The 72,089-nt window shown below is 39.5% G+C and overlaps 3 protein-coding genes across 4 annotated transcripts; all 3 read right to left on the bottom strand.

Annotated features, from left to right (window-relative positions):
* Positions 1 to 19,558: 19,558 nt before the first annotated feature.
* On the bottom strand, positions 19,559 to 23,300 carry LOC140244222 (transmembrane protein 254-like). Its single transcript, XM_072323858.1, has 4 exons — positions 23,214 to 23,300; positions 21,644 to 21,747; positions 20,201 to 20,260; positions 19,559 to 19,682 (listed from the first exon to the last, which is right to left on the bottom strand). Exons 1-4 carry the CDS (start codon positions 23,298 to 23,300, stop codon positions 19,559 to 19,561), a joined length of 375 nt encoding a protein of 124 aa, XP_072179959.1.
* A 3,287-nt stretch (positions 23,301 to 26,587) lies between these two features.
* Positions 26,588 to 31,720, bottom strand: LOC140244848 (transmembrane protein 254-like). Its single transcript, XM_072324458.1, has 4 exons — positions 31,613 to 31,720; positions 30,245 to 30,348; positions 29,295 to 29,354; positions 26,588 to 26,846 (listed from the first exon to the last, which is right to left on the bottom strand). The coding sequence occupies exons 1-4, from the start codon at positions 31,718 to 31,720 to the stop codon at positions 26,588 to 26,590; spliced, it is 531 nt and encodes a 176-aa protein (XP_072180559.1).
* An 11,570-nt stretch (positions 31,721 to 43,290) lies between these two features.
* Positions 43,291 to 63,718, bottom strand: LOC140244772 (lysine-specific demethylase 6A-like). 2 transcript variants are annotated; one of them, XM_072324391.1, is made up of 22 exons: positions 63,548 to 63,718; positions 60,781 to 60,815; positions 60,282 to 60,381; positions 58,494 to 58,719; positions 57,669 to 57,800; positions 56,995 to 57,123; positions 56,449 to 56,539; positions 55,771 to 55,974; positions 54,879 to 55,313; positions 54,515 to 54,712; positions 52,738 to 53,772; positions 51,986 to 52,234; positions 51,180 to 51,356; positions 49,961 to 50,095; positions 49,081 to 49,142; positions 48,513 to 48,590; positions 47,869 to 48,017; positions 47,405 to 47,519; positions 46,645 to 46,789; positions 45,771 to 46,082; positions 44,990 to 45,163; positions 43,291 to 44,255 (listed from the first exon to the last, which is right to left on the bottom strand). In XM_072324391.1, the coding sequence occupies exons 1-22, from the start codon at positions 63,639 to 63,641 to the stop codon at positions 44,232 to 44,234; spliced, it is 4,299 nt and encodes a 1,432-aa protein (XP_072180492.1). In that variant the 5' UTR covers positions 63,642 to 63,718; the 3' UTR covers positions 43,291 to 44,231. The 2 variants fall into 2 exon arrangements, with proteins under 2 accessions (XP_072180492.1, XP_072180493.1); XM_072324392.1 differs by having other exon boundaries at positions 60,282 to 60,378.
* Positions 63,719 to 72,089: the final 8,371 nt, after the last annotated feature.

The raw sequence follows: 72,089 nt of genomic DNA, 5'->3' as shown, positions 1-72,089 counted from the left end.
TCAACAGCAATAACAAAAATATTTCATTATATTTAAAACTAATGGTATTGCCTTTCTTTGAAGGAGGGTTTACTTCGTGAAACGAGGAATCTACGTAGCGGACATGGATCTCAAGAACAGACAGATATTGTATGATCTCGGAATCGAGTACACGACACTCGCCGCTGAAGAGAACTTTGAATTAGACATTCCCGGTATGTAATTTTCAAAATTGAGTATTGACGGCTTGTACACACTAATGGATAAACTCGTACCTCTTCTTCATCTTCTTTTTTATTTGATCTTTGTAATTGACTCTGAAAAAAAAAAGTATATGATTCATATTTCTCTGTCGGTCCGTCTGTGCGTCGCACCCACATCACTTTATTGAAGTTGGTGATGTTAAATTCATTTGTTTTGTTTTTATAACTCTTTGCCAAGTACGATGCATGTCGTATAGAATTGCTGAGCAAGTGGGCAAAAAGATAAGTAGGCAGTTGTTTCTAAAATTGCATTGGTAAAAGCTAAAAGATAAAGGTCCAACATCACTGTACACTGTCCAGTTCTCATTCAAGGTGGTGCTTTAAAGGTTTACGAATAAATTAGTAAATGTTTTTAATGAACATTACATTGGTTGTGGTATATAGGTCAAAGAACACCGTCCTATTGTCAAAATACAATGATTTATGCAAATTATGTAGGGATAACTCCTGTGAAATATCCGGTGATAATGAATCATTATGTACTGAATAAGTTGAGTTGCCTGAAATTACACAGGAGATAGATCAAAGCTCAAGGTCAAAGGAATCGAAACGTTTAGGTTATTACAGGATGCCATTTTCCGGCTGTGAACTCCAAGTCTGAATCTTCATAAATTGTAACTGTTGTTGTTCGTCTATCGGTCCCTGTTCTGGTCTTGACACTTCTTTTGAAGCTGTCTTGCTGCAAATGTCATGTTCTTTGTGCCTCTGCCCGCGCAGAATTCGCACTGAATTTCTGGAAGTTGTCTTTGTTCAAGGTGAGATGATAAATGAAGTACCAAGTAACTGTTCGAAAAGTAAATTGACCTCATGAAAAGAGGAAACATACATTAAGCTGATATGTAAACTACACAGCAGTCGAATTGTTCTTGTTTCGTGCAGGTACTTGAGCACACGTGCTGGCCCATAGATCAACTTATCGATCTACTACGATCTGCTCCTCAATCCTGCCTTTGTATTCTATTATAGGTTTTCCCACTCAATTTCATCAGATTGCATTCGTAATAATGAAAAGGCGTTCATATTCAAATGATTTTGGTCACTGCTGTGCTCTCTCACGTTTCATTTTAATTCGTCGAGTAATCAATTTCATTTCGTGTCATTCATATTAGATTATATTTCATGCAATTTAGAAAGAAATTCATTCAATTTAACGACTCAAGGTTGGCATGCAAGCTTGGTAGACGTTCAAATTCGTGCCAAATACCAGTTCGATTTCATTTATAAAAACACAACTTCGCACTTTGAAGGTTCGAATTCCATCAACATAACACAACTTCTACTGGCCTTTTTTTCTCACTGTCATACGATTGGATGATATAATTTCATTTTCATTTCAAAGTCTCATTTAATTATCGTAATTTTAATGGATGCATATGTCTTTCCTGTCGACCTTTCTGTCACTTTCAATTCATCCAAAACAGTATGGATGTAACATTTAGGAAATAGCTATATCCCAGAATTAGGGGTCCTATAAGTCCGGCCAAATCCATATTGATCCATTTTGATTCCATCCCTTAGTTCCCCGCTTCCATATCATAAGTTGCTGCAATCGGATCAGCCGTGTATAGACCTGTTTCACCAAAGGGTGAAATTTTGCTGGTTGTCACCAATTTTGCTGGTTGTCAAGGTCATGCTTCTTCCACTAATTCTGTCTGTATTTGAGATGTTCAGGCATACTCTGTAGTGTAGCAGCGGCTGTAAAATCATGTATGAATAAAATGAAAATGTATGTGTTTGAAAGTGGGGTATTGCGAGTTATTAGCTAGTATGAGTAAAAAAATCACATTTCAAGGTACTAAGTTTGCATATTTAAAAAACTGAATAACTACAAAGAATAAAAGCAAAAACGATTTGAATTTGAATGCGTTGAGATTGCATTTTTAATTTGAATGCCCTTTTACACCCTTATGTGAGAAACTCATGAAATTGCATCCTGATAAGATTAAATTGATTGAACTAGTTACCTTTCTGAATATCGACCTCGGTGATCATTCAAATACACTCGAACTTGAATGACCTCATCGCTAAATCGAATGCAAATCTGATTAAATTTGGCGGGAAAACCTACAGTAACCAATATTGACTCTTGATTGAAACATTTCATCAGAATTAATAGTCGATAAAAAGCGAGTCACCTCGTCCTTTGTGTAACACATAATTTGTTGGTACATGTAATACAACACAGATTCACACAAACATGCAAACACAGATTCACACAAACATGCAAACACAGACACACACACACATCCGCAGATATCTATGTTTACATAATGTACGCAAATGCTTACATTTTAGGGTTTTTGTCTACATAAATTACCGTAATGAAAATGAATGAGTATGCAATTTACGTATAGCATTTTACCTTATTTATCAGATAAAAAGTTTATATACCTTTCCCCTATGACAAAATAAAACTATTCATATTCTTTCTTCCGTATAGGGCGTCAGATGTATTGGTCCTTTCACTCAACAGACGGTGGAACGTTGAAAATCATGCGCGCGCAGATGGACGGAACCACGTCCCCTCGCATTTTCTATACTGTGCGCAACATTTGGCCCTATGGTTTGGTGTTTTACCGCGGTCAAATTCACATGCTTTCCGCCTATTCCGAGCTATGTGGAAATCCAACGCTGATCTCAATCGTGAATGGCACAATCCAATGCATCAGAAGGTCTCACCCGACTGACTTGACTGACGCTTCACAACATATTTCGCTTTATCGTCATCAAAAAAGGGATTTGGTGTTCGGAATGCGTCCCTATAATAATTATCCACAGGAAGAATAGAGAAGACTGGCATTTTTTGTTAATGTGCTGGACAGCTCACAAGTTCATTTGTTCTTCACTTAAAGTACCATAGATAAACATCAAATAAATATTGTAGGGCTCCGGGTTCGCTCTCATATTCTTAGAGGCAGTACAACTTGGTGGTAGTTAGGAGGCAGCTGACACACGGTCTTGCTTGTACGAGATCTGCTGGCGAACTGTCCTTCCCAGCAATTTTAGTGTATATCTTATCCAGGCATTTGCCATTCGATAAATATTCATTGTATACAAATATTCATTGTATACAAATAGGTCACCAAAGGATCATCAAGAGGCTCATCACAGGATCTCAACAGAGGGTGAATTACTATTCATGACTCCTATGTAAATTCGTAACAGGGATGGTTGGACAGATAAATATTCATTACAGAGAAAACCAGTCAGGAGAAAGGGAGGGAAATTCAAACAATAGCTCAGTTACTGGTAGGACATGGAGATGTGCCTTGGTAGGTATAGAAGGAGAGTGGAGTGTACCATATTGTGAAAAAGGTGTGCCATGGTGGATGGCATGGGAAGGGATAAAACTGTATGAGCTCACTTAACAGAGGGAAAATAAATCCAGTTCAAATTAAGTCTCTGCAATATCATGAATAATAACAGAACATAAAGTTTTTAGTCCTCAAAACATAATTATAAGGTTTAATCAATATTTTTCATTCAACATTCTTGGAAACGTCGCGTCGGATCCAATAAGATGTTACAATCTATTCTTTCTTGTAAACATAATATTTAGCCTACAATAAACCGGTACAATCTTTCCTTCTACGAATCTATTTTCTTCCAGTTTTTTTTTTTTTTCACTTACAGACTCTTACTCTTATCTTATGACTTCAAGTCGAGTCACTTAAGCAACTTAATTATTATGGGATTTCCCCATATAAATCAATGAATGCTACAAATCATACAAGAGTATTCAGTCCACTACTATGTTGAGAGGTTTTCTCTCTCTTTTAAAATGCATCCGCCACGAAGCGTCTCCGCAGGCTTTCGGGTTTTTCGGGGTTTTCGGGTTTTTCGCCCTTTGGTATTCCGTCAGTCCGTAATCATAGTGGACTGCGTAACTAAAAAAACCGTTTGAGGTATCCTAAAGAAACTTTGCATGTATATGTATTAGTGGGCGAAGTTGTGCCTATGGGGTGCACATGCTCAAGGTCAAAGTTCAAAGGTCAAGGTCAATTTTAAAATTTTACTATTTCCCCCATATCTAAGCAGTGACTGAAGGTATTTTCTTGAAACTTAGTTTGTACATGTACTATCATACCAAGAGAAGATTCTCTAGACAGAGTTTTGGGTCATGAGGTCAAAGGTCAAATGTTAAGTGAAAATGTTGATTTTTCATATTTTTCTCCATATCTCGGAAATGGTTCAGGGTATTTTTAGGAAACTTAATACGTATGCATGTACTGACTGGCAGTGATTATCTAAGGACTTTATGGGGGCAAAGGTCAGGGATCCAATGGCAAGGTTGATACCTTACTTTTTACCTCATACTTAATGCAATGTCTGCAGGGTTTTTCTTGAAACTTAGTGTGTACATGTATAACGAAACATAAATTCTCGGGGAAGTTATTTTGCCAAAAAGTCAAAAGTCAAAAGGTCAAAGGTCAATTGAAAGTGCTAAATACATGTTCTGTTAGGAAATATAGCCATTCATCCAGGGAATATTCAAAACATATGTGACAAACATGTCATTGTAATATTTTGCCAATTATGTTAAACTGTCATCACACGTTGTTAGGACGTACTATAGACCGATCAGGAGGCATGCCAGACGCCAAAGTGACATTAGTTCATCCTGCTAGTTCATCTTGCTTTCTAAGTGATTCGTAATATATCATAATTCATCATTGTCAGTAACGTGTCAAGTACGTGTCAAACAAGAGTAATATCTATAATGATAGTTATAAACATGACTCTAAAAACTCAATATGCTCCCTATGCGACCCCTTTTTTCTTTTGACGCAGATGTCGTTTCATTGTGTTCCTGTCTCTACTAATCCACTAGTACTCGGCAGTCGTAGATATATCTCTAGCTTATATCACATGTTTCTGTGATGGGAAGGATATAATACAAGTACGATGAAATTTCAAAATTGCCCATTATCACAGAGTAGCGCGGTAACGACACAAATTTCATCACGGCTTATAAAGATTAATGACCAGTCGCTCTTTGGTTGTTGACGGTGGCATTTCTCCTTGTGGGAAAGTATATAGGTGTAATTAAAGATTTCACTTCTCTCTCTCTCTCTTTGATAATTTATAAACGTGTTGGCGAAATAATAAGCGCGCATCCTGACGACAGTGCATTATTACGTCATAATACAATGACAACGAATGTAAAAGCATACATAAATAAAAATTGGCACGATTGATTTACAAGTAATTCCTCTGAAGAGACGCAGCTGCGGTGGTGATGCAAAAGGAGAATTTTATTCCTTTCAAATCAACATACACATAAATTAACTTTAATTCTAGTGTATAGATAATCTTCAGTGTGTCGATGCTGGGTGCTAGAATGCCCAGCTTTGATGCTTTAAAGCGCACATCCTTGGTAACACGGTTTCAATATTGTTATGGCTAAATTTTTGCTATTGTTCTCTCAGTATCAACACTTGAGAAAGAGTGAGTCGCTCGAAAATTTGTGTGCAGAAATAAACCGTTGGTGAATACAGCATGAACTTTGTTCCATTTTATATATGTATATATATATATATATATACAGGGCTCGACCCTAACGGTGGCCCGGTGGCCCGGGGCCACCAAAAATGAAAGTTGGGCTACCAAATTTCAAAAAAAAGGGGCAAATTTGGAGGCCCGCCTCGGGCCACCAAAATTTTTGGAAAAGTGTGTCAATTAATTCGTAACTTTTTTCACCGGAAATTAGCAGTTAAATTTCTTTAAAGGATGGATGAAAAGGACTGAATGAGTGCATGAGAGTGGGAGTTGCGAGTTTGTTGAGGTTTATTCATGAGTAGGTTCTAGATATGTCCAACTTCCAATTCTTACTATGATAAAACTTAGATATTTGCCTTATTAAAAAAACAGGACTTTTAATGTTTTTATTGGGGGTTTTTCGGGGCCACCAGATTTTTCTTTCTCTCCACCAAAAAATTGAAATTGAACAAAAAAAGTTAGTGTGGAGACCTGTTTATATATATATATATATATAATTCATCCCGTCGGTTACGTGTATGGTAGCTATAAACATGACTCTAACCATTTAATATCAGGTCACTGATAGTTTGCGTAGCTTCTCTCTCCCTATGCGACTCCTGGTTTCTTTGCAAGTGTAGTTTCATTGTACAGTATGTCCACCCCCCCCCCCCCAAAAAAAAAAATACAATCAGTTTTTCGCATTGATCACACCAAATGTCACTAAGCTGTCTAAATGCTACTTCACAGTCTTAAAAGATAACATTTTAGCTCTATTTTGCAGAAAATCTCATTCAATTTGGATAAGCGGTCACAGAGAAATGTGGATTGTTGTAAAGCATGTCATGAATCTGATTCTTCCAAGTTTAGCACTTCGATGCTCTTGCGTGTGAATACAATAGACAGAACTTGGATGGAAGAGATTTCTGACATCCTCTACAAAACTCATCATAATCTCTTTGACTACTGAAGCAAATCGAATGGGGTTTTCTTTAAGATGTGGGCAATGAGTTATAGTTTCATACCCGGAATTTGTATTTAGATTGATTCACTAGTTTTAAAGATATCAATGCGAAGGGTCCCGTTGTAATTCTTTTTTTTCTTGGGGGGGGGGACATACGGTATTGCTGTCTCTAATAAGCTACTAGTACTCGGCAGTCGTAGATACATGTATATCTTTAGCTTATATTACATGTTTCTTTGATGGGCGGAATATATATTCTAGTACGATGAAATTTCGAAATTTGGCAATTAGCACAGAGTAGCGCGGTAATGACACAAATTTCATCACGACTTATAAAGATTAATAACCAGTCACTCTTTGTTTGTAGGCGGTGGCATTTCTCGATCCGTTGTCACGATTGGGAGAGGGGAACTTGGAGTTGACATATCTGTGCGAGGGAGCGGAGCGACGGACCGGGGGGGGGGGGAGGGTGTGGGAGGGGGTATCCCTCCACTCTCCCACACGAGGAAGATTTTGCATTTTCAGACCTTCAGACCTGAAATCCTTATTATGTTTAAATTGATCAATGATATCGTGTCAGTGTATTTAAAAGAAGCAGTTGTTTTTCGTAATGTCAATTTGCGAACTCGATATGCACTCTCTTGCCCACTAAAAATCAATACACCCGTACGGAATATTATAAGAGATCGCTGCATTATCAAAGATCAAACCTTTGGAACGACTTACCTCGTTGTATGCAAGTTTTGTCATCTTTTCCTATATTTAAAAAGCAGAGTAGAATTTTCTCTCTCAAGTTTTAACCCGATTGTGATTTTTATTAGGATAAACAGAGTGCAATATATATATATAATATATATATATATATATATATATATATATATATATATATGTTTATTTCTGTGACACCGGGAACTGACATATCATTTGATTTGTTGTTGCTATTGTTGTTGTTATAGTTATTTTTTAACTCGCGTTTTATATTCTCTTGGTTTCTTTCTTTCTTATTCATGCTGTATTTTTATCATAGTATAATTTTGTTACATATCCCTTTTTTTTTTTTTTTGCTATCTGGTTGATATGTTTACGTCTGTTTTGATCGTAACGTTGTGCATTTGAACATATGTTTTTGTATCTTTTTATTGTGCAGGGCCCCTAGGTGGAGCAGCTTTTTAACTGAAAGGGTTACCCTGTTGAAATAAAACGGAAATAAATAAATAAATAAATAAATAAATAAATAAATAAATACATTCAGCGATCTGGTGCAGACTTTTGGTGAAATGTTGGCATTTTTTCTCTAAAAAGTAAGAAAAATGAATATTCACAGATAATAAAAGACTAAATAACTAAATTGTGGTATCTCAGCTCTCGTTCCGAGTGTGCGACATCACTGTGCTGGCCTACTAAAATTAATGATACATGGAAGTTGTCAGGGGAAGGGGAAGGGTGTGAAAAGGGTAGTCCCCTCCCACACAACGGAACTTTTGCATTTTTAGAATTGACATAAAAAGATCAGATGCGCACTTTTGTGGAATCATTCGAAAAAAAATTGTCAATCCCCAAAGTGTGCAGAGTATAAATGAATGGATTGGAACGGAGCGGGGTAAAGGTAAATTAAAAGAGGATTAGGGAACTTTTACATTTATCAGAATTGGAGTCATGGATCTGATGCACACTTAAATTAAACATTCGGAAATCTATAGATCTAAATGTATAGTGGGAAAAGGACCGAACAAGCGAGAGATTTTGCTATCTAAGAATTGAAATTCAACGATTTAATAGTTGCACACTTTGAGTGAAATATTGAAAAATTGTAATCTTTCTTTATAAAAAGTTGAAAGAAAGCGGCTTCATGCACATGCATACAGTAAAAACGCAATTTTTTCATTTTCCCCCGCCTTCCAAATCTCCGGTCCAAGTCTTTTTTTTTTCTTTCTTCTTTTTTTTTTTCTTTTGGGGGGGGGGCGACCGCCCCCATCGCCCCCTCCCCCTTGCCTACGCCAATGTGTGTCGAAGTGTGTCAATAAAATTACAGCTATATTCATTATTTCATTCGTTATACATATCGATTTATCTATCATCATTTTATGTTCATAAAGTCGTAAATTATGTAAATTGTGTGTAAGTAATTTTTGCTAAACTGAATAGATGAGTATAGAGTATGAACTGTTAGATTGGTATGTAAATAGTGTGATTCTGTATGATTGTTCTAATAAAATATGAAAAACTTAGTATATCATACGCGGGCTTCAGTTAGTACATTAGATTTTAGCGTGGTAACTGTTGTTACAGGTATCATCTCTGCATGCCCAAAAATACACAAATGTGTCACCAAATCTTTCATGAAAGTTGTGATTTGCACGGAAAAAATTTACTTGATGTGTTTGCATGCGGTAAGAAATCATTACATATTTGTCATCTGAAGCATATTTACGGAGTTGCTTGTTTTTTTCTGTCTCCATCAGTATTGTATATATGTACACGTATTATATATATATATATATATATATATATACACATAAATAGATTTACCTGGACACACATAAACACAAATATACATAAATAGATAGACAAAGAAATGGATTACTTTATTCATTTATCTCTCTCTCTCTCTCTCTCTCTCTCTCTCTCTCTCTCTATATATATATATATATATATATATATATGTACACACTCAGCAAAAAAAGAAAGTAAGCGCTTTTTCAAATTTACATTTCTCATAACGTATTTGGCTAATAGTTAATGTATCGTATACTATATGAAAGGTAATTTAATTGGCTTTCAACATGGTATGTCAATTAAAAGGGTACACTTTACGTATGAATGAACACCTGTGTTTTTCTCTTCAAAGGCACAAAAGTAAAAATTGCAAAAATGAACAAGTTGTCATTCATGCGTGCTCTCTGCTTTTCCATATAACAATAAGAACAAAAGAAATTTAAAGCAATGAAAATCATGGATTAAGTTGCAAAAATAAAGCTTTGACCTCTGTAATATCATTGAAGCCCAAAAGATCAATAAAGGTTAAAATGATTGAGGAAAATGAAAATTCTTCTTTCAAATCCAAATTCAAATGAAATGAGAGAAGGAGCAATATAAACAAAAATGGTAGGAATTTAAACTGATTTCTCAAATTAGGAAAATTATAGATATTTGATTCTGGAATTTGTCTCATGAACCATTCTTAGATTACTGAATTAAAGGAATGAAATAAAGATATTATGTTTATGCAATCATCTTTGTGCCCTTACTCACTATGTCATTTGAAGTTTGAGTTGACAGAAAATTCATATATTCCCCCTTTAGTGTCCCACATTGATTTATTTGAGGATATAAAGAGATAAAGAGAACGAAACTTATCTTTTCTATTTCATTCATGTCTCTCATTGTGTTACACTGGTCTTTTGTTATCATTATTATCTGGAAGGGCATTTCCAAATGAAGGATAACGTCAAATTTTGCCATTTTTACTTTTGTGCCTTGGAGGACAAAAACGAATGTGTTCACTCATGCGTAAATATTCCATTTATGGTGACCTTCTACTTTGATAGCCAATTGAATAACCTTTAATATGGGATATAACACATTGATTTTCATCAAAATCTCTATGAGAAAAATGAACTCGAAAAAGTGTTTTCTTTTTTTTTCTGCGAGTGTATATACATTTGTGTGTATGTGTGTGTGTCCAGGTAAACGTATTTATACGCACGCTATATATATGTATATACAGGGCTCGACACTAACGGTGGCCCGGTGGCCCGGGCACCAAAATTGAAAGTCGGGCCACCAAATTTTAAAAAGGGCAAATTTGGTGGCCCGCCTCGGGCCACCAATTTTTTTTTTTTTTTTATTAGCAGTTATATTTGTTAAAGGATGGATGAAAAGGACTGATTGAGTGCCTGAGAGTGAGTGTTGCGAGTTTGTTGAGGTTTATTTATGAGTAGATGTATGTCCAACTTCCAATTCTTACTATGACTGGATAAAACTTAGATATTTGACTCATTAAAAAAAAAACAGGACTTTAAATGTTTTTTATTGTTTTTTTTTTCGGGGCCACCAAATTTTTCTCTCGGGCCACCAAAAATTTGAAATTGAGGATTTTGGTGGCCCCATCGGGCCACCAAACAAAAAAGTTAGTGTCGAGCCCTGGTATATATATATATATATATATATATATATATATATATGTGTGTATGTATATGTTGATAAGGTAGTCCACGTGTTGGCAAGATAAAAAGATAAGTAACAAAGCTGCAACAAAGTTCATGCTGTATTCACCAACGGTTTATTTCTTCACATGTGAAGAAATAAACCGTTGGTGAATACAGCATGAACTTTGTTGCAGCTTTGTTACTGATATATATATATATATATATATATATATATATATATATATATATATATATATATATAGATATATATAGATATATATATGTATATTTACCTGGACAGATATATGAGACTGAATACTTTTAAAGACACATACACACATAAGTATGTTTATTATAGAACACGGTACAGGAATTGTGCCAAAAAAGACTTTATTTGTCTATTCATCCTATTTTAAATTGAAACAGCTAGGAATGCGTATTTTATGGATTAATAGAATTCGAGACGACCACAGATGTTTCATCAGGTACAAAATGAATACATAAAAAACAAAAATCGGAGAACCTTTCATTTTGAGAAATATGAATGTCACAACTGTTGAAATGAGTTAAATTATAAGATTATGGAGATATGATACATTGGCTTTAAGGTACTGGCAATGACAGCGTGACGTCCGTGCAGACTTCCAAGTGGTTTTACCACCTTAATTTGACGGAGTAAAATGTAATTATATCACACAACGAAATTTCAGTTTGATACATATAATATCCATTCTTTTTAGATGAATCAGCTGGAAGTTAGAATTTCAGATTGGCAAAAGATCGAGAAGTTTAAGACTGCGATCTTTAAGATCTCGAAGTTTTGTCACAGTGACCGCAAACTTCCCGCTAAACTTCTCGATGTGTTTGCTTGCGGTCTCCGAAACGTCACAATCACTAGCCGTCGGACGGTGCACTCTTTCTTGCGCGCGTTCCAATCTTAAACTTCTCGATCTTTTGCCAGTCTGAAGATGAAGACACTTAGCCATTTTGGACGTCATCTTAGATTACGGTACCTGTTTGTGTCAACATATCTTGATACATAGGCGTACCCAGGATTTTTTAAAGGGGGGTGTTCAGTGGCGTACCGTGGGTCAAGATATGGGGGGGGGGCGCACCTCATGCCGTGGAAGCAACATCAGAATTGCATAACTGTAAATGCGAGCCAGTGGAGCGAGCGAGCTTGAAATTTTGACATTTTACAGTCCCCAAACTGCCGTTTGTAGCTATATATAATAATATATGTATATAATATATATATATATATATATATATATATGTATTTGCTTTGGAAATTATGGGGGTTGCACCGGGTGCAACTGCTGGCAGTTGCTGGCAGTAACATCAGGAGAATGGCATAACGATTAAATGCGAGCGAGCGAAGCGAGCGAGCTTGAAAATTTTGACATTTTAAGTCCCCAAACTGCCGTTGGCAGCTATAATTTTTCGCTTTAGAAATTAAGGGGAGGGGGTGCAACGGGCGCAACTGCTGGCAATTACTGACAACAACATCAGGAGAATTGCATAACGATAAAATGCGAGCGAGCGAAGCGAGCGAGCTTGAAAATTTTGACATTTTACAGTCCCAACACTGCCGTTTGTAGCTATATTTTTTCGCCTTAAAAATTAAGGGGAAGGGGCGCACCGGGCGCAACTGCTGGCAATTACTAACAGCAACATCAGAAGAATTGCATAACGATAAAATGCGAGCGAGCGAAGCGAGCGAGCTTGAAAATTTTGACATTACCCCCAAACTGCCGTTTGTAGCTATATTTTTCGCTTTAGAAATTAACGGGAGGGGGCGCACCGGGCGCAACTGCTGGCAATTACTGACAGCAACATCAGGAGAATTGCATAACGATTAAATGCGAGCGAGCGAAGCGAGCGAGCTTGAAAATTTTGACATTTTACAGTCCCCAAACTGCCGTTTGTAGCTATATTTTTTCGCTTTGGAAATTCGGGGGGGGGGGGGGCGCACCGGGCGCAACTGCTGGCAATTACTGGCAGTAACATCAGGAGAATGGCATAACGGTTAAAATGCGAGCGAGCGAAGCGAGCGAGCTTGAAAATTTTGACATTTTACCGTCCAAAAACTGTCGTTTGTAGCTACATGTATATTTTTTTTCGCATTGGAGGAGGGGACACCCGGTGCGCCCCTGGATCCGCCACTGGTAGTCAAGGGTGTCGGTTTATGTTCATGATTGGGGGAGGTATGACCAGCGAGGGGGCGTCGAAGTGACCAAGCGGGAGAAGGATGTCCAAAATCTGCACTTTATATAGAGCATCCCCTAATTTGTTTGTGTTTGTGAGTGTGTGTGTTTCATATAGATGGAAAAGTTAGGAAATAGCCAAGGCCAAGTCTTATTATTGGCAATGCAAGGCATTTTAATATAGACTAGTATGTAAAGCAACACTGCAAAATCAATGATCAAGCTTTGATAACAAATGACTGTGTACAACCTATCAAACATTGCGCAACATTGCAGCGACTCTTTTTGCCATTCCGATATTCTGAGTACACTGCGCACATCCTGCTTGTATTCAAAATGCCAACCAGGAATCACGCTGAATCACAATCTTTTGTCGTTTCCGGCTTTTTGAACAATGTTATACCTCTTTAATTATGTGGTTAAAAGAAATCTTAGAAAAATATCTTTTTTTTTTCTTGATCATCCTTTCATATCGATTTCAAAAGCAGTTTAATAACCCTCAACGGCGAAGCCAAGATTTCATCTTGGGGGGGGGGGGGCGGTTAGTCTGCGAGGGAGCGAAGCGACCGAGCCCGAGCGAGCGGAGCGAGCGAGGGGGGGGGGAGGGTGTGGGAGGGGGGTGTCCCCCCTCCCAGGGTAAAAACTTTTTGCATTTTGATGTTGTAAATGGTGCAATTTCATGCATGTTTTTGTGCGTTTTATCAACGTGAAACAGTCCCACTCTTTTAAGGTAGCAGTACGTGTATATTTTGATGTAGATTATATGAACAATTTGCCTATAAAATGGTATAGTTTAAATACACTTCTTGTATTAATTCTTTTCACTGAATATCATGAACGCGACTGAACCCGAGCGAGCGGAGTGAGCGAGGGGGAGGGGAGGGTGTGGTATGGGAGGGGGTGTCCCCCCTCCACGGTGAGACTTTTTGCATTTTGATGTTGCAAATGGTGCAATTTCATGCATGTTTTTGCGTGTTTTAACGAGTTGAAACAGTCCCACTTGTTTAAGGTTGCAGTATATTTTGATGTAGATTATCATTGAACAATTTGCCTACAATATGGTATAATTTAAAGACACTTCTTGTATTAATTCTTTTCACTAAATATCATGAACGAGACTGAACCCGAGCGAGCGGAGCGAGCGAGGTTGGAGGGGAGGGTATGGGAGGGGGGTGTCCCCCTCCCACGGTAAGAACTTTTTGTATTTTGATGTTGTAAATGGTGCAATTTGATGCATGTTTTTGCGCGTTTTATCGACGTGAAACAGTTGCACTTGTTTAAGGTAGCAGTATATTTTGATGTAGATTATTATTGAACAATTTGTCTATAAAATGGTATCATTTAAATAATCTTCTTGTATTAATTCTTACACTGAATATCATGAACGCTGTCTGTTCGTTCAGCAATCAAACAGAAAAAGCGTGCACACGAGGGTGTAGATAGGGGCATATCCCTTCCCACACGAAAGTGATTTTTGCGTTTTCAGACCTGAAATTCAGCGATCTGGTGCAAATTTTTGGTGCAATACTTTTCATCGAAGTGTTAAAATCACGGAATTTAGCTCTTATTCCGAATGTGCATCATCTGTGTGTATGTACAAAGTCTAGTGAGATAGAGCTTAGGGGAAGGGGGATTCCCCTCCCGCTCGCGAAGCTTTTGCGTTTTTAGAATAATAAAGCGATCTGGGGGCACACTTTTGTGGAAAATTCGGAATTTGTCATTCCAAAAATGTACCAAGTCTATAGTGGGTAACAAGCAATGAATGGGTGGCAAGATACCTCTCCCATATTCAAGGGAGCCTTTTTTTCAGTTTTAAGCTTTTAGAACCGAAATTCAACAATCTGGCACACACTTTTGTTGGAATATCTGGAAATTTTGTCAATCCGTGAGGAAGAGAAGTGTCTGTGGAAGGAGATTCTGTATAATTTTCTGATTGCAGTTTAACGTTTTGGTGCGCACATTTTGTGTCATATTTGGAAAACTGTTTATGTTCAAAGTGTAGCCACAGTCTACTTCTATGCATGGCGGGGGGGGGGGGGGAGGGGCGGGTGAGCAGGGAGAAGGCGAGGGCGAGTGTTATCTCCATCTTTCCCTTACTATACTGAACTTTTGCCTTTTTAAGGTTGAAATGGAGATATCTCGTATACGCATATTTGATGGAATATTTGGGAAATCACCAAAAAGAAAAAAAAAAAAACTGATTGGGTGGGGGGGGGGAAGACTGAGGGAGAAAGGGTCTATTAAAAGGTGAAATTCCCCCTCGTACATGAGGGAACTTTGAGTTTTTCGGAATATAAGTGATAAGTCTTGTGCACTCAGAATTATTCATATTTTTTTTTTGTAAATCTAAAAAGTGTACTAAGCTAGGGAAAGAGGCACAGAGGGGGAGGGTTACCCCCTCCCAAGCACGAGAGATTTTGCATATTTTGAATTGAAATTCAACGATCTGGTGCACACTTTGAGTGAAAGTTTCAAAAAGCAAATATGATCTTATTTGATGAAAGGTTACAAAGGAGACCCGCTTCATGTGCATGCATACAGTATACACGCATTTTTTTTTCCGCCTCCCAAATCCCCGGTCCAAATCTTAGGGTGGGCGACCGCCCCCATCGCCCCCCCCCCCCCCCCGGCTACGCCAGTGCTAACCCTTGAAGTACCATTTTCGTAGGTTTTTTTTTTTTTTTTCATTTTTTTTCTTAATCAGCGGATGGGGGGCCCCCGTAGTTACGCCACTGTTCCTAGACCTAGATATTATCTAATGAATTTTAGGCGCAATAAAGTCATCCAACCACAATTTGTAGACTCACACTCAGTTATCTTTCAGTTTTAACTTTCAGTCATTGAAAAGATTCATATCTACTATTACTAAAGGTTAACCAAGTCCATGTGCTATTACTAATTACATTGAGTAGCAAGTAACTTGCTACTCCCAGAGCCAGAACTTGCTGCTTCCAGTAGGCTACTATACTGACTGTAGTCAGTGGCGTATCTAGGGAAAACGGCGCCCGTGGCAAGCGCGAAAATTGCGCCCCTAATTTCTGAAAAACTCAACCCCAACCCCATCCCGGTAGGGACTTAAAAAAAGTCCTCATGATAAATGCTTTTTGAAGCACTTAAGAGGGGTCTTTTGAGGGTGATTTAAATGTATAGGCTACCCTAAATTTTGATATATTTTGGCGAGCGAGGGCAGCAAGCGAGCCGAAAATGTTTGTATTTCAGCTTTATACATAACATGGAATTCTTGTCATTTTTGGTTATTAAATCTTCGAATTACAATTCTAATCATAGTGACGGCCTTAGATAACGATTTGTACCAACAGTGTCCAACCCCATCCCGGTAGGGACTTAAAAAACTTGAAGTCCACATGATGTGTTTTTTCAAGCACTTATATAGAAGGGGTCTTTTGAGGGTGTTTTAAATGTTATAGATATTGAAGAATTTTGGTGAGCGAGTGCAGCGAGCGAGCCGAAAATTTTTGTATTTCAGCTTACAAAACATGGGATTCTTGTCATTTTTGGTTATTAAATCTTCGAATGACAATTCTAATCAAGATATAGTGACGGTCTTATAGATAACGATTTATACCAATATACCAACAGTGTTCAACCCCAATCCCATCCCGATAGGGACTAAAAAAAAGTCCACTTGATATGCTTTTTCGAGCACTTAAAAGGTTTTTTTTTTTTTTTTAGGGTGATATAAAATCTGATACATTTTGATAAATTTTGGCGAGCGAGCGCAGCGAGCGAGCCGACAATTTTTGTATTTCACCTTACAAAACATGGAATTCTTGTCATTTTTTGGTTATTAAATCTTACAATATTCTAATCAAGATATAGTGACGGCTTCATAGATAACCATTTATGCCAACAAACTAAGGACTTGGAAAAATACTCTGAATTACTACGAGTGAGTGAGCCGAAATTTTCATATTTCCACGTCATCATTACGTTTTGTTATTCTTGTTTTGTTTTTGTTTTTGTTTTTTTTTTTGGATAAATTTTGGCGAGCGGGCGCAGCGAGCGAGCCGAAAATTTTTATATTTCAGCGTTACAAAACATGGAATTCATGGAATTCATGTTTTGCTTTTATCTTGTTTGATTTGGTTTTCTGCCCCCCCCCCCCCCCATTCTCCTTCCCCCCGTCCGCGCGAGATTTTTTTTTCTTCTTTTTTTTTTCTCGTTTTTTTTTCACGTGCCCCCTTGCCCCCCCCCCCCCCCAGATACGCCACTGTTGGTAGTTGATACTACTGACTTAGCATGCAATGTGCCTATAATAGGCTGCAGCGCAGCATGCATTGTACACACATAAATTACGCATCATACACAATTTACGGTACCGCGTACGGTATAATACCGGTAAACGGTGAACATTATGCGCAATGTATCTTCGCGATTCGGTCAGAAAGCAAAGCAGGGATCGGGAATGTCTACTGTTTGCGCGTCAGCTTCGCGCGCGGTGCAGTAACGTAGTATTAACACGTACTGTACCATGAGTTCTTTAGTGCGTATGATATTATGTAACTCCATAATGTATCATCATCCACACAAACATTAAAACAAGGAAGAGAGAGAGAGAGAAAATGAACGCAAAAGAAAGGAAAGGCGGAATTCAAAACGGAAATAAAAGCGGTAAAGACAGCTTTTGTTTCATTTGTCAACATCTAAGCATTGCTGAAGAGGGGTGTTGAATAGCTCAAACACCTCCCTTTTGCCTAAGGGGGGTGTTTGAACACCTTTAACACCCCCCTTTTGGCAAAGGGGGGTGTTTGAACACCCAAAACACCCCCCCTCGGTACGCCCTTGTCTTGATATGTATTTTACTGAGTTCTTCATTCTTAAAAACATATTTAGACACTTTAAGTTTGTATTGGGTTGCCTGATTGTAGGGTTATAAGAATTCCAGGAAATGGCGGCCATTTTGGACGCCATCTTGGATTGCGGTACTTGTGTGCTTTAACAACTCTTGAGATGTATTTCATTAGGTTCTTCATGCTTCAAAACATATATTTAGACATTTAAATTCTGTATTTGGGTTACCTGGTTAAAAAGTTATAAGAATTTCAAGAAATAGCGGTCATTTGGACGCCATCTTGGATTGTGGAAAACGCTCAAAGAGGATTTATGAGGACTTTTAGTATGTTATTGTAGACACATTCCTGGAGCTATCCTGAAAAAAAAAATAAAAATCAGCTTGTTACCAAAAATGTCCAGGTTAAAATCAATACTCTTGGACTATATATATAATTATATATATATATATATATATATATATATATATATATTTGAATAATTATTTTCTATCCAACTAGAGTGACATCCGCAGATATTAATTCACTCTATTCAAATTACTCTTCTCCAATCATAGGTACACGTAGAGTGGATTATACATGGTATAATGGAGCACTGCGTGCCGGCATATGTGAAATCATCATGTATTTTGTGCGCCCTCCCTGCAGCATGAGAAATCCCATAGTGCAGCATAATACTTCTACAAAAATAAGTCTTAAATAAACATGTCAAAACGGGCAATCATTATCGTCACCTTTACCAGGTGATGTTCATCATTCCAGATGTTCGTTAATCCGAAAATGAAATAAGGTTCGTTATTCGGAAGGTTCGTTTATCATGCTTATCCGAAAATGAATTAAGTTCGTCAATCCGAAAATTACAAGATATTGCATACTGACGAAACTTACTTCGTTTTCGGAATTAACGAACCTCGGGAATAACAAACATTTTTTTTTTTTTATTTCAGAATTAACGAACCTTCGGAATTAACGAACCTTGGGAATAACGAACCTTCGGAATATATCGAACTGTAATCGTAATATCATGTCTGACATAAGATAGCGGAAATGTCCTGATTGACCAATACTATATCGGAGCGACACATGGAAAATGCGTATTATTAGTATATGATTTAGATTTGTTTCAAATTCCCCCATAAATCATGTTGTAGTCATTGAAATGTAGATATAGATCTTACAGGTGGGCAGTAGAAATTGGTGATATACAAAATGTAGGCTCAAATTAATGGCTGTGATTTATAGAGTTTTGAAAGGCAAAGATTTGCAAGTATTGTTTTATTGGCGTAAGTATATCACATGCAGGCTATTACGTATTACATCTTTGAAGCTGTGATTCTTGATATGAATCTGTAAAATGACTAGAAACATCATTGTGAAAGTATGTTCTGCAATAATTCTCTTTTTCTTTTTTGAACGAACACCTCTCTCGTTAAACTTTAAATGATTACACTATTGTAAAATGCTGCTACAGACATACTGAACAGTCGCTAATTGTGAACAGGGCACCGTCTTATAAAGCCTTCAAATCAATCACAAGTCCCCAAATCAATCGCAACTTGCATTGCAGCTCACAAGAAACTTGTGATTGATTTCTATCACAAGTCTTTATAAGACAGGCCCCAGACCTTCACGGGAATGTCTTAAATGCCCTAGACTTTAGACCAATTCCCCTTTTTTCTGTGTGGTTGACACAAGGTTGAAGGTTTCCTTAAACCTTGTGCTTAACCTCCATGTCAGCTCTCGCTCTAAGCAGCAATCGTAGAGATCCAATGCCGAAGATGAAGGTTGAAATGAACCACGCGACACGGTAAAGGCCTTCAACCCCGACCTTCCTACAATGGGAAAATAGAAAGCGAAAAAGTCAGAACTATTTTAAAGGCACGCAGACCCGGTGGTTAAGTCGAATGCGTACGCGAGCGTACGGCGCAAATTTCCTACAGACAACAGATACATTATGCTATCGATTCTCTTTAGCGCTTAGAACCCATTTCCACTCCGGGGCCCCGTTTTATGAACATAATCGATTATAAATTTCCTTAATAAACAGGCTGCCATAGACTTATGATAGAAATCAACTATATAACCAATTATAACTCTTCATAAAACAGGGTCTACGCATCTTTAAAGTTACAATAACGAGAACGGATTTGTATTAAATTTGACAAACCCTTCAACATGTTGCAAAGGAAGTGGAGAGCCAGTCAAAATTTTAACAGATCTTTTTATCGATGTGTCAAAATATATTCACTGATAATCATGATGATATTCTGATTGACTGAAGGGAGATGAGTTAAGGTTTTTGGTGCAATTTAAAGTTATCTATTTGCATAATTGATATTTTTGAACTTACCCTGACAGGCTAAATGCGTAGAGTGCTTCCAAGATATGAACAGCGACAATGACGTAAAATCTGTGGGAAGAAATTACGAAAGATCGAAGTACACCATTTGATTTTAAAAGAAATAGTGGCGCATCAACGAAATTTGCAGCAATTTTGTTTTCTCAAATTCTCCATCACAAGTTTAATAGTAAACAAAGGTTTTGATCAGTATTGATACGGTCCACAGAAACATCCCCATGGCAATATCTAAGTGTGTGTGTTTACGCATATTATGAGATTGTGTGCATGCATAATATTATGCATGTATGTGTATGCTTGTGTGTGCGTCTGTTTGATTTATATTCATTTCTGGTTAGTTTTCTTCTGTTTATTTATACGTTTGATAGATACTAAAAAGCTGAATCACTTCGGTGATCCCTCGCATTTATCCCCAAGTTGAATTATCCTTCAGGTTTATGCCAGGTTTAAGTGTGTACTTGTGTGTCACACACAAACACACTGTTATAGCTTCTGATCATTCGAGCATTGAGAATTAAGAGTTTGTGGGACGAACACAGAACTAGGGCTTCCTACCCTAGCTCAGTCGGCAGAGCACCGGGCTAGCACTCGGAGGTCTCGAGTTCGAATCTAGTTGGAATCCCATTTTCTTTGCTCAATTTTTCACTAATAGGTTTATCAATCCTTACGAGACTAAAGGCTATTTCGTCCCAAATCGCTGTTCCTGGTTAGGTTAGGTTAGGCAATTCATCCTCATGGCCTTATAATATTAGCCAGCCAAGGGAGTGGGATTTCAAGCCGTTGGTCCCGTTGTTGCTTTCTACAAGGCTGACGTCACACTGTCCCGAAGTTGACACAAGATGGCAATACGATAATGAAATTTCTGGCGAAGTTGGTCCCGAGCTTGACCAAAAGCAGGACAGTAGCCAAAGCAAGCACGATCATATGTTATCAACCTCTTAGGAAGCTCCACCGGCGTTTATACGATGTCTTTAAGATACCCTAACGAATGGCCGTACATTCACAGTTCATACTCGTCGAGCAGAGGCGAATTTGAAAATTCCCTCTATCGTGAGTCCATCTTTGCTCAACATCGAGGCAGTTTGACGCCTGCTAAACTATTAAAAGCATTCCAGGCTTCCTTCCTATACAACGGTAAGTAATTCAGTCATTCAATCGTTCAAAACGTCTGTATGTATTTACGTATTCGTATCGGTGCGACGGACACACAATAAAGGAAATGTTCAAATTCGTGTGCGGTGGCAAAATCTTCGTGTAGCCATTGTGTTTCCTTCGTGTGTCCTTCGGGTAAACTTCTTGATAAAGCTTTGGACCAAGTTCGAGGCCAACTTCGCACGAAACTGAAAATTCCGTATGCGTATTGCCATCTTGCGAAAATTTCGGGACAGTTTGCCGCCACCTATAGAGTAGCAAAGACAAGAAAGGGATTCTCACGTTCTGGCGGTAAACACAGGTATGCTGTATGCCATGTAGTAGAGGACGCTCCCAAGAGGACCAAGCGAACCATACGGAATCTTGTCAGGAGAGTACATGCAGATCTGCAAATTGGCAACATAGAGTTTGGACGACACATTGATTTAAATACAAGACAACCTCTTTTTCTTCTGCAGATGAGCAGTATATGCATGTGATATATCAAACAACAAGAATGAATTATTCCCAAGGAACCTTCGACTGATGGTAATCATTCTAATAACAGAGAACCTTAATACACACCAGGGGGTGTTTCATAAAGCTGTTCGTAAAGTCACGATAGACTTATGATCGACTGGTGATCAGTTCTTGTGCTGAACTATTGAAATTCTGGTAAGTATAGCACATCGCAACTGATCACAAGTCGCTCGTAAGTTGTTTGTAACTTTACGAACAGCTTTAGGAAACAGGGCCCAGTTCTTTTACTACGTTGGCATGGCTTGCTGAATAGCTTGGAAATAATTTTGGGCATGCAAAATATCATGTACAATTTCCATGATGAAATAGTGCAGAGGAAAGGTTCTACTTAAAATGCCTTTGAGTAAGGCCCGGAAGAATGGTTACATGCAAACAAGCATACAAAATATAAACTACACACTGTTTGCCTTCTCTTACGTTTACTGTAAGAGAAAGCAAACATTTACCTTATGATAACTAGCCTGAAAGTTATGGAAAGCATCACCGTTGTGAGGACAAAATTTAATGGCAGCTCCTGATGTTTGTGCCACGTGTGTCGCTTATGCGTCAAAGTTTGTTTGTTTGTTTGATTCATTTTCCATCTGAGAAGATGGCTGGATAGCCCATATTCAGCTACGTTAAGCTGGTCTTCCATGGGGTCCAGTTGGGTGTGAGATGGGACCACTTCACCGGGTTAAACACCCTGCTCTTTGCGATGAATGAATGAAGCGGGATCTTTTACGTGCATGAGTTGTTACTCTCTCTTACACGGGACCTCCATTTTATGTCCTATCCGAGGGACAGAGTGTTTTGCCTCTTGCTAGAGGGGACGGTATGCTCACACACAACATTGCTCAGTCCAGACTCGGGTTCGAACCCGGGCCGCGTGATCGTGAGGCAGACGTGCTACCGACTGAGCCAACTCACCGCCCTAGTTTTCCTCAAGCAAATCTCGAACGGACTCCATGTAACGTTGATTATGCGAAACGAAGGCTGGGCTTGGGCGTCGTACGCTTCTATATCCCAGCATGTGCGTTATGAAAATAATCATAGTAATTGACCACGCATATGCAATCAGGCACATAAACACACACACACACAAACACATACACATGCACTAGCAAACATGGAAAGCAATTAATGAACATCTGCTAAGAACGAAGGTGTTTTTTTTTTTCTTCACAGCAGCTATAGGTATCAAGACTCATTTCTGTAAGAATAAATTCAGGAAAGATCACCTGTGTAAACACTGCATTAGTTACTATGCAACTATGAATTTAAAAAAAAAGTAGAAATGTCGTCTGCTGACACAATGCAGCTGCGAATTATTCTCAAGTTGTTAACAGTTACTTACCGGAAAGATACCCAGCAGTAACAGTGTAAGGATCATGACAAAGATGCTGGGCAGTCGGAAAAAGTTTGGTCCAACTATCTGCGCCATCGCGACTGTTATACTAAACACTGAAAAAAAAATGTAGTCCAGTGCTATCAGGAAATAAAGGCAAAGAAATGCAACAGGTCTAGAAAACACCTGTGTTAAAATGCACAATCTAATGTGCGTCCGTTGAAAACTATACTTTGCTATCCTCACGATGATAGGTTCTATGTTACACGCTACGGCACCACTATTGTTGCGTTGGATGCCCTTGTTTGAACACACTGTTTCCTTATTTATTCGGTTTTCAAGACCCGAGCCAAAGGTCGAGTAAAACACTAATCTAATCGCAGGAACGGTTAGGTCAGACGTCATCTTATTTTAGAAACAATACCATCGAAGTTAGTTACACGATTAACGCAAAACAAACGAAGTCGTATCAAGAAACAAAAAGATACAAAGTTCAGGCGCTCTTCGGCAGAAAAGCTTAGAATAAATGAAGCAAACCTTATTATAATGCAAGTGTGACTCTTAATTCATGTGGGATTCATTGTCACGAGCGGATTTTGATTATGATCTGACCACATAGGACGTCGCGAACAATGTTTTATAGCTATAGTTGACAGAAAATTTTGTCCATTTCAATTTCTCACCGTTATTTGTTTAGTAATTTTGCTGAAAGCGAAATTCAATAACAAATAAGAGAATGAATACATGAATGAAGAATAGAAAGTAATGATTAAGTACATTAAAAAGCAATTTAAATGAAATAACTGTATATCCTGTAATAAATGAAAATAAAACCCCCTATGCGATTCCATGCCCCTCCGTTGTTCGACAGTGAGTTCATGTTGAAGACAAACATCGCTCTATATACAGGCTGTATTGGTAGAATATCATGACAGAAATAAAATTAAAAACAGTTGACTTTCACAATGAAAATACAGTCTCATAAACATGATAAACAGAACACAGAAAGCGTCATTTACATCAGACACAAGAATAATGAGTTGCGCAATCAGGACTTCAGAATTTCACACGTTTTAACGAAACAATGTGGAGGCCAAACGCGTAGCCTCGAAGGGGTGGAATCTTGTGAGGTCGGTATGGCTATCAAAAAAATGGGAGAAGAAACAATGTTTCAGATGCAATCTTCGGTCCTTAGTAGTGTCAGAGGTCAATGGTAACCAAGGGAAATGGATCAATAGGGTTTGAATACAAGTCTTAGAGTCTCTTGAACTTTTGTAAAATGTTACTCTTTCTTTTCACACTAACTCTTAAGTGGTCTGGAGTTCCCATTTAACTGGAACCTTGTACATTTGGCCAGGGTGATGCAAACGAATGCATATACGCTTTAAGACACAAATAAAATGAAAAATACATCGAAGATTAAAAACTTTTCAGTGTAGAAATGTAGAGATGAGAAACAAAAATAGGGCGCAAAGTATGGTTGCTTCTTGTGATTTGGTTTACAGAGCGAGACAAACTGGACGAACGTTTTAGAAAAAAAAAATCACGGCCTCAAGAAAGAGAAAAAGAGAACTATTAGAAAAAAAAAAGAAGGATTTGATGGAGGAAAGGGGAAGTAAAGAGGAAGAGGAGAAAAATACAAAGGCATGTTATGAAAAAGGGAAATGAATAATACACAGCGCGATGACATTTGAGGAAATGTTTTGAATGCAAGGAGATGTGAGTCGTCAGAAGTTGCTTTCTGCCCAAAATACTTTTCTCTGCATCGTCGAATAAACAGGCAACACACAGAAATTCGTAGAAATTTTCCCTTGAGAATTTATTCCGCACCAAACCTGCACTTTTGATAAGATTGACATGAGGCAAAAACTGACGTAGGGCCTATACCCTTCAATTGTGAAACATTAGAGGAAATATGAAATAAACAATCTGGAAATGTAACATACATAGCTGAAATACCCAAACAGACTCAAGCCAGCACTCTTTAGTGACATATCGAAAATATGAAGATGAAGAAGGTGAATAATATTTTCATACAATATTTCAATACTTTGGACCTTTATTACTATTTCAATATTTTGGACCTTTGTTAAATATGATTTGCTGATTTTTCATTGAAACTTAGGAAATGTCGTTAGTGTGATTGCGATCTTACATTTCAGTCTCCAAAAACTTAAGCTAAATGAAATTGTTTTGCTTCAACCATTATAATAAAATACTTATAAACGACGCATCTCATATGCAGTATTCGTGTAGAAACTACACAACATATTCAACATCTAATATTTCATATTTATCAGGTTAGACATAGAGGCCATTATACACGGTGATGGACGGATTTAAGTTTGTGACAATCTTAAACGTGAGACAATATTAATCGATGTTTGTTTGTTTAAATTCAGGAAACAGGTCACGCACATGGAATTATATTATAGGACGGGTAACGTTCACATTCTCTGGCCTATTCTCATAGTGATCCAGGCCAGGTTACAGTAGGTTGAATTCATGTTGTCACGTTAGGAGCATTATCATCATTGCAGAACGAAAGTGATCCTAACTATTTATACATGGATAGACACGACGACAGCAAACACTCAAACAGGGCTAAACTTGACAGAAAACAATTCGCAGACAAATTTCAAATGAAAATAGGGAGTTCATCGTTCTTGGTCAAATGCATACAAACATAAACAAACACACGCACACACACATTTGATCAAGGTTTTAATGCACCTTGCTGAAACCCATCAATGATAACACATGGTCCAGTTTGTGTTGGGTTTTTGTTGTTGTTAACAGAGCACTATCATAGCGCAAAACGTATTTTCTTTTACTTACTTGACACGTGGCTAAGTTAAAGCAATCGAACAAGAATAAAAGAAAACCTGATATGAAACACGATTAACTTCTTTCTACGTAATGCAGTAGCCATCCTCCCCCCCCCCAAAAAAAAAAAACAAACAAACAAACAAACAAACAAACAATCAAACAAACAAGCAAACAAACAAAACTACAGCCGAAGGTCGTCTGCACAGGTGACTTAGCGCCAATCGACAGAGCTGCCAAAAGAGGACTTGACACTTTTGTATTTGCTTGCCTTGTGATCCATTGAAATTCGCGTTGTAAATACCACCCCCCCCCCCCCCATGATGAAATATAAATTACAAGAACGACACGCAAAATCTAATGTATTCTTTGTTTTTTACAGGAATACTACGGTTTTATCGTATCAGATACACACGTGCCTTCTGAATGGAGACCAATCAAGAGTAAATTTAGGCCTTCATACAGGAGCGTCCGAAACGTGATATCGAAAACCATTCGCTCTTCAAACAGGCGACCTTTTTGTGCATAGATGACACATAGCATGCAGTATCACCAGCCTATGAACACCGACTGTTGTTGTCATGACTACCGTTGTCTTCCTGAATGTCGCCATCGGAATCGCCATCGCTCTCCTCTCGGAGAACTTGCACGAACTTGATCTTGGAGCGATTCTCTCCACTCCACTTTTGATCCGTTCTGACAACAGCGCCCTCTTCGGTGGGATCGTATTTGAGGAGGATACCAAGTGAGCCTATCCCAAAGCAGAGTGTGGAGATGAACCATTTGATGCGCGCGCAGCCGGTGATACCTTTCTTCCTGTATGCAATTATTTTAAAGGAAACCAAAACCCAAAGAGAAATGTGGATTGCGTGAAAGCAGCAACATTAGTAGGCCACATCAGTGAAAGTTTGGAGGAAAACTGGACAATCGATGCAAAAGTTATGAATTTTTAAAGTTTTGGTGTTGGAACCACTGGATGAGGAGACTACTAGAGTTTATGACATCATGTGTGGACAACACTGTAAAGAATATGATAAAGAAAATTCAACATGCTTTCACTTTTCTAAAGTAATGAAAGAGCACTTCAGGGCCGCGGCGCAGTGTTTTCAAAAGTGTGGGGGCCCACTTCTGGGTTTCATGAGCTAACAAGCAAAAAACAAAAAAAACAAAAAAAAAAAAAGGTCCTCAGCTCATCTCTCCCCGTCCACTTCCGGGTTTCTTCAGCTGACAAGCCAAAAAAAAAAAAAAAGGGTCCTCAGCTCATCTCTCCCCGTCCACTTTCGGGTTTCTTCAGCTGACAAAAAAAAAAAGGGCCTCAGCTCATTCTCTCCCCTCCCATTTCCGGGTATTATAAAAAAAAAAAATGGTCTTCAGAGAAAACACATAACCTTACCGCCGCCATACTTCAAGATCTGTATATACTTCTATTTTAGTGCCACTTACGTACTTCCGGGTTGAAAAAAGTGTGGGGGCCCAAAGTGATGACACCTTATGTATTCCTTTGTATGGTGCACAAAAAATGTGGGGGCCCGAGCCCCCACGGCCCCCACGGCTGCACCGGCCCTGCACTTGACTAACCGCTTTCAGAAAGCAGGGGGAATAATTGCTACCCTTTACATAATTATGTCAGTATCAAGTTGATGGAATGTGTAATTTTCATGAAAAATATTTTTTGTGGAATTCTTTTAATATTTTCTTTATATTGTTGTCCACACATGACGTCATGAACTCTTGTAGTCTCCTTATCCAGTGATCACGATAGCAAAACATCAAAAATTAATAACTTTGGCATCGATTGTCTGATTTTTCTCAAAGTTTCACTGATGTGTTTTACGTATGTTGCCGTTTTCACTCAATCCACATTGCTCTTTTGGGTTTCGGTTTCCTTTAAAATGACAATGATCCAAAGGTGAGGAGGAGAAGAAAATATCTTTGCAATGATCCTATCATGCAGTATAATTATGTATTGGTCAGTGTAATGTGATGATTTCAAAGAAAACAGGCATCAGTGGAAAGCAAATAAAGCACTATTGGAATTCTGAGGAATTAGGTACCAATAAATTGTTTTAAAAAGTAAACAAATACAGAGAAACCTTAAACATGGATCTTGGGACATGAATCCGACTTTATGAGGTACGCTGGTTACGTTTTATTCCATTAGTAGGGTGCCTACGTCAGTATGTACCCCCTTAAATTTCTCCCAAAGAGATTTTGTTTCTCCTCTATGAAAGATTGTCGACGCGCGCCAAATTTGCGTATGTATTTCTGTGTGTGTGTGTGTGTGTGTGTGTGCGTGTGTGTGTGTGTGTGTGTGTGTGTACCCGAAGTATCTGAGTTGGACATAGGTCGGTAAATTGAGATATCTGACTACCTTGCTGTTTCTTCTGCGTTGTTTGTTTTTTGTTTTTGTTTTTCAACAGAGATGCAAAGAAGCAAGGCAGATCGTGGTCATGGAGAAAATACATGCAATTCACTTTATTTAATGTACTACAATGCTCGCCTTTGTACATTTTATTTCAAAATATTCCAATGAACAAGTTTTCAAATTTCAAATTTCCAAATCTAAACTTTACCTTCAGTTTTTAACAGAAAATACAAAGTGATGTGTGAACTTGGACATGCATTTTAAACAAATTCCTTTCATTGACTTCTTGATCAAAATCAAGAGAAAAGGTTTCTCCTTTGAGCATTTTATGGTAAAGCTTATTATTAAAGCACGTGTTCATATTTTTGCGAATGTTCCAGTATAGGGGCAACTTTGAATGCTATTACAATGTAATAGCATTATCGATGAGAAAGCGAACCGAAACCTTGCACCTTCTATCTCTCAACAAAATCAGTGTTTGGTTTTTCTTTGACAAGTTTTTAACGTTTTAAAGTTGGTGTTGAAATATTGCATCTGTATTTGCGATTCCAAGCCGAACCTCTTGCTATTGTTGGCTTCAAATCTCAATAAAGACGTACCACGGATCTAAAGTATTCTTTAGCTAAGAAGATTGGCTCTTCATTTTCAAAATTCGATTTTGATACTTATATATATATATATATATATATATATATATATATATATATATATATACAGACGTCTTTTATACTACATGTTATTGTGGCTTTGTGTAATCATAAAAAGACAGTATCATTCCTGTAATACATTGTTCGGTTTGATTTTGTTCAATGAACAATGAAAGAAAATAAAAGTATTGGTCATGAAAAAAAAAAAGGTTTTCTTCCTTTGCAGGCATGGTTGCAGTATTGTTAACTCACCCAGCCAGATAGAAAGCGTATATTGCCTCAGATACGTGAATTGCAACTGCTCCGTACCAACTGCAAAGAGAATGAAGAAACAAAATCCAAAGGATTCAATCTTTTTAATCAAAATTAAAGATAAATGAATACAATCGTGTAAGTTTTGACAAGGAGGTCATTAAGGCATGCATCAAGCAGACAAGTCAACCAATATAACCAAAGCACCGCCTATGGTTATATACATATGGCTTTATTGTAATTCATTCACGCTTTCTTCATTCTATTGATGATAACAAAAATGATATTGGTCATATTTCACAGGGTATACCCTTGTCAGTGTTGCCGCTGCTCTACTATAGGGCCCTGCCATTTTGCTGGACAATGCTAAGAGCAATATTATTCCAGGATTACGGGTGCACGTCACGAGACCGACACCCACAAGTCATACAGCCCACGAGTTATACAGCTCACGAGTCATACAACCCATGAGACCGACACATTAAGCCCCGTGTTGTATCTGTCGAACTCGTGGGCTGCTTTTACTTAGTGTCGAACTCATGGGCTTTATTTGCCTAGTGTCGAACTCGTGGGCTATATGACTCGTGGGTGTCGGTCTTGTTGGGTGACCCCGTGTGGGTAAGAACCTCACCCCTCGTCCAGAGATGTGAAACTCAGCGGGATTCGAACCCGAGACCTCACGGGACGACCAAAAGTCGCATTTCGACAATTTTCAACTCTGTTTTATCAAACCATATATCTAGCATTATCTTTTCGTAACGAATGGAAATCTGTTCCAATCCATCACCACTTCTTATATAAAGCTTCGTGGAAATCATTATTTCTTACGTCCAGTCCCATTAGATTTTATTTTCAATCTGTTTTTCTGTTCTAGTCTTTGTTCTTAAGAGAAGAACATCAAGATTTTAATAGTACAAATTCAGCAATATAAAGACTATAATGCCACGTACATCCCTGCGATGAGTTTCGGTCTTTCATAGGCCAGGTATCGAGCCAGATCCCCGATGAACCCCAGGTAGTCGAAAGGTATCAAGTTCGGAGTGTAAACGCACATCTGTTTGCGAAAACATGGACGAAGGTGAGAAACTGAATTCAGCATAACGAAAAGTTCACATTTATACTTGTATGTTGCATGGTGGAGCAATATAGATTATTTACTCGTCATTCAAATCAACATGTCTTTAGATATCATATGACTGTAATTGCAAGTATTTACACTCAGTAGATCTACTGACTCTTTATTAGCACATGTTTATATAGCTCAAGTTTGTACGTCTATACATGTCAATCATTGTGTCGACTCTATAAAGTATATAGGTACAAACGCGACTCGTAGTTCGAGAAGAACTCGAAGAACGTAATGGTTGTAAACTTCTTCAAGGGAATGTACACTTTCCGTTGAGATAAGCTTTAAGGTTTCCAACGTTTTTGATGATTTTTTTTTTCTCAGATAACGAGAAACCTCTTTAGAAATATGAAGAAGGATATAATTCTAAGAGGAATTCAAAGTTTATTTGATGAAAATTGGTTTTGAGATGGCTGAGATATCCAAAACAAAGCGACCCTAATAAAAGGTGAGACCCACCTTTCATTAGGATCCCTTTGTTTTACTTAGGTTTTGGATATCCCAGCCATCTTAAACCCGATTTTCATCCAATAAACTTCCAATACCTCTGAGAATTTTATGCTTTTATAATCCATAAGAGGTTTCTCATTAATTCACACACACAGACACAAATGTTGGAAACATGAAGTCCCGTCTCAACCAAAACTATACCATCCTCTAATGTATAAGTATGTGCAAATGCGACTCGTAGTTCGAGAAGAATGTAAAGAACTTACGCAGGAACTTTACGTGGACATAATCTTGTTAATAAAATAATGGTAAAAAGGTCCATTAGTCATACAGGTCATGAGTCACACAGCCCACGAGTTCGACATTAAGCAAACAAGGCCCACGAGACCGACACATCATAAGCCTTGTGTTGTAATGTAGAACTCGTGGAATGTTTTTACCTAGTGTGGAACTCATGGGCTTTATCGGCCTTGTTGCGAAGTCTTGGGCTGTTGGACTCGTGGGCTGTATGACTCATGGACCTTTTTTCAATGTCGAACCCGCGAGTTGTATGACTCGTGGTGGGTGTCGGTTTCGTGGAATGACCCCTGTTTTGGACATACTGAAGTCCCCAGTTATGGCTGAAATAAACATTAACACACAAACACACACACACACACACACACACACACACAGCGTCTAAACCGAACAGATCTATAGATCACTAGACCACTCGTCTAAATCTTATAAGAGTTATACTTACCGCAGTCAAAGTCATGCCGAATGCGATCAGGAACATGATGAACACGCTTGGAAGCTCGAAATAGTTTGGATCTCCCTTACTAGGCGCCATTTTGGACTGCTGCATCATGGCCGTTGAGTGTGGAGATCAAACCATGAACGCCGTCAACCAGTCAACGTGACTGTTGAATACAATGCTCGCACTACGAGAAGATGTGTCTTTCTGCTGCTTATTTGCATTTGTTTCCTTTCGGGCTTAATTTCTAGGCAGTAATATGAGCAATAAAAACAACATAAAAGTACCAAAATAAAAATAGAAAATGAACTTGATCTTAACCACGTGCTTATGTGTTTGATCATCTCCAGTTGCAGTTGGGTAAAGTCCATGCAAAGTCCAAAGTCTGAGCTTGTCCGGAGCTTGCGAAATTTCTGTGCTTGACGAATAATAATACAGCACATGCTTTGAAATGTATTAGCTTATCGAATGGAGTTCAGGCCAGTAGGCCAATTGTATAACGACACAAACTGTCCGTCTGTATAATACAATAATTTATGGCCACATTATATCGCCATATAATACAACAACGTTCTTCCGTTGTTTGAGGTAATACATACAAAATAAAACAAAAAAAAATACTAACTCTCCTGAAATTTTGGAGATATATTTTCATAAAAAGGACTAAAATAACTAACTCAAACAAAATATTTTGAGCCATTAATCCTACGCATTTCATACATTTTTTATGTTAGGTGAAAGGCAAAAACTTTGACACCAGTTAGTGACTATCTGGCCTGCATGACTTAACTGTGCACATGTGAAGGAAAGGTTATTCTTAAACGGGCTGGTGGTTCATTCCCTTCTCCCTCAATAGGACTTAACTGCTACATGTACAGTGATATATCTCTTTAGTTCGGGTGCATGTTGAGGTAGCATACTGACCCTATCCAGAATTATACGTGTGTGACTAAAGGAAAATAAGATTAGGGATAAAGGTCAAAGGAACATGATCACAGGCGAAATTGACATTTCAGGAGCGTTTTATCCGACGAGAAATCTGATGATAACTCCAATCAAACTTTGCATATTGATAAGCCCGATGTGTCATGGTAAAGACAAGTCACTCATTTGATGCTCGCAGTTGACTTGAGGGTCAAGGTAAAGGTCGAAAATGGTCAAACACCAGGGCCCCATTTCATCAACAATTAAAGTCGATATGGTAGGAACTTGATGGAATGGCAATTGTCATGGTAACGACAAGAATCCCGCTTCCTGCATTGGATGTTGCTATGGGAAGTTGCTATCCTAACATCCTTTATGAAATGGCGCCCAGAAGTTTACAGTGTTTACCGTAAAGTCGGAAAATATTCGACAAACTTCGAAACCTCATGTAAGAAATCAAAGAATAGTGTCAAAGTATCTTAAATATTCCTTAATGGGTCTCGAGTCCCATCATCGACCGATCATCGTGAAGCTAACCAGCTACAGAAAGAGAAAGGAAATCATTACCAATCGCAAAAAGCCGAAGGGATCAGGGATTGTCATCGCAGAAGACCTGACAAAAAGAAATCAAAGACTGCTGTCACTGGCTCGTGTTTCAAAAATATCACAGCTGCCTGGTCCTCTGATGGACGGATAATTGCCCTCATCAGTGGCAAGACAGCAACAAAACTGATCACCTGTGAAGAAGACATCAAGAAATTACATTTACAATAATAGTTGAATGAAGCTGCTTCATAATAACAGTTAATCACTTTTGTAATGCTATATTTTTTACTACTTAAATACACAGTATACTTACCTGTTTATTACTGTTCATACAAAGTATACGTGTCAAATACAATCCTCTACTTCGATTTATGCTATTCTGCTTATCGTTTCACTGCAATCAAGATTATAGTTTTGTATGTCATATATTGTGGTCATTAATGCCATGTACTTCATGATGTACCAGTATTTTACTATTCAGTACCTTGTCTCCGTTATCTTCTGAATTTCCAGCAGCTGTGTCAAATTACTTGTGTTTAATGATGTGAATATTTTGTCTTTCCGTTGAATATTCTCATATGAAAAATATGTATATGTGTGATACGATCCATGATAGACAAAACTTACCTGAATCTTACTTTGATGTGCCCGCCTTTAACGTTTAACTCAAAATATAAAGATGCTAAATTTCCTAATTCATTTTCGTTAGTTCATATTAATTGTGTAGAAGTTTGCCGAAATTTTTCGATAATTTGAATATGTATATAAGCAGTATTGATCGTAATTTTAAGATAATATGACTCACTGAAACTTGGTTAAATAGATCTTCTTCAGTTGAAGTTTATAATTCAGATGAATATAATTCATTTTGTTAACAAACGAGGTGGTGGAAGAGGTGTATATGTTCATAATTCTTTACACGCATTTAGTAGACAAGAGTTGACAGTTATATCAGAGGCGCTTGAAAGTATTTTTTAGTTAGTAAATAACAATGCTAAATTTAAAAAAAAAAACTATGTGGGTATGATATATCGTCCCCCTATTATAATAGTGATATTTTTTTGAATGAATGTGCAAATTTGAGGTAAATGGGGTAAATCTACGTGTATGTAATTGTTTTATAATGGGTGATTTGAATTTAGACTTAGCGAAAAATTGATTTGTTTATGGATATTTTTTCTCCTTTTTTTCCTGTAGCGCTTAGAGACATTTCAATGATGCCCTATATAAATGTTGTGAATTAATTGATATTTTATGGAGTTTATTTGGAAACTTTAATCAAAAGTCCCAGTCGGATAATTGCAACCTCTGTCACTTTTTTGGATAATATATTTACAAATGTTGATACCTGTACTCACTCCGGAGTGAGTGATATAAGTGATCACCCGCCAATGTCCTCATCCATCGCCCATTGTAATTTTAAGCAAACCACTTCCCATTTATGTAAAGCGTAATATCACTCAATAAAATATGATTTTTGTAACATATTGAAAAATGTTGAATGGAAAAATTATATTGATAAAGTGTTGATATTAAATATGATAGTTTTTTGCAAGTATTTAAAGATATTTACGATGAATGTTTTCCTTATGAATCATACAGTTATAAGAAGAAGAATAAGAATCCATGGTTGACTAAGATTTGATTAAGCTTTGTCGTAAAAAAAAAAAATAAGCATGTATAAATATATATATATATATATATATATATATATATATATAGGTCCTTTATGTTAAGAAACCAACCCCTTATAGAAAAGAGGCATATAATAAATTTGGGAATTATGTTACACATAGATTAAGGCAAGCAAAAAGATATATTCTAATGAAAAATTTCATCGAGTAAAAAATTAATCAACATGGAAAATTATTAATAATCTCTTCCAGAGTATAACTAGAAATATTAAACGCAGTTTAATAGAAACTCTTGAGATTGGGAATGAAAAGATAACAAACAATACAGATATAGCTGATTTTTTAAGGACTTTTTGTTAGTATTGGTAAGAAACTGCAGATCTGTATTGATAAGGGAAATAAGAATTCATATGATTAATATTTGAAATTCCCTAATAAAATTAATATATATATTTTAAAGCCAATATCTAAAAAAGAGATAACAACAATTGTAGAGGAAATGAAAAGTAATGTAAGTTCAGGTATAGACGGTATAGATATACAAGTAATAAAGTTTGTAATTTCTGTTATATGTGAACCATTAAGTTTTCTTTTACATCATAGTTGTTTAGGGATCATTTTCATTAAGCCTGCTTTGTGCTTTTCATGATTCCGCCGCTATCATATTTGATACCACGCATTCTTGTTTGTTTGTTTGTTTGTTTTTATGCAAATTTTGTAAACCAATTATTAAAGTGGAAATAAATGAAATGAAATGAAATGAGTAACGGAAGCGTTATTTCACGAGATTCGGTCAAAATCAGTATAGGTACGTGAAATACGACAGGGCAGTTCAAGACCAATGCGATAATAGAATTCTAATATTACTATGTAATTGGAATTTCAATAAATTTATCAAAGAAATCACATCGCGATTTTGCTAGAAGACATAACAAAATGGAAAGTCAATGGATTTCTGTTGAGAAAAATCATACAAAGCATTTTTCCGTCCTTTCTGTCCAAAATGTGTACATACTATATGAATCCTTATTCGGGTGGTTCCGTTAAAATGCAAGCCCACTACCTGTGATCATTTTGTTGCAGAAATCATCCCTTTTTAATGTTAAGTATTAACATTTCTGAATTTTACTGCATTGAAGAAACATTAGACGGTATTGGTCAAAGAGTCATTAGATCTGCACAAAATCAGAACAAAGAAATTACAACATTTAGCAGTTGGAGACAAAAAAAAAAGAGAGACTTGAATCTTCCCAAATCTGTTGCCAATTTACTGATCACTTATGCATTTAGCCATTTTGAATTAGAGGCTGTTGATAATTCTGCAACCAATTTAATAAGATGATAGTGAGTAGTGATAGTAAGACGATAATGAGTAGAACATGGCTTAAAGAAATATATTTTTTCTTCTACTGTACAAATTACTGGGACATGATAAAAGATTTTTAAAAGTTTGAAAGATAACAAAGATCACAAACTATTAAGATGCCGTTTATAGGACTTTATGGGATAACAGTATTATAAACGGGTTTCAAATCAGTAAAAGAAGCACTAGGATGTCTCTAATGAAATCTCAATATTCTCTCCCACTTCCTCTGCTTTTTACGAAGAATGAATGAAGCGAGATATTTTGATTTGTGGCTCTCTCACACACGGGACCTCCATTTCCTTGTCCTATCCGAGGGACACAGAGTTTTGCCTCTTACTTTCGGGGACGGTATGATTACACAAAACATTGTTCAGTTACACACGGGAATCGAACCCAGGTCCTCTGGATCAGTCTGGGGGTAGACGCGTTATCTACCGACTGATGAGCCAAATCACCGCCCATCAGTGATAAAATTGTAGTAAGAATTACAGTATATGGTAAGATCACACATTTAGGATATGACAGAAATTTATTTGTTTCTTTGGGAGGGGATGATATGGCTTTTATGAAAGATTTCGTTCTGGAGTTGTATAATGTTTTTGGTTTTATTTTTTTTTTTGTTTTTTTTTTTGGCATATAATTTCACTATCCTAAAAGTGGATTATGTTTACACATTCAAAGGAAATATGGTTTCATATGACAATATGATCAAGTGAAATAATAGTATTGCTTCGTTAGTATAGTTCAGTTGGTTTGACTTTATTTTTTCCCGTTGTCGATGTTAAAGAGAGAGAGCGATTATGGCAGTAAACAACGAAAAATGGTGTTGATTTTGTTTTTGAGCTGTATTTGTATGTTTTATTTGGTATCCAGTTATGTATGATTTGAGAATGAAACCAATAGAGATCGAGGGAAAACAAAGTGTGTGTTTGTAAGTGTGTTTTGCTTTTATTTTGTTGTTGCTTTTTAATCGGCAGGTTACTAGAAAAGCTAAGGTAGACTCGTGTTTTCTTTTCACAATCAGGTGTGTACAAAGACATCAACTTGATGTACAGCCAAATGCAGATTTTCCTCCCCTTCTCATCTTTGTCATTTAAATATGACTTCTTATCCAATATTTTATGGGTATAAGCCAGTTCATAATTAGCTCATGTACACATTGGTACAAATGACCTTTTTTTCTTCTCAGTTGGTTACGCACTTTACTCGTTTTCAAAGCAACATAATGCATAAGCTTGCCCGATGTAACAATTTATGGAATTCATATTCAAACACAGAATGAATTTTCGTTTAGACCAGGTGACCAAAATGGCCAATTGACATTTCAGGAGGCATCCATTTCATTTTTTAGTATTGAATGCATGAACAACATTTTCTTTTGATATCGCCAAATACCATGCAGCCTTGCTGTCAGGTGGACGTGCTGGCAAGCACCATCTAGTCTATATCAATATAAGGATATATGAATAATCATCACATAACAGTTGCTTATCTCAGTGAATTAACAAAACCAAATGTCTGTTGTCACAAATGACCTTTTCCTGCTCATGCACAAAGTGGAACTACGAACTGGTCTATTTTATTGCATACTTTTTTTTATGTTTTATGTTTGTTTCAACCTAATGGCAAATGATAATTCACTAAATGTATTTACATCATAATACTTGTGTAGGGATCATTTTCAATTAGCATACTTTTGCTTCTCACGATTCTGCCATCATCATACTTGGTAAAATGGTTTTTGTTTTCTTCTTACGCAAACTTTGTAAACCCAATGATTTAAAGTGGAAATATATGAAATGAAAATGTGAGTATCAAGTAATGACAGCTTTTTTCAAACAACAGCACCAAAATTCAAACGTATGTATGGATGATTTCACAATCCAATATCTCAGCTCTTAATATTGTGAAAACATTTTTTTTTTAGTTTTCGTTTCTAAAAGCTGATCACTAGAATTAAAAGACACTACAATTATATTTATTTGAAAACATTTCTACCACATCACAACTCAACACAAAATGAGATCCACAACATGGTAACCATTCTCTGTTTCATATTTTTGTTTTTTTATTGGACATAGGGCAGCCTTGTTTGGTATGTATACAAATTTTCTACACCCCACAATGTCAAACTGAAACCAAAATTAAAAAAAAAAAGGAAAAGGAAAAAGGAAAAGAAAAACAGGAAAAAAAAAATCAACAGCTGAAAAATGCCAATGATGACATCTTCCCTTTCAACATATCACTCTGGCACAATAGCTCATAATAAATACCCTTCTCATAGTTTTCAATAAATACAAAATGCAATGATTTACAATCAGTGAAAAGAAGAGAATTCTTTTAGGGAAAAAATGATGAGCTAGAATTTCAACCATTGACACATGAAAATACCACTGAAAATCAAATAGAGGGGAAAAAAGAACCAGATATCTATGGTGGCATTCAATCTTCACAAAGGAGAGAAAAAAAAATCACCAAAAATGTACACATATAGGCAATGCTCTAACATATTCAAGTAGCTATGTTTAGGTTCACACATATCTCAAGAAAATAGCTTAATCACAGAATTACCAAACCATTGCATGTTTGCCCGAAACATGCATAATGTAATAAACAGAAAATCATTCAACTCAAGTCAATTAACATCATCGGTTTATGGAATGACATTTACACACTTCAGAATTCAGGAAACAAATAGTATACGAGAGAGGAAGTGTTCAACTCAAAACGAAACTCTGTCAGAAACAGCTACACAATATACAAATTTCTGCCAATGAAGCATTTCACAAAAATCTTCACAGAAATTAATGCGTTTCGGCCTAGATTTTCTCTCTATCCTTGGCCAACGAAACTCATATCGTTTTTGTCTCAACTCACAATCTGTGAATACTTCAGTGCAAATTGAGAGAAAAAAAAAAGTCATCTCAGTTATAAAACAGGAATTTCTAACTTCCACTATGGCAAATGTACACACTACAGGTGTTAAATCTTTCCAAAAGCATGAAAGAAAAACAAAATCACACTTTGTACAGTATATTTACACAATACAAAAGTATATTGGAGAGCATAGTGAATATTCAGAGTTTCTAATCAGAGTGTACATCTCTTTTTTTGTTGTTGTTATTTTAGTACCAAACATTACTTACTCCAAGTTGATGTTAAACTTTTCACTACTCAAATTTGGTCACATAGACACTTTCTACACACAATGTAGAAGATACACACATTAGTATAGGCCAACAAAAACGGAATTTACACATTCATGAGAATACATCTGAAGCACCTTTTTTTTGACGAAGAAACATAAGGATTAACCTCTCCAAACCATCTGATGAAATTCAATCAAAGTTGTTGTGATTCACGCAGAAAACAATGCGTGGAACTGCAGTTTGCATTCTGGTTGGCTACTTTTTTGCCCTCTGGAAACTTGTCCTTTTTAAGTACAGAATGAACTGCCCCTCATTTCTCTTTTAAGTTTGAACACATTTTCGGGGGGAAGGCTCCGTCAGCTCGACCTTTATCATTTTTCCTTTCCGTTCTGCAGGTAGCAGGACTCAAAACCACAGGTGCAGTGAATCATCTTCGACCATAACTCTCATAAAATATTCTACGTCTGGCCTCTACTATTCAGTTTGCTCTTGAAACTATATCCATCTCTCTCACGCTCTCTCTCTCTCTCTTTCTTTCGCTCCTTCTTCCTACCTTCCTGTTCCACACCATCCTCTTCCTTTACAATCTGATATAAAACATCTCTGTCTAATACTTTACACATGAGACACATCATAAAAATCTAAAACCTTCTACTTGCTCTGAAACCAAAGACTCTCTTTACACTGTCATCTCTCTGCTAACTCCGTATTGTTCACATTTGTACAGATAGTTCTCTTGCGTTATTATTACAGGATGAAAAAAAAACAACAACACAAAAATGAAATATTCTCTACCCATCTCTGGTATAATATATTATGCCTCTTTAGACACTGCACAGTCCATTTCTTCCGCAACTTAGCGTTTGCCGAAAAACAAAACAAAAAGAAAAACTAAAGCAAAGCATATCAAAGTTAAAAAACTACCCGACCGGTCTGTAGTGAGGAAACAACCCAGTCCACTTTCTGCATTCAGTATGCACAGTTCAGTACTTATACACTCCTGTCTGTTCACATGATCAATTTTCTTGTCAAATCCAGACAGTAATATATTCACTTCAGTTCCAACTGTTATTACGTTTAACCAGTGCTAATAGCTGTCTTTACATCAAACATGGATGATTGTTTCTTTTTTTCTTTTCTTTCCGTTTTTTTCCATGCCTCTGCCTCAGAGGTCTGGAATATTGAGGCTACTCCCGACTCTGGTTATTAGTAACTGACACTGCCTCAACGCAGTTACGCGACCAGATTTCTGCTTCTTCACCTAAATAATATGGCAGCATTGAGACAGTGGTAACACATCAGTGTTATCTATTTAGGAAAACAAAACAAAAATGATAACAAAGAATTAATCTCGCTTTTATTCTTTCTTTTTTTTTTCCCTGAGACAAGTAGGTAAGCGAACTACAAAACAAATCTTGCTAAGATACATAATCTACATACAGTTTTAGGTTTGTTTGTTTTTTTTTACACAACAAGCATTTTACCACACTTCCCAAAATGCAGCCTGATATCTGAAAGCAAGACCTCTTTCCTCAAAACGCTACCTTCAAAGGAGTTGCCCTTTTCTGGGGCGCGAAGAAAAGAAAGAAATTCTGTGACCCTCGATATCTAAATGTCTAACGGTCTCTTGGACATGACACAAGAACGAGCCTCTGGTATGCACATGGCTCTGCAGTAACAAATTGTGACGCCATCGCGAGGGCAAAACAGCACTGAATGTAGCAGTTAATACCGGTACAAGACAACGGAACAACATGCGATAATCTGTACAGAAGGCCCCCTAGCTCTCTATTTCTCTCTCTTGCTCTCTTTCTCATCTGCTCAAAAAATTTGTACAAATCACAGCGCACTTCTGTCTCCAATGGCCACCTGCGTGAAGTCGAAATGAACAAATTGCACTAAAAATACTGTAAAATCAGTCGCAAAACAGACCCAACGGCGCCCTCCCGCCGTTGCCCAACCTGGGAGATGAGTAACGCTTGCAAATAAACATACGGAAGTGCTCGGCAGTCACTAAACCCAGTTAGCATCGATTAATCATCTCGACTCAACAAAACGTTTCTAGCACCATTCTCGAGTGTGTGCGCGGTAACTGATGAACTCTTCTGGGTGCAGTGCCAGATGCTTCAAACACAGAAGTATTCATGCAGTCAATCACCCCATGCTGACCTCTCCCTTTAAATCTCCGTGTTGTTTTTTAACTTTTTCTCGATACGAGGAAATGAACAGCATGTTCATAATTTTCATTATATCGTTTGAGTGAAGGTAGAAGTAGTGAGAAGTGGTTATCATGCACACTGGTGCTTCTGTTTAGAAAACGCAACAATACTTTTCACTTTTCCTTTCTGTTCAAAAGTTGGCATGACTTGTTGATATGTCAGTATGGTTGGAAGGAAAGGCTATAGATGCATCGTTGGCTGAAGTGGCCTTTTATTCGCATCTGATTGATATTTGTGGAATGTCTCAGTTGGGGAAAACTGCTGTGGGGAGACAACGAAGCTTCGGATTTCTTTCTCATTTAACGATACTGTTTGACTCTTGAGTTTGCACTGACATTAATTTTTAGCATACACAAACGGCCATCATGCCTGTTCATCTCTACAGAGCCTGGAATAATTCTTCTTTAAGAGGTATTTTTGTTCATGACTGGTTCAAGTCAAATACTTGTTTTGATAGTGGGGCAAGTCTAGTTTCTCTGTTCCAACATACACCTGTCCGTATCTGGTGAAGCGCTGTTTCTCCAACCTTCCACACCCTTTATACTTTACTCACAGACATGTTCCCATAAATTACAAACCTTACACTGCACTTTACCTGAATCTACTCACTGTTGGAACATCTACAATACAACAACTACAAAAACTCCTCTTGCATAATGAGTATTAAATGGAGCTGTTGACATCATAATGACTCTACCACCAGCACAAAACAACTTCTCACAAAGGGAACTTTGCTGATGATGTTCCAAAAGAGAAGAAAACAGATTAAGAATCATGTGATTCCGAGCAAGCATACAGCACGTGTGAGTAACGCAGCGTTACAGTACGAGAAACGACTGGCTAACAAACTCTTGAGTGAAGTTACTGGGGGGTGGCTCCATGGACGGGGCAAAAACGACCGTCAAAATACGATCTTATTGCTTATGAAAGACGAGAGAATGTCCACGAGTACACCCTAATCATACAAATCATAGAAAAATGCACACTGATATGCCATTTTGTTTGGATTTTGTAAGAATCGCTCTGGTAAGTAGCCACTAATCAAATTCACAAGGACAAGCAGATCAGAGATCAAATCAAGCCAACAGGGTGAGGTGAATGGCAGTTCAAATGATTTCCTTCTCTCATGACCTTTACTGATCATTCACCTGCAGAGCTTAGCTTTCTGGTCTTTCATTCTATAAAATGCAACATTATTGCCAATGCATGGGACTGTGGAATACAAAAAAGTCTACCTATCGTTGCTATTTGAGGGTGAAAAAACAAAGAGGGAAACGACAACAATCTTAATTGAAATTTTGTAAAATCTGTTTTCCATGTTAGAAAAAAAAAATCTGGTTATCTACTAATTACCCAAAAGGGTGATACTTTTTGCTTCAGATTTTGATCTGAGCTAAATGACAATAACTTGATTAGAACTGACTGTTTTTTCTAGACATGAATAATAATATCTCACATTGGTGGGGCACAAATAGAAATTTGTCACAGGAATTGAGATGAAGTGAATTTAAGTGTCATTTAAAAACCTCTGCGGTGTATTAATCATATAATTTATCCCCCTAGACTGATATAGGTCAAGGTATAAAAATGGACTGAACTGATGAATGAAATCAAATAAAACATGGATGAGAAAAAAAATGAACAAGATATGATCACACAGTCTTAGACTGGCAATATGATTTGCATAGATTTGACTGATCATTTTTGTCTAAATACATAATATCTGGGAGCACAATCGATGCTCTTTGTATGTGCAAAAAAGTGCAAAAACTTAACAATAAATGTGCAAAACTGCCTACAGGTCGGTCACTGATTAGTTGAAGTGACAAGGAAAATTTGTAAAAAATAAAAATAAAGCCACTAGCCAACAGAATCTCTTCAAATTTTTTGTGACAATCCCATGCAACTTGCTGTGTGGTGGCTACAGACACTTAACCCCCTAATGACCATGGATACCCAGTGGCTCCACTGATCCTGTGTATAAGTCTACGGGGATTTGCACACTCTACAGGGATCTTGAGGTAGGATTCTTTCAGACCGCCGCCGAAATAAAACGGGGGGAGGAACGAGAGAAGCGTTCCGCGCTGCCATCATGCGTCGGCAGAATGCTACCTCCTGTCGCGTGCTGCATTTTCGGGACACACATGCACGAAGAGAACACTTGCGTCAAACGTTGCCCCATACAACTCTGAATATTAAGGCAAACGGTGCAATCTGTTATCTGCAAGACATGCTCTTTCGTGGCAGGCTCGTAAACCGCCAAAATTTTCAGCGTGAAAAAACAAACAAACAAAAAATGAATCACACAATGCCATCCACAGATTTCTATACTCTCCTTGTTCAATACAATACCATCAAAAGGTTCATGATATGATTGAGAATTGCAAAAGAAGCAGACATCCTCGTTAAGACACCTTGATTGCTTAGCAGGTGTGTCAAAGGGAAATGGAAAAAGTGTTCTTTGACAGTGGGTGATCGTGGCGATAACGACGCCTAGAAAGAATGAGTGAGATGTTTGGGGGAAGGGGAAGTGCCGTAATACCGTGACTGAATCCTGGGTGAGAGGTTGGCTGATGGGTAGCTAAGGGGCAGGGGGCATCAAGTCAAGGAGGGGGCACAATACTGAGATGGGATTCTGGGAGAGAGGTTGGCAGCATGTTGAGTGATTTTGTCGAGTCCATCGTTTCCTCGTTTTCGCGATCTCCCCCGCTTCAAACTCCCCGGCGCTGCCGACACTGTCTAGCGCTCGGGCTGGATGGCGCAGCTCTCTGGCTGCTCCGTTAGTTGTCAGGACTGCTGAGATTCACTTTTCTGTCAGATCACACAAACAAAAGAAAAAAAGGGAGGGAAAAGGAGAAATGAGGAAAAGGTTTAGTAAATTGTCGAAATGCATACCACTGCAGCAATTCAGAGAAATTTGCTAAAATTTATTGAACACTTGTAAATTATTTATAAAGATAAACAAGGATGATTACTATAAATGTCATTAACAACCATCATCAGTTCATTTAACAGAATTATCATTAATGTCAGAAGTACAAGTAGTGCAGAACTAGGGACCATTTTCCTCTTCCTTACTGAAATAAAAAAAAGGGCTTTGCACAGTGCACACATCATGAAGAAATATGATGATGAATATTCTCCTCATTACATCTCCCCTGTGCCTCAAAATACTGTTAAGAACTCGGGAAGTTTGCTGCAACTATGTCTGTTAAAGCAGTTACTGCACAGGTGTGCCCAAATATCAATTTCGTTATACCTGGAGTTTATCATATCCATGTTCACTGTAACTGGTCCACCCTTTGGTGTAATTTAAAGTGATCCTGTAAAGTGATCATGTGAAGATATGTTGTCTACACCAACATTTCCTGCTATACTGCATTTAATCTCTTCAAGAGAAATTCAATTTGGTTTGATTTGATTCCAACACAGCTGAACATGACGCAACTAAATTCAATTCCATTCAATGACAGCTCAATGGATGCGATTCTCTGTATTCACTGCCCTGATCACGACCTCATTGCGTCGGTGAACGCCTTACTAACCTCGTTGGTGTGCAGCACCAAGTTGTCGTAGATCTCCATCAGCTCTTCCTGCCGGTACTGCTCCAGGATGACGAAGCCCTCCAGGGTGGGGCTGGCTTTGCGGGCGCAGTCCTGGCAGTGCACCTCATACTTCTTGTCCTTCTCCGTCGTGAAGAGGATGTCAAACACTTCCACCTGTTTCGGGGGGAAGGGGGGTAACAGATTGAGAGAAAAAGCATACAGTGAAGAAACAATGTCTCTGGCAAAATATGACAAAGTACCCTTTTTCTCAGAAGACAAACTATTGTACAAATGGCAAAATGAATTCTGAATAAATTGTATTTCAATCCCAAATGCTACAAATCACCATAACAATGTTTTCTTTCAGCTAACAATAAATCATGCCAACAGTACCTGCCCATATTTGCAGATCTGAAATGTACAGGGCATTCTGCGTGGTATCTGCTTATCTATCTTTTTGTTTTGTCTGATGGTTATTTTGTTTCTTAGCTTATTCAGGCAAGCTGCCTAGTCCCATAATAGCAAGCTCTAGATCTGCAATGCCAATGTTCATGACACGCCTCCTCTTGGGTTGTACAACGTAAACAGCCGTCTTGTGCATATGCTGAACACCACTTTGTGAATGACAACTTCATCTTAGCGTTCACATCGCAGATCTAAACCTTGCTATCATGCAGACTTTTATAACAGCAATAGCAATCAATCAGCGCAAACTACAGACAGTCATGCCCTGAATTTCTGCTTCAAACATCAGACTAATGTGCACCATCTCCCAGCTCACCTCACAGTTGGTGCAGTAGTGCGCCGCCTCGTTCTTGGCCCGGCCGTGCCAGTGGATCTCGATGTTCAGGTCCTTGAGGTATTCCTTGGTCATCTGGATGTACTTGAGTGACCGCAGCAGGCAGTACTTGACCATCTCAAAGTACTTGGGCTCCGAGATGCGGATGTTGCGGGCGATGTTCCACGTCATGTGGATCATGGGCACGATGGACTTGTACTGTTGCAGCTTGTTCCACTCATAGCGCTCCACCGCCATCTTGTACTGGTGGGACAGCAGCGGGCCCACGTTCCAGGCAATGTTATTGCACCATCCCTACAACACCAAGAAAGAGAGAGGGGGTGTGGTGGGGAGAGGAAGAGGAGACAAAAGGTGAGTAAATGGCTGGATATACACATGATATCACAGTATCTGAAATTTGATATCGTTTTGCTATTAACATTTTCCTCTGGCAATAACTATCTCAAAAGGATCAAAACAACAACAACAAAAAACTTTTATTACAAACACACAGAGAAAAAAAGGAACAAACTGGCATCGAATGGAATAATTTTATATATATATGATATAGATGAAATAAATGTGACAGGGAAGTCACAAGAAGAGCAAGGTTAAATGAAAGTTAGCTCCTACAACTGCAAAGTATTTAAAATAAATGAGAGTAAAAATGTGCATGTTTCTCTAGTATTTCTTTCCACAACAATTTATCATAGAGAGTAAATCAAGCACAGAATGAGCTCCAATTCTTCCTTCCAGAATGACATGATAAATCTACTCCCATCTCCAGGAACTTGATATGATCATTGCCATCAGCTCTTAAAAAAGGAGACACAGCCGTATTTCAAAAAGAATGTCTGTGAAAAGCAGCATGGCTTACCACAGCCTGCACCCAGTGCACAGTGCCGGAGTTGACCCAGACCAAGTCCCCCGGTCGCTGGATGAAGCGGTAGACAGGGATGTCTTCCTCGTAGAGATCCTCTAACACCGGCCACCACGAACCCTTCAGGAAGTTGATGTTTGCTCTGCAATTTGCACAGAAAAAAAAAAAAAAAAAAAACGGTTGGCACATAATCTTTAAAACATTCATCAATGTGGAGTACAACAATTAGTCAGCTTAAAAGTTATTATCCAAATTGATATTAATGATTTGGGATTACTCTACACATATATTCTGTTACCATAAAATGCCTCCCCCAAAAAAAAAAAAAATAAAAAAAAAAAAAAATAATAATAATAATAATAATTATAAATTAAAAATAAATAAAATGATTGAATGAATACAATCTTTGTTATCTTCCTGGTAGGAGGAGAAAGAAAAGGTGATAGCTATAATGAATTGGCTGTGCCTGAAGCAGGTAGCTTATGATCCAGTAATGAAATAATCAACTTACTGTGATAAACTGCCACCAGGTGTTTAGGAAATAAATGACACTAACATACCAAACAAACAGATAAGGCAGTGAAAAAACTTCAAATCTAGAGATCTGTCCACAAAATTAGATTGACATATCCCCTCTATCTACTATCTACTTCGCCTCTCTTGTAATTTCAGCATTGCAACTAAATGAAGGACGGACAAACTGTCAGCAATCTGCTGGACTATAACAAGAACTCTGCACCCAACCCACGAGGCGTACCTCTCACAGAGATTGTAGATGGCTCCCCAGTACGAGGCCGGCACCGCAAACCACTCGCAGTCGCCGGGACCGATGTTCACGTTCACCGAGCAGAAGTTGTTGTTTTCCTGGTGGCCTGTCGACCGGGAAGACAATGTCAATCACAATCAGATTAGGAACACTCAGAGGATTTTGTTTTTGCTCCAAGTATTCTATCTGTTAACATCAGTCCAGAAAGTTTTGACGGTGATCTTATTTTTTGAATGACATCATGCTCATAAGTCTTTTAACATTCTGAATAAAAAAAAATATCATGTACAATCGCTTTTAAAAGTAGCCATCTAAGTCTTTCAAGAATAATTCATTTTTTTAAATAGCTTTAGTGTCATTCTAATTGAATCATCCTGGTATCGCTGGGATCTAGGTCTTTGGAGGACTCTGCAATTTCATCAACTCTACATCTCAACAATCAACGGCGCCCTCACCTGGTGTCCGGCTGCCAGGCACCTTCATGTAGAGCTGCACGGTGTTCATGCCCAGGATGGTGAAGTCCACGTGGCTGAGCATGTTGCCGGCCGACACGACCCTCGTGAAGGACGGCAGCTTGGTCAGCTCCTGCAGCTGTTTCTTCCACCTGAGGAGGGAGGGAGGGAGGGAGGGACAGAGGAACATGAAGAATGGTGAAGATGACTCTCGACAGTGAAGCCAACTTGACCAACAGGACATTGCTCTTGGTTACCAAGGGTTTTTAACTTCAAAATCTTCCTAATCTTATTGCTATGTTTATTTGTTTGTTTGTTTGTTTGTTTTTCAACTTGATAAATTCCAGCTCACTGAGTAAAGGGGGAGGTGGAATAATAAACCAAAATTTCGGTTGACATCATCCTAGTGCTGACAACAGTCCTCTCAGGATCATTACTTCAACCTGCAGTTGGCATTGCATTATCAAGCGTGCTATGTATCTCATGTAAACAGTCAAGCCTTTCTGCACCTACTGCAAACAAGCTGAAGGAAAGAAGTGATGTTTTTATTTGAACTGCATGTAAAAGTGTCTTAATTGACGTTTAAGTATCACTGAAAACTATGCTCTTACAGCACAAAAAGCCTCAGAGACAGTAGTTGGACTTACTTTCTTTCGTCAGAGAGATCTACGTTGGTGCCGAACTTCAACATCTTGAACTCTCTCCCTCCTGAATGCTTCTTTTTCCTGTAATGGCAGACAAAACAAAATAGAAAAAAATTGAAATGGTGTGTCAATGGTAAATAATGTCCTACAAGTGAAAACCACAGCAAAAAAAAAAAAAGTGGAGCAGAGATTTTATATCAGTTTCTGCATCAAAGTCAGTGATCAAACAAAAACTATCTCACATAGCAGCTCATTTTGGGATTGCAAGGCAATCCCCTGATGTACGAACATGGTTGGATAACTTTCCCAAAGGACCGTGTAATTAATTTCCAATTTACCTGCTTGCAATTGATACCTTTTAAATATTTGGAATCCGGATTGCGTGCTTTAGTTGCTCTGTCAGGAACTCCGAGGGCAAGTTAATTGGTTGCTAGGAACAACTTCTTGTCATGAAGAAAGGCACAAAATAAAAACAAAGTCCATAGACTTGTCTGCTATCATAGGATGGAAGCAGCAAAACAATTGAGTAGCATTTTTTCCCGTAAAGGACTACCACAAGCCTGATACTCACTTTTTTGATGTGCTCGAGGAGTCGCTATCAGAGTTATACTTCTGATTCTTCTCGGCCTCTTCCTACATGAGGAGAAATATGTCAAAAACTCTGGTCAGTCAAATTCTGCATCTTCCAGTTTTAATATCATCGTAAAAGCAAAACTGAAAATATTTCATGAAGCCATGCTTACCTCTGTTAAGCATTCCTGCTAACTACATTAAAAAAATATACATTCTCTTGTCTTCCTTATCTTCCTGCTTTGTTTTTTATTTTTCTACTCCAAGTTTACCTATGTTAAGTCATACTACTCACTTTTTAGATACACACACACACACACACACACACACACACACACACACAAATCAAATTTTCTCAGCCTCTTCATCTTCCTACGTTGTTTTGTTTCTCTTCTTCAACATATAAGCATATACACATACATCTTTCACTTTTGTACAAGCTGTTGACAGTTATCTTGCTTGATGGTTATCTTGAGAGAGATGATGAAAATTTATTGTTATTTAATTTTTATAATACTTAATCCAGTTCACTTGCAATGCATGAAATATCTCTTTGTATCAGGTTCTAACCTATATTTCACATGACTACAACATATCTTCTTTCCATATCAACATTATCCCCCCCCCCCCCACTTCAAATCATTCTGAAGCACCTTCCAGCACGCAATTGACCACAAAACAGGATGCGGCGAAGCTGAATTAGAAAAATGACTCACACATACATAGTGGAAGACTGAAGCAGGTAAAAAAAAACAACAACAACAACAATGATACAGCAAATGACACACAGACATCCAGATGGATAGGTGGACAGATGGATGGACGGACAAGACAGCATGCAAAGGGGCCCTCACAGGCGACCGGGGGGACAGGGGACTCACCCTGAGTGATTCCTGAAATGACGACGCCTGGTACTGGGCGTACTTGGAGATGGTAGTGAAGGAGCGGCTGCTCTCGCAGCGCCAAACCCTCTTCAGACCCAGCGAGTCCCAGTTCTCGTCAGGCGGCTGCTGCCTCTGTCGGTGGCAAGAAAAAACAAACATAAGCAATTTTAAAATGCGCCGAAAAAGACATAAACACTGCGTCAATGTCGCTGATCACATCACTACCATCAGATAACATTGGCACAATACACCAAAGTTTGTAATGTTCATCATTTACGTCAGCAACCTAACAGAAAGTTACATAGTATTTGTCATCTTATGTCCTTGTAATAAAGTACTTCATGACAAACGTAATGATGTCAATGCCTACGCCCATCGAAGCATCAGATAAAAAAAAAACAAGTAACAAATCAAAATTGCCATTTTGCTACGTCATCGAAAATTTCATTCACGTCAGTGCTAAGAGTCTTGACAAATTACGATGATCATTCATAAAGTGACTAATTTTTTTCTCTCTCACTACGTGTGCTGTAAGGATTATCACATCAACTCTGACGTCGTTTCAAGGATCATTCAACGTAAGCATGGCAACCACAGATAAGCAAAGGTCCTTAACGACCTGGTTGCCAATGCCTCTCCAGAAAATGTCTTCTGAACGTCACCACCCGCCATAGATCACACCACCAGAATGATTTCTGAGCTCATTATATGCCATATGACATGACTTCACCAGAAGTTCTGAAGTTCCCAGCAAAACTACCTTGAGAATGGACACTGGAACATTACTGGAATTAGATCAAGGGAAGACCTATGACCATCCGAGCATCTAACTGTGTAAAGAACCATGTATTTTCCACCCACCTACAATGTATTATCCACTGTATGGATTCATCTTACCTTCTACGCAAGCACTAATGATCACCTGGACTGTCTTTGATCAAAAGGACAAATTCAAGACCTGGCAATGTGGGGATTCCATGGGTTCTCAGTAGTGACTAGTGTGCATAAAGACAATCTACAACAGCTTAATGCCTTCTTCAATCAATCAATTCATTGATAAGCACAATGCTCCTAATTCAGCAGACTTCACATGAATTCCCACCCCCCCCCCCCCCCTCAGAACCCAAATGCTCTTGGAACTCCTCAGAGAAAGAGAGATAGGAAAAAAATGGCTGCCTAACTTGACCTCTTGACCTCAGTGTGTTTCTTGACTGACCTGCGTTCTGACCTCCACCGGGTGGTCACCGTGGGTTTCCACCAGCGTCTTGGTGGAGAAGAGACCCAAGTCCAGCTTGAGTGCAGCGGCCAGACCGCGGATGACCGTGATGGGCTGGTCGGCGGACATGCAGTAGTCGGCCAGCGCCTGCGAGTAGGCTTCCGTCTTGTTCTGAACCTGGGTTGGGTGCGACAATCAGGTAACAACTGTCATAAAACACCCCCACTGACAAATATCTCATATGCTCCATTAAAAAATTTCATGGAATTCATTAAATTAATGTTTTTACCCATTGCATTCCATAGCACACTACAGAATGCTTGATATTTGTGATGTGGTATTTTAACACCAACCATGCACTTGCACTTGATGACAAGTTTTCACTTAGCCTTCCCGACCTCGAGTTCTCTTCAGTACTTTCAATGTAGTTCGTCATACCATAGTCATTACAAACCATCACATACCGTAATACATCACATATTTTCGTTGGCACGATATTTATATTTTAAGACAGTTTCATGACTGGCTAGATTTGCAATCGAGAACTACAGCGGTAGGATGAGAAAAAAAGTACCATCCCATTTCAGTACAGCTACCAATTTTCCATCTTGGTGACAATAGACATTGCACCTGTGTCATGAGAGGTAATATTTTGGGATGATTTTAATTTTGTAACTTAACTATTTCCCATTTGTCAATCAAATTCACAAAAAACAAAAACCAACCACAAAACCATCCTAAAACAGAGCATGAATCGTAACTCAGTTCAAATGAAATAAGATTCCACGTAGCGAGACGCTGCTTACATAGACACTTGGTGTTGGCGGATTCAGTTGATCCTTGGGGAGGGGCGGGTAGGGGATCTGGGGCGGGGCAGGCGGTGGCATCTTCTCCATCCAGATGCTGTTGTTGAGGAGACCGTTGCGCCCCTTCAGCTTCCGGCACTCTTCCAGGATGCGGGCCGAGCTGGCGTAGATGGAGAGCGAGGACGGGGAGGGGGCCGAAGTCAGCGACTTGACTGACGTCGAGTTCAGGGTGGTGTTCACACTCAAAACCTGCACCAAAAGTAGTGACAACTGCAGTGTATTGCCCATTCACTCCCTCCAAGACATACAGTACTGGCACAACATATCAGGATAGTTAACACCTTGAGGATGAACTGATTTTGCTATAACACACATTTCCCACAGACGCCTGCCCAAGTATACTGGGGACTTGTCTCCAACGGTTTAACATCATTTGTTTTCGAGGCAAAATGCAAGACGGAAACCTTGACTAGTTGTGGAATGCCTATTTGAGTAGGTTTTCCAACTGGACAGTATGATCAACAAACACAAGGTTGACATTATTTCTGTACGGTTTACGGTTTACTCATTATGGACTTAGCGGTCAAATCTTTCACAAGAGACATGAACGAGCTGCATACCTACGACAAACTGTTACAAATTACTGATATTGACAAAATTTCGAAAGACAACTATTGTACAACATCTTGCTGCAGTTTTTTGGTCCACAATACACAAGATTCTGTCAAGGATTTTGAGGAACCCCTGATTACCTCATCAAAGTTTGTGGTTGAAGTTTTCTCTCCTATATGGTTCTGCTGGGGGAGCTCCCCATTGTCTGTTGCCTGCCTCATTGCTTGTGGCATGCCAGTGGGCGACGCGACTTGCGGCCTCATTGCCGGCTGGATTCCTTCACTTAATACCGCACTGTTCGTCGCCATGGACCCCTGCGACTGCTTGTCTGTTAGGCCAGACTGGAATGATGCAGAAAACTGGTTTGGGGTGGTGACTGGCAGCGGTGTCTTAAACAGGCCATTGTCCGTCGTGCTATTCGTCGTTACAGCAGAAATACTGCTCGTGGCAACGCCCACCCCACCGGGTAAATCCACACTGGTCCGACCCTGAGGGTGACCGTGCAAAGTTCTGTTTACGGGAGAGGCGCCGAATGATGATGAGGTTGCTGGTTTTGCTGGTGGGTCGCCCTGGGAGAGCTGCGCCAACATGTTGTCCGCGATCTCCTGCGGCGACATGAGGTTCGGCCGGATCTCGGCACCAGTTCTTGATTTGAACTCCTTGAGTTTGTGGCTCATGTCAAGGTTCTGGGGTGCGACAACGTTTGGCGCGGGGAAGTCCAGGATATTCTGGGTAGGGGCAGCACCCATGTGTCTGGGACTGGTAGAGTTTGAAGATACCGGTGTCAAAAGACCCTTAGGGGTGTGGAGCGGCGAAAGGGCTCCACCCGAATGCCCTGGTAACGATCCTGGTAGTCCCCCTAAATTAATGGGGCTCCCGAGCATCTGGTTGTTGAAGAATGTGCGCGGCAGATCTTGTTGCGACTTCTGCGGGTTGAAGAACTCTGACGACATCGGCTGCACAATGTTGCCATCGTGATGCTGCTGGCCGATACCAGGCATACCAGAGACACCACCACTTTGCTGTTGCTGCTGCTGCTGCTGTTGTTGTAACAAACTTGCCACAGTGGTGGCCACATTTCCGGGCTGTGTGCCCATGTTTGGAATCCCGTTTCCCATGGAGCTCACAGCGTTGGCATTCATAGAGGTATCAGAGCCAGGCAAGGTGCTTACACTCTGAAAACGGATGCACAAAATATGAAATGTCATTACAGTTGAACCTCTCGTATCCGGACAAGTCGGGACCGGGGCTCATCCGGATAAGGGATTTGGCCGGATACGGGAGACTCAATGCTTTATACATGTACATATACATACACATGTACTGATGTAGCCCATTGTAGTACCACATGTAGTAATGTATAAACTGCAACCTTTTCATTGTTACATTTGGGGATGTTTCGGGATGTTGAAATGTCTGAAGGTAAGCAATTTGGAAGGAAATTTGATGCAAAGTATGTTAATCATATTGGAAGTAATATGTAATTCATGTGTGTTTGGGTAGGAGTTCTCAAGGAATTGGGAATCCCCCTTTCTTCCCTTAATTATTAAAAAAAAAAATCACGGCGAGATTGCGTCCGGATAATAGAGAGATCCGGATAAAGGGAGGCCGGATAAAAGAGGTTCAACTGTAGTTATAAAACATATCAACTGAAAAAGGAACACATTCTACTCAAGAACTTCTCCGAGTGGGAGAATTCCAAGGACACAGAATATGTGATGTTGTCATCATATTTTCAGTATGCTGCTCTCTTGCCATGATTCAATACATTTGTTCAGTGAGCACATCTTGAACAGACAATATGTTCTTTTTGCTCTTCCATGAACAATTTCAGTCTATTCTTTACACAACTACAATAAAACTAAAGCATGATCTACACAGAAATCTTGACACAACTAAAGATCAGCAAGAACTCACAGTTTGATTGATAAGGCTACTGATGGACTGGGCTGTCGTGATGAGGGGATCCCCCTGGGTGGCCCCTGCTATCCCTTGTAGCATGGTGGAGGTTGGGGTGCCCAGGCCACTCCCCGCTGGGCCCATCTGGGGAAGCGATGGGGATTGAGGGGGTGGCTGCAACTGCCTCTGCTGCTGCTGTTGCTGGATTTTCAGCATCTAACATCATGATAAATCAAACACAATAACTGAAACCATGAAAAATCACAATCTCTTACATTTGATCTATTAGACAAAATCGTTTACTTGTTGTTTCTATCATCAAATTTCCCATGGGAAAATGATTTTAGATAACATTGAATTGAAAAACGGAAGGAATAATCACCTGTTGTTGGTGTTGTTGCATAAGCCAGAAGTTGTGCTGGAATTGCTGCAACACCACCTGTTGCTCTGGTGTCAGGCTGGCCTGGTTCTGCTGCAGTTGCTGCATCAGCTGGATCTGCTGCGGCGTCAGGTAGAACGACGGCGGAGTGGCCGACTGCTGGCCGGCCAGCATCCCACCACCGCCCCCGCCACTGTTGCTGCCGCCACCGCCACCTCCCAGCGGCTCAGTCGGTGTGCTCGCGGCACTGTTGGGCAGGCCCGGCAGTGACCCCTGGCCCCCTGGGAGGGGCTGTTGCGTCGCGTGCCCCAGGTTGCCAGCACCGACCTGCTGTTGCTGTTGTTGCTGCTGCTGCTGTTGCTGCTGCTGTTGCTGCTGCTCTCGTTGCTGCTGTTGAAGCTGTTGTTGTTGCAGGAGTTCAGCAACAGATGTGGAAGACTGCAGCATGTGAAGAAGACACAACATATTGAAAACTTGCTTAAAACAATTTCACTGCCACCTGTCTGTTATCTTTCTTTCCTCATCGATGGCCAGACAGGTTTCGAAATTCCACACAAACCCAAAAAGCCTTGAAATCCCAGAAGTTCATATGCCTCAAAACTGGGAAAGAGTGATGTAAAAAACCACACATGTAGCAACACTAAAGACTTTCCAAAACCACTTCATAGAAGGCTGGACAATTCTGATAAAGCACTATGAAAGCATCATGTATTAACAATATCATTATCATCATAGCTGTAATCATACTAATATTATTGCAATCATTATCAACATAATCATCATTGCCATAATTATCCCAGTGTCTATAAAAGACTGAATCTTTTAATTCAAAGGGAATAGAAAATGTTGTACTGACATTCAAAATCTTCTGTGGGAAGTTTGCCACTCTACTCACCCGTGGTTTTTTCTTGCTGTTTGAGTTTTTCCGCCGCTTGGGTGGATTGCCGGGCTGCGTGTTCGCGCTGACCTGAGCCTGGGAGGAGGGGACGTTGGCCGTTTGACCCGGCTGGGTGCCGCCATACTGGTTGTTGGTCACATGGCCAGGGTAGGGGGGCGGAGGCATCATCTTTGCGCCTCCTGCGGGGTGCATCAAGCGCGCCTGCATGACCAAAAGAACAAAACAAAATAAAGCAAGTTACGCATCACTCTTGCCTGATCACTGTCATTATCCCACTATTATAATTATTAGTAGCATCATCGTCGTAATCAGTACAGGATGGACTGTTATATAAATACAATGTTTTCTTTTTGCAAGAGCCATTTTTTAGTGTAGACTCTCTAATGCCAGAAGGCTCTACCATTGGTACTATCCTTGTATCATAAGGCATCCATTTATGCATGTTGGTGATGAAGGACGTGGTGCGTACAACATTTCATTCGATGGTGCTCAATCTGGATTTGGACCCAGGACTTTCTGTTTAGGAGTCAGGACACACATCAACTGCCCCATCGAGCATTCACCCACACATTCCTAGAAGGCAGAGTTGGTGTGAAAGTGCAAGGGTGTGGTTTGGGATGGGGTTCAGGATTAGGTCCAGAATTAGGTCCAGAATTAGGTCCAGTATCTACTCACCTGTTGGATGGCGAGATTTCCTTGTCTGGAGGTAAGCTCTGCAGGAATAGGAAGACTCCACGCCTCCTCAATACTAGGCAGTGTCTTGTTTCTGTCGAACGAAGCGTTTTACAGCATCATGTTAGTCATAATCAAACAACAAAGTGACACTCTCACACTTATCATCAACAGTCAACAAAGTAATGCTTCCATCACACTGAAGGAAGGGGGTAAGGTATTTGGGTTCCTTGGCAGAAATCTCTATCACACAAAATCAGCATCTCATTTCCAGTGTAACTTCGTGACCTTCGTCTATGGACATTTATACTTGCCCTGAAGCAAACACTTTGAGTTTCATTCAGCATTCAGAGTACACACCTGACACTGGACCAAAGTGAGACCTGTTTCTTATCTAAAGAACAACAATGAATGGAATCGACAATACTCTTTAAAAAAAAAATAATAAAATCTGAATCTTCCATGTCAACCAAAACTATACTCTCCCCTTAATGGTCAACCACACACCTGTGAAAGACACAATTGGATGATTTGGTGTGCAATACTCACTTGTTTTGCATATTTGGGGGAGGCATGCTATTGACCTGAGCCTGCAAGAGTTTGATGCGCTTTGAGAGCGCCGATGACACAGCCACCTTGGAGCTTTTAGAAGCGTTGATGTAACATGTCAATGCATCCCTGTCAATGGAAAGAAGCAACAAGAATGTGAAATAGTGATATCTTGAATTGAAATATTAAAATTAAAAAAACAGTGACTTATATCAAAAATATTCTGGAGGCTTTTTGTGTGATGGGGAGAAAAGAATCATCCAAATTCGCTACAGGGATGTCCCAAGTGATGGTACAAAATTTGGGGGCACAAGAGTAAATCCCTAGCCTTGCAAAGTGCAGCCCTAATGGTAATAAAAATAGTAGTCGAGTGTGACATCTTGAAGGATCATCAAGAATATGAGGAGAAAAGTGCTGTTCAGTCTCGCTGAACTGCAACCTCAAAAGATGGATCAAATTATAAAATATTGGAACAAATTTGGAAACAGGTCACAAAGCCAAACAAAAAGGAAAAATACAACAAGCAAACATGTTTCACGGTGACATACTGAATTACAAGATGTTAGTCACCTCCTGCTCAACCTTTCACTCCAATTCTATATACCCCCTCCCCCTTCAAATCCCCTCTTGCCCCCTTTGACTCCGGGACGGTGAAGGACTTTGCGGGAGCTCACCTGGGTTGATTGCACGCCTCGTACAGGATGCCCAGATCGGTCCACGCCGCGGTGTGAGACTTGTCGAGCTGCACGGCACAGATGTATGCCTGCAGGGCATCCATGGGCTGGTTTTGCTGCTGGTAAAGGACACTGCAGGGCAATACAGGAGGGGACAAGATGAGACGGGAGTGAGCAAAAACTTGCCTCAAACCAACCACCCACATTCCTGCATCTCATTTAACTCATGGATTTCAGGTATTAATATATCAACGATGATAGTGATGATTTACAGCAATTTACATGGCATCATATACCTTTTTTTTTTCAAAGACATTCAAAGGCATAGATACTTCAAAATGAGATAGTAATTAATGCATAACACACAAAACTTTGTGAAAGGTGAAGAAAATGATTCTGTAGCTCACGACAGCCGAGCTGGATTTCCATTTCAGGGACATGGAACGTTTTTGTTTGTTTTTTTTTCAAGTGACCAAAAAAAAAAAAAAAAAATCACTCCATCATTGATCATACAATTATGATATTAAATTTACAACCTGCAAAATGTAAATTGGTGACAGAACTAGACATTCAACTTGAGAATCCTCACAAACCGCTATCACAACAATCAACTGAAATGTTGTGTTGTTGGCATGCATAATTGCTTTAAAGCCTGCAGTGTTTTCAGCTTATCCAGTGCTGACACCTTCTGAACTGAGAAGTCACATAATACTATCGGTGCATCGCCAAAATTGGCACATTCTGAACAATAATGCATGCTGGAAACGACACTCTTGCTTTACGAGACATCTCCCTCCGCCAAGGTCTTCTCTCCCTCTCTCTCACCCTATCGAGCACCAGGTGTCGGCATTGGCCTCGGACTTGTCGATGGAGTGGCGATAGGAGACGAACGCATCGTGCACCTTGCCGATGTTGGAGTAGCAGCGTCCCAGCAGGTACCAGGACTGGCCGCTGTTGGGCTCCGCCTCCAGCGACTTCAGCAGGTTCTGGATGGCCAGAGTCTCCCGGGTCGTCTTCTCGCCGAGCTGGTCAGAGCTGTGGTACAGCCAACCTGTAGAGGGCAGCAGACACACATTTGTTAAAAAAAAAAAATGCTCACCAATGCATTACTTCTTTAACACACATAAACTAACCTAGGGAGTTTAATACTTCCCATCAATCCCCCGACTTCCAAAGAGAAACATCTGTTATAACCAGTATTTTACACACTATCTGATACCTCCTCTCAATTACCCCACTTCTATAGCAGACTCTCTATCACTCTTTCTTTACAAAGCAAATCCTTCTACAAAACAGACACTCCCAAGCACATTCAAACAAACAAACAATCCATTAAATCTTCCACCCACTACAGTATCACTGACAAGAGATACTCTTCAACAGTTGAAAGCAAAAGAGAAAGCTCTCAGAACGCTTATGGGAGCATACACATGCTGAGACTCGAGTAGCTGAATCATGTCATAAAAGAGCATTAAAATGTATCTGCCAAATGTACATGTAGTCATCAAATGCAATCTGATTATATAAATTTCTTTCATATTCTATGTTAAAGAGAACATAAGTGAGAGCAGTATGCCCTCACAAGTACAGTCTATAGCAGACAAACAGTGTGTCCATGCTGTTTCATATGTCCATTACATCGAGTCAGGAGACCAAAATACCAGAACTACTTGACCAACTCCTTGACTATGCATAACATAATGTACTGAACAGTCAGATTGACGTCAACAGTGTTGTAATCTAAAATCTGGATCAGCACAACGTTTCCAGAATTAACTCAAGAGCACTCCGCAGGGATCACCCACATCAAGGACACCTATCATAGCTGCAGTTGTGCACCCGGTTATATAAGTGTTACTGGCAAGTTTCAACTCTCAAAAGTCTCACGAGCCGACTGTTTCATCACCACGGTTAAAGCACAGGACAGTGACATTGAGGGGAAAAGAAAGGAAAGTAAAAAAAGGAAAAGAAAAAAAACAGAGAAAAAGATGCACAAGATAAAAACAAGACGGAGTAAAAAGAGAAGAAAAAGAAAGAAAATTAAGAAGGGAAAGAAGGAGGATTAGGAAAAACAGTAGAATAAACGGAGTATAAAAAGAAGAAGTAGAAAAGAGAAAAAGCCCCGGTAGAGAAAGCAAAATATCTTGAGTGATTTGCACAGCTGCATGGATCAGTATGCACTATGTCCCTGTGTGTGTGTGTGTGTGTGTGTGTCAAACTGTGCCAGCGATAATTTGCACAACATTGTGTGTGTATGTGTGCAGAGCTCTATGGGGGATTCCCATATAACAGAAACCCCTATCATAGCTTCCGATGACAGCGTAAGTGGTGAGCCCACTGAATCATGCAATTCAAGGCCCCAACATGACATCCATATCTTGTCTATTCATCATCTTCCAATTCATCTCTCCTTCATTTACCGTGGACCATGTCCTATTTCAGTTAGACACTTGAATTTAGATACAATCATGCTGTTCTGGTTCCACAAATGAATTTCAAAGGGTACTCTGGTCAAAAAATTTGAAGAGCGTGCTGCACCTTTTAGAACGGCATGAACATTCCGGCCATCTCAAATTAACGGGGTCGAAAACAAAATCTGAGATGATTACTCACCTAGCTGTCTGAACGTGGTAGCCTTGAGTCCTTCTGGTAACGGGGTATCCTGGGCTAAGATGCTCTCGTACGACTCCTTGGCGACCTTGTGTTTAGCCTGCTGGCAGTCATCACACAAAAAACAAAACACCATCAAATAAAAACCCTGCGCATAGGTGAATCAGTGGCGCAACTTTCCTTACATCAAAACCGAGACTATCCTACGTCGTCCAATAATCTACAGAAACTTTAAGTTCCTCGCTGCACTTAATATGTGAGTCTGACAATGTATATATATCTCATGCATTACAGATTTGCCAATCTTCAAAGTTTTGTGCCTTCCCAGTCTGAAAACACCTACTTGCAAAATGGCATGACGGTCAATTAAAGGGTACATGCTACATGGAAGGGACTACCTGCATGAATATTACTTGTATCTTGCATAACCTTGGAATTACATCGGATCTTGCTATTTTCTGATGTAAGAAAGATAAAAATTCAACAATTGTTATAAACTTACCTGAACCTCATTCAGATGAGCGATGTGGAATTTGACTGGAATAGAAAAACAAACAGGTAAAGAAATGAACATGTCTGTCACATACGAGTCACTTTAATGAACAAATGATTGACTAAAATATTGTACATGGGTATTTCCACAGTAAATGGGTACTTTTCCAGGATGCCGTGCTGTTTTCTGTTTCCACTGTGCATTCCCCCCCCCCCCCCCATTCAATCAATACGACCTATTAGAACACTTCTATGGGAGATAACTTTGCCACAAAATTACTCAAAGCAAGCAATCTATTAGAACTTATGCCAAAATGATTTTGTGTGTGTGTGTGTGTGAAATGTGACAATGTTGGACTGATATGTTCTAACATAATTATGAAGGACAAATAATGAATGTTCCTTGAAAATTTGTTAATGGCCTGATATTGATTAGAAACGATAATAACAGCCCTAAAGTTATATTGAACACTGTGGTGTTATACACCATTTCTCAACTTAGTGGTGAACAAATGTTGCATAGACTGACCAAAATGCAACAGTGTGCCATCATTTTAGACTTATCATGGAGCAAGATATTCTTGAAAAAACAAACAAACAAACAAACAGAAAAGAACAAAAATCAATTATACTTCAAAAAAAGAGTACATTTATTACCTTGGTAACAAAGAGTCAACTTAATAACTCTAAGTACAATACCTTGCATGAATCACTGTATCTTTGCAACACCTGAATAAAATATCTACCTCTAAGAAACACAGTCAGCTATTCAAAACCAAACTACTTGGAAGAGACCCATGTTTCCCTTACCTAAGTCCCAGAGAATATGAACAATCCCGGCACCTCAACCATGTGTTAATGTTTCTTCGAGCCGCTATCGTGAGCATGCTTAATTTCTATTTTGGTGTTGATGGCACAACTGTACTAAGAATAGATCGTGTCACACATGACTGAAAAACTATCTAAGGGGAAGCATGAATGAGCTTCTATTCACGCACTTCCTATCAAAACACTTTCATGTTTAGAAACCAAGTTGATTTGGCTCATACTGCGTGCAAATGCCATATCTCTCTCCCCACCCACTTCCGCACAAGGCATATTCTGGCTAGTCTAAAGTATCAGACACTTTCTCCCCTTGCGGCCGACGCTCGAGGAAAATGCACAAAACCAAAATGAAGCAATAAGATTCCTGTGTCAGCAGCTGCCTTTTCTTCGTAGTGTTTGCAACAAAGCCCTCCTTCAACAAATGGGAAAATATCTGCATGAACTTTTAATTCAACTGAGACCTTTTTTTTAACATAATGTTGCACATGATGTACAAATGCCTTGTAAGAGTGAAACATTATCAAAGTGAGGCCAATATCCTTTCACAGCGTACGGAAGGAAGACTGAGGAATAAAAACCAAGTGTCAACGTTCGGGGGGAAAAAACTAGACCAAAAGGGACTGGCAGGAAGAAAGGGAAGTAGAACATGGCTGAGCCACGTACGCCAACGTGGAAAATCCCACTCGAGGAAGGGAAGAGTCATGCGGAAGGAAACCAGAGACTCTGGGAAGATGGGAAGAGACGAACCTGACACCCGACACGTAGAAGCCTACGAGCATCGCCTCGTAAATGATTAGACGAAGACGCGCACGTCTTCTGTCGTCATCAGCTGAGAATATTTGCAAGCAACACGGTTCGGAGCGACGAGGGGGGAAGCCCCTAACAGCAGAAGTCGGGGGCGCGGTATTTTGAAAAGAGCATCATAACCTTAATGATCACGCATCTTGTCATAGGCTCCAAATGTTTCTTTAAAGGGGAGATGAGCATGGGGGTGGGATTTCCCCCACCGTTACCAACAGAAATTGGTATTTTTGACAGCTGAGCATTCTTACATATATATATTATGATATGCATCTGAGTCCTTCAATTTATATCAAGGATACACAATATCACCAAAAAAGCCTTACAAAATTGATATTATGCATAACTGTTTCAGCTGTCATCGAGCTAAACCAGGACATGATTGTTATCCGATGAGGAAGCCAGCCAAAGAAAATCTGTAACATGCCTTCCTGAAGAATCAGAAGATATTCACCTCTTGTTCCAAATAAACATGCCAGAGCATGCATGCAGTGACTTGCGCAGTTCTATGTTCAATCAGAGGGGGCCTTTTTTCATCTAGGCACACATTTAACCCGTTGAGGACGGTTTGATTTTGCTACAACACGCATTTCCCACAGACACCTGCCCGAGTATACTCGGGACTCGTCCTCAACGGGTTAAACTCACTTTTACATCCTACAATGTTGGTTGGCACATGAGCAATGCTTCCTACAGAGACTCTCTGTGGTGTTTGGCACCTTCAAGGTTTAGCTTCGAGTAAATGCACTCTTTCATCTAGGCACATGTGTGTGTGTGTGTGTGTGTGTGTGTGTGTGTTTGTACAAATTACTGTCATTACGTGTTAAATGCACCATTACAGTTATTTAATGAATCAAAAAAATAATAATCATAATTCAGGGATTCACAAGGGCACTACCACATGCAATCTGGTTTCAGTTTTGCTGTTTTTCAGGTGTGGTATGATGATTCTCTGGCAGTCGACGCCCACATCAACATACCTCTCAACGAAATCAACCTTCCAAAGGAGTGACTAGATATGAAGAACCGAGGCAAGAACGTCCATGGTCCATGACGTAACCAAACAAGAGAAGGTAAAGGGAAAGGGAGGGGGTCTGTAGGAGGGGAAGGGGCAAAGAGGGGCACGAGGTGGGGGGGAGGCTGTAACTTACTTTGTGGCTTGGAGAGGGTGCAGGGGCTGTTGTCGATGAGGGCCAACTGGTAGTGCTTCAGGCTGGAGTCAAAGTCGGAGTTCACCTTGAACATGTGACCCAGGCGCAGGTGAACCTCGTTGGCTCGGATGAAGCCGGGGTCGATGTAGAGCACTTGCTGGAATGCCCGCACCGCCCTGAAAGATGCAAGCAACAAATACAGAATGTGAGTTATTGACTTTTGGCACTCCATACTCACAAATTGTCATGGTGTGTACATCACAGGTGTCAAATGGCTAGATGCTATAAACTGCATGAATCCTAATCCCCAGACTGACAAGCACCTGAGACAAAGCTTTACAATCAGCGTGTTCCTACTAATCCTGTTTTGGGGGGTTTTTTTAGACCTCTGACTTCCAATGTGCACAGTTGTTGTTACGCTACAAAGTCTCGGTTTGCAAAGCTTCAAGAGCAACCTTATGTTACAAAGGCATGCTGAAAATTTGAGCACAATCGTATCAAATTAAGCAGGTCTATGGTTATACTTTCGAATTCATTTCATTTACCCTTGCCAACAAGCACATTGTGCATTCTTTATAGGGTCTGCACAGTTCACTTGATTTGAATAGCTTCTTGGAGTCAGCTATACTATCAGCCTACTCAAAATGTATCTGGTAAATAAATCATTTCCAATAGCTACACTGAACTGAACTTGAAGCCACTTGGTTTCAGACTAGTATGTTTCTCATATTACAGTCGCAGACATGACATAGACAAGCCAAATTCACTTCATTCAAAAGGAACAACTGTATTTTATTCTGCTTTCGCTTTCTAATCAACTTTTTATGCATATACTGTATTTCTCTGTCATTTCTAGCACTCTCCATAGCAGTCTCAAATCACCGAGACTCACTCACTGACAGACTGACAGACAGACGGACGCACAAGCCCACATTGATGGATGCATGGGCCAACAACACACACATCAGGCACAAACGAACAGAACCCATCTCTCTCCCTTTCTTCCGGTTCCGTTAGGCTCGCGACGACTCTCTCTCTCTCTCTCTCTCTCCGTACGTGCATTTCTACGATGCCTTCCAGTTGCTCTTCTCTCTCACACCGCACTAGCCATCCATCAATCTCTTCTCCCTTGTTCTCGTGCATAATGCTGTTAATTTTTTCTACTCCCTCTCTCTCCCTCCCGCTCTCTCTCTCTCCCCATCTCTCTTCTCTTTCTCTTCCCATCTCCCTCTCCTCTCCCTTTATCAGTAAAATGGTAAAAAAAAATCCTCGGGTTCCGGGCTTCACATGACGTCAACAGTCGTCGTAGAGAGGGCATAAGTGATCGTCTTCCCTCTCTGCCAATACTAGCTTGAGTATCGGCTACATTAACATGGTTTTCTGGTTTTCCCATTGCCATGGCAACCACGTCGTCAATCTCGCGTGGCGACGCATTCATCCGAAAGCCGAGCCCACCATGCAAATGTTTCTGACATCTGTTCCAACGGCTTGACATATTGTCAGCCGGCTGTTTGCTCAGCGAGATGAAATAAGCCCAAAGTGGGTAGATCCACCCGTAAACTTTACATACTGGCAAATTGTACATCTATAGCAGTATCATCACAGTTTACCATTCCACATCTGTTTTCGTTCCTTTCACCCACATGTACTACAATTCATACATAAATATTATTTCCTCTCAAAGTTCCCACCCTCTTACCTTTTCCTCTCCCCCCTCCCTTTATATGTGTGTGTGGGTCGCTTCTCCACCCCTCCCCCAAATACTACGCATGTGTAGGAATGCATCCCCATCTTATTGATCACTCTGAACAACCTCCCCGCCCGCCCACACCATGAACTGCTCTCCCTGGCCATGCCGACTCGTCACACGTGCAGGCCGCCGGGGAAAGCCCGATTTCCCCGGCAGCTAGCTGGTGGGCGAGACGGGAGACTGCGTACGGAGGGGGATATCCCCTCCTACCATGCGTCACTCTAAATCACTCGTGTGTGGGAGTGATCGCATCGGGCGCTGACTGCCAGCGACTTTTAAAAACGGACGCACCGGACACGCCGGGGGCAGTGCAGCTGCCAAGAATCAGAATCGGCGTCTTCCAGGAACACTACTTTTTGTTGACAAGCACCATCATACATTATCACGCACATGAATGCACATACATAGGTTCTCTTGGCCAGTATTTCTGCATGTTGCTCAATTAACAAGTTGCCTTCCAGGTTATGTAATTCCCCACAAAGTTAATACAAGGCATGCCCGGTTCCAAGAAGCTAAGGGTTAAGCATTTTCCAGCAACTACACCCAACATACTTACATCTTTTAAATCTACCAGTCAACCTTACCACAATAAACTAAATCTTCAATTTCTCTTTATAATGTATGCATTTACAGTCAAAAAAATTTAGCTTCAGTGAAATAAATACAGTTTCTAATCCTCTCAAAATTTACTGGTTATGCACATGCAGTATAACATCACTATAATATATTACTAGATATTCATATAAGCAATAATAAGCACATGTGATATCATGACCTTTACTCTCCAATATCCCACCCCCTTAGTAACACATTCAAACAAACACACCCACACATACACACACACAAACAAACAGTCTCACCCACTCACAGACAACACACACAAACACAACACACACGCACACCCACCCACCCACACAAACAGACAAAAACAGACAGACATACACACACACACACACACACACACACACACACACACACACACACACAGGGCATGTTGGAGAGATAAGTTTGCCCTCTGGATGATTTCAGGACACACTTCTAGTCATTCAACAACTCCATCTCTTGTTCTTCTTTCTGAACAATAAAAAAAAAAAGAGCCGGTGACTCCTCCTTCACACAGGTGAGTATCCAATTCACCTGAACCGTGTCCGCCTTTTCCCCTGAACCAGTAAATCCCCACCACTTGGACGTGTCGGTAGGTAGCTACCTTTTCAGGTTGATTAAGTTTGTATTGACAAAACATATATTGCTCCCTGACGACATAGCCGGAAGACAACAACTGGAGAGGAAAAAAGATTCTCTTGTAATTTTCATGGGTGATTCTATTTCTCTGACACCATATACTTCACATTTTCAATTTTCTCTATTTCTCCCTTTTTTCTGTTTCTTTCTTTTTCTCATCTTTCTCTTCTCATCAATTTACTCACTCTCTGTGAAAATGGACACTTTATACACTACAGAAACAGGACATGCCCGAAAGTGCTGTTCTACTTACAACGTAACAAGTAATTAATGTAAGCTATACAAGAAACATTTGTACTCTGAACTTCTCAGACTTTGTTGGCGGTCCTTTTTTCCTATCCATCCCTGCCTCTTCCATCCTTCTTTTTTCATTTTTCTTTCTTTCTTTTTGTCTTTCTCTTCTCTCTCTCTCTCTCTCTCTCTCTTTGATGCCTATCTTGTTCTTCCTTTGCTATATGGTTTTGCGAGGACAAAGCAACGACACACATACAAATGTAACTTATTGCGTCTTGAAGTTGTGCATTTTAAAAAGCACAAAAATGACACATCTGCCGATATGGATCCTCTGTGGTCGTTTGCCGCCTTGCAATTAACGTCTGCTCCCGATACGAACACCTTATGTTGCATTACATGCTGTTGGTCTGGCTGAGCTGTAACTTGCGCAATTTTCTAATAACACATCCACTTTCCAACAGATATTTCTTTTCGCATGAACTCCAAAAATTTGTCATTTGACTGAGCCTATGTGCCCGCCCCCCCCCCCCAAAAAAAAGAAAGAAATAGTCACAAACCTATGCATACACAAAGACTAAATAAAAAAAGAGGAAAAAATATCATTGTTCACAGATTTCTTTCTTGATATCCTTTCACGGGAGACAACCAAAGATGGGGCATGAACAAAGACTTACCCATCATCATCATCCTCGGAATCATAGCATTCTTCAGAGTCTTGCTGGTCAGAGCTCAACTCCTCCGACACACCGTCGGACCAGAAGACGGGATTGTCAAACGAGAAATCAACATCATCCTCGTCGTCGAGAGAGGAAGCTTGACGCTTCATGTTTGGGCGGAAAGTCTAGGCCTACCCGCCCGGCTCGTACGTGGACAAAAAAATCAAGTGAGGCGAGCCGCCGTCAGTAAGATAAACGTCAATTCTCAACCGAGAACGTTTGTGACTACTGAGTTATCTGCGACAAAATGTTAGAAGGTGAGCAGTGTTACCAAGGGAGAGACCAAAATGACTCCCATGACCAAGTCTCATCACAGTCGGTCACATCGAGCGTCCGCAGCAACGTCGGAATCCAGATTTTCTCCCCCGAGTCGGAACTTCTGCTGTCAGCAAACAGCGACGGAGAGCTTCGATGCTAGCGAGCGCAGTCACTGCACGAGATGGCTGGCTTGATGATGATGAGCAAGGAAGCGAGCGAGCTAGCAACCAAGAGAGCGAGATGCACAGAGAAGATGATGCAGGCTAGCAGGGGAGAGAGAGCGAGAGATTTCTTCTGCTTCGGCAACCTATCAGCTTGTCTGGCACCGACCAGCAGGCTGGAACGCGGCATCGACACTGCACGGGTTGTGAGTCCAACGGAGCAGAAGCAGTCAGTAATATACTCCTCTCCCAGTCAGCGACGGTGGGAGAGACAGCAGAAGAGGATTGGAGGTTACGAGGAGAGAGGTTGGGGGGGGGTGAGGGGAGAGAGCAGCGTAGGGCGAGTGTCTGTGTGTGTGTGTGTGTATGGGAAGACTGAGAGTGTGTGCACACACACACACACATACACAGACACGGACACAGATATTGTATACACACACATGCATGCAAATACATGCCTACACGTGTACGGGCAGCATGTGTGCATGCCAGCTCATAAAATTAGCAGATGTGACGTGGATGCCCGATGCGGTCATCGGGAGAAAAGCACGTCATCGCTGGCTTCTCCGATTCTTCAGTGCCGGCCGGCTGTGCGCTTGCGACTGCCTCACTGGCGGATTCCACCAATGGCTAGCCGCGCTGCAGTGAATACCTGCATACATGAAAGAGCTTTTGATGCTTCTTTTCTGTTTTTTCCTGACTCTCTCTCTCTCTCTGTCTGTCTGTCTGTCTGTCGCCTTCTTCCGTCATGCAGTCACATGAACATGTCTCACATTTTATCTCTGTGATCTTATGATGGAGATCAACATTGACACATACGCAAACAAAGAAGATTATCATGTGCTACGACTTTACAACTGAATTGGATTTCTCTCCCTCTACGCCAAGCCCCACCCCCCCCCCCCCCCCACACAGCAGAAAACACCGCTGACACGAAATCCTTGACGTTATGACATCATCACACACAGCAGACTCGATCAAAGCGTATTCATGACATCATATCTCTTTTTGAAATGCTCATTATCATTCCTCAAAATTCATAATGCAAGATCTGTTTTTTTCTCTTTTTTGACACCGTGAATTGAAATAAGTTTTTCTTATTCTATGACGCTCGTTCCTTACGGACTTCTTTCAGGTCACTGTCTGCACTACACTTTTTTTCCAAGAAAAACTACAAGCGTATCTTTTCCATCGAACATAAATCTAATGTCTGGAAATGAGGTAGTATACCTCGGGGGCATGAATGCATGCAGAAATCACATAATCATCAACTGTGAGCACATCGACTCTGCGAACAGTCTCTGGTATGTCTGCGAATCCAAACAGCAAACAATGAAATACATTCACAATTTGACGTCATGCCCTACACGGGTAACTTCTTTCTGGAGGCTATTAGGTCCATAATTTGACAAACAGAAGAATTGCCCCTCTTCGAGTCCTCCCTGCGGGGAAATTCGCCGGGACTTGACCGAAGAAAAAAAAAAGAGAAGAGAAAATCACTGGTGATAGATATTGCTCTGACAGATAATGGTTTGCTTCAAATAGTGTATAAAAATGATGTTCAGAAAACATAATGTAGGTATGCACAAACGTATAAGGCATGTACAAGAGTAGTTCTGTAGGTATATATCTATATTTTCTTTGTGTATGCATGCATAGATAATGAATGAATGTATGTATGTATGTATGTATGTATGTATGTATGTATGTATGTATGTATGTATGTATACAAGTTTCCTTCAAGTGAAATATTTCACTGAAGTTTTACTTCCAGTGAAGTATTTCACTGGAGAGCATTCCAGTGAAATACTATAACCACATCTGGTCCCACTGGTTTGCTTGTGTTCACTGTTCATCAGACTTTCATCTTTAACCTACGTATACCATCTCTCTCCCACTTCTTTACCACGCAAGCCTCCCAAAATGTTAACATCGCACTGAGAAATAAAGGATGAAAAAGTGCTGTACTCAATTCTTATGTCTACATCAATCACATAGATTTTGTAACCCGCAAAAATTCGTCTAGGTTTGCTAGAGGCCTGTATACAGTACCATCATAGGTTATCACTTCAAATATCATTTTAGAAATACAATATCTATTTTTGGTGGAACAATATTTTCGACTGACTGTTTTCACGCATGTATCATAACACAAAAGACTGTCAGCATGACAACAATCATGAAAGTCTTATAAACATGTTTTTTTTTTTCACCTTCAATGTCATCTTATGATATCAAATTCTACATTTTCATGGTTTCATCGATGTGCTGTAAATGTATATTGTTGCCATGGATGTTAATCAAGACATCCACGACTTTAAACATGAAGGCATCTAATTCATATTACAGGAAATCATTGCAGTCATGTAATTTCACATTCACGGTCATCCAGCAGTCACAGAATTCTGCATTACGTTTTTGTCGATCTGCTATTTAAAAATGTGTAGTTGTCATGGGTCATCCTACAATATGAACATCAAATCCAACATTTAGGTCGGTACATGTGGGAATATGCTATTAAGTGACTGAGGTTGTCACAGGTCATCCTACAACCTTGTACAATCACTATCAAATTCAACATTGTGTTTTTGTATAAATTCTATGAAGAATCTTGTAGTTGCAGAGGGTGTTGGAAAAACCAGGACTGTAAAGTTAAAAGCAATAAATCATGAAAATGACTCATTTTAGTTGGTGCATGTACAATGTAGGAATATGGCATTAAGCGACTGAGGTCGTCACAGGTTATCTTACAATCATTGTCAAATTCAACATTGTGTTTTCGTATTTATAAATTCTACAAAGAATGCTTGTAGTTGTTGTGGGTGCTGAAAAACATGACTGGAAAGTTGAAAGGAATAAATCATGAAAGTGAATCATTTTGGTCACATAAAATCCCACATTCCCAGTCTTCCTTTTACTGTCTAATGATTCCATATTATGTTTTCATCAAGCTGTCACAGACAAGATGGCCGTGGGTGATCATCTATAACAATGCACCGGGTATGATTTCTCTTCCTAATTTATTCCGGTGACTGCTCGCCAATGACCTCACCTTTTACAATGACACAGACTTGGTATACACTTGTACATGTAACTGGAGCAGACATAGACTCAGAAGAGGGGCACACAAAAACACCAACACAAACAACACACCCACACGTTACCTCCGCTCCGCCAGCACTGGCTGCAGCCTCTGAGCAAAGGTGGGTTGATAGATCATAGTAACTACTATCAGAATGCGTGCGCCCGACAAGTTCGTCGACCATTGTACACGAGTGTAGCTTGTGTACAAACATTGGCGAGGGCGTCTCAGTCACCTCCAGTACGAGTGGGGGAGGACGGGGAGGAGGAGTTAATAGCAGAAATATGATATGTTATTGTGCTCCTCCAACAGACTTGGAGGAAATGGATATGAATCATCGGTGTTGACAACCTACACGACATTCTGCAAACTTGACACAATCGGACCCAATAGTTGGAATAATAAACATGTGCAGGGGTATCTCATGACCAGTTAATACTATACACACTCTCTACAACATTTTTTGAATGCACTTAGGACTTCACATAAAATCTTCACATAAAAGTTCTATATTCCTCATCATTCCACAAAATTCTGGTATACCGGAGAAGCCCTGATGTAAGGCTTTGGGGCAAAATAAACCTGAAATAGATTCCATCCCATTCATAAAGATTCAAAAAACAAACAAACAAACAAACAGCAGATATCAAGCAAGAATACCCCCTCCCCAAGACTAACCATAGGTTTTTTGATCTGGCAACTAATTAAGAAGATAATCATATGTGTAATGCAACAGAAACAGTTGACACAACTTCATCTGTATATAATTCATCAGTATGAAAAGGTAGTCTATACAAGAGCTGTTTCATAGCTGATAATTCTAATCTTATTGATACCTGCAAAAGTGGTACATGCAGTATTAGTTGCTCTTGTAGTAGCAATAAAAACCACATTACCACTACCATCACCCTCATCATTATCCTCATCATCACTATCATTGTCTTCATCACCATCTCCACCACCATCCTTCTCTACGTAGGTATCACCGAAATGGGATTGCATCTTCAGCGTAAGCAAAGTTCTCCAAGAGAGCCCTGCAATTATCATATACATGCACATACGTTATTCATGTTTAAAGCTTTTGTGTTAACATGAAAGA

This window comes from Diadema setosum, chromosome 21, assembly GCF_964275005.1.
Source record: "Diadema setosum chromosome 21, eeDiaSeto1, whole genome shotgun sequence".
Taxonomy (NCBI): Eukaryota; Metazoa; Echinodermata; class Echinoidea; order Diadematoida; family Diadematidae; genus Diadema; species Diadema setosum.
Note: the sequence above shows the minus strand (reverse complement) of the source record. Positions and strands in the feature narration are given on the sequence as shown.

Coding starts and splice junctions, on each gene's coding strand:
- LOC140244772 (XM_072324391.1), bottom strand. CDS start 63,641: ATGTTCAAGGTGAACTCCGACTTTGACTCCAGCCTGAAGCACTACCAG. Junction 48,018..48,512: donor GATCTCTCTGACGAAAGAAA/GTAAGTCCAACT, acceptor CTCCCTCCTCAG/GTGGAAGAAACAGCTGCAGG. Junction 45,164..45,770: donor ACTACTGCACCAACTGTGAG/GTGAGCTGGGAG, acceptor CCCCCGAAACAG/GTGGAAGTGTTTGACATCCT.
- LOC140244222 (XM_072323858.1), bottom strand. CDS start 23,300: ATGGCGCAGATAGTTGGACCAAACTTTTTCCGACTGCCCAGCATCTTT. Junction 20,261..21,643: donor CCTGTGTTTACCGCCAGAAC/GTGAGAATCCCT, acceptor TTCTTCCCACAG/ATTTTACGTCATTGTCGCTG. Junction 19,683..20,200: donor TACGCATTTAGCCTGTCAGG/GTAAGTTCAAAA, acceptor TTCCCATTGTAG/GAAGGTCGGGGTTGAAGGCC.
- LOC140244848 (XM_072324458.1), bottom strand. CDS start 31,720: ATGATGCAGCAGTCCAAAATGGCGCCTAGTAAGGGAGATCCAAACTAT. Junction 29,355..30,244: donor CCGAAACTCATCGCAGGGAT/GTACGTGGCATT, acceptor TTCTCTTTGCAG/TTGGTACGGAGCAGTTGCAA. Junction 26,847..29,294: donor TACGCTTTCTATCTGGCTGG/GTGAGTTAACAA, acceptor AATTGCATACAG/GAAGAAAGGTATCACCGGCT.